This window comes from Solanum dulcamara, chromosome 1, assembly GCF_947179165.1.
Source record: "Solanum dulcamara chromosome 1, daSolDulc1.2, whole genome shotgun sequence".
In the NCBI taxonomy this organism is placed as follows: Eukaryota; Viridiplantae; Streptophyta; class Magnoliopsida; order Solanales; family Solanaceae; genus Solanum; species Solanum dulcamara.
This window is the reverse complement of record NC_077237.1, coordinates 33,474,178-33,546,266: the sequence shown is the minus strand read 5'-3', so window position 1 is coordinate 33,546,266 and position 72,089 is coordinate 33,474,178. Positions and strand designations below refer to the sequence as shown.

General features: G+C 39.0%; 1 protein-coding gene and 1 pseudogene across 1 annotated transcript; one reads left to right on the top strand and one right to left on the bottom strand.

The window, feature by feature from the left end:
• The first annotated feature begins 30,784 nt into the window (after window positions 1-30,784).
• LOC129904648 (5S ribosomal RNA) lies at window positions 30,785-30,904 on the top strand (annotated as a pseudogene).
• An 8,912-nt stretch (window positions 30,905-39,816) lies between these two features.
• Window positions 39,817-43,931, bottom strand: LOC129903634 (protein MODIFIED TRANSPORT TO THE VACUOLE 1). Its single transcript, XM_055979184.1, has 5 exons — window positions 43,546-43,931; window positions 42,725-43,462; window positions 42,332-42,487; window positions 40,628-41,593; window positions 39,817-40,197 (listed from the first exon to the last, which is right to left on the bottom strand). The coding sequence occupies exons 1-5, from the start codon at window positions 43,750-43,752 to the stop codon at window positions 40,156-40,158; spliced, it is 2,109 nt and encodes a 702-aa protein (XP_055835159.1). The 5' UTR covers window positions 43,753-43,931; the 3' UTR covers window positions 39,817-40,155.
• Window positions 43,932-72,089: the final 28,158 nt, after the last annotated feature.

Genomic DNA, 72,089 nt, shown 5'->3' with positions numbered 1-72,089 from the left:
TGGCTTAGAAATACTTGGCGTTCGGAATAAACTAATTTGTAGTCGTTATAGTTGAATTGTTGTCGAAACAAAGTGTTGTTCTTGTGAGTTGCTCTGCAGGGGTGTGGCTTGTTGTTGCAGGGCCTAAATATGTCCTAATGTGGGTTAGGGTGCTGCTGGTAGAAGCCACATGACCCCTCATTATGTATAATTAAAGGCGTCACAAAATAAAGGCTAGACGCCCTATTGAGATATCGTATTTTTGGAATAAGTCGTTTGGAGTGTATGTTGTATATTGTTGGTATGAATTGCTGCAGGTTGTTGTTGTTGGTTGGCTGTAGGTCTTAGGGACCTAATTGGAAATTTGGATAGGGCACATTATAGGGGAGGTGCTGCCCAATTTTCGTTAACGCCTTAACAAACTAAAGGACTAGTCGAGGAAACAACTAAGGCAATAGATTCCATTAACATTAAGGCGTAATCCAAGATGCTGGAAAGTTAAGAGTAGTTGATATTCGTATTACTTTCATATTGAATAGGTTCGGAAGACGACGAGACGAGCAGGATAAAGGGTAACTCCTAAAAGGTATGTAAAGCTTTCTTGTGGCATGTTTTGGTATAAGCACGTACAATTATCTTTCTTTCCTTTTGGAAAGTTTTAGCCTTAAGTGAAGTGTGTGTGGAATGTGGGGATAATTCCATTCCCAAAACTCCAAGTATGCCTCATAACTCATATCCACTGCTTAGTATTGGAATTTCTGCAAGAATTGAGTATTGCCTAGTAAGGCTTCTATGTGTTAAACACTAGTATTTGGAAAGCTATCTCTCATTTCCTTTGATACATGTTTGGTACGAAAGTGAGATTATGATGCCATAATGATTCACCGAGCCCCATGATGGGCCGGGTATGAAATATGTGTATGCAGATCCCATAAAGAAAAGTACAGACCATATATAGTTTATTCTCTTTCTTCTTCTGGCATGTCTTAGTTGTAGGTTAAACATCATATGAGTTCCGGCGTAACTCCATTCTTAGTATCTCTTATTTACGTCTGAATATCGAACTTTTATAACAATCGAACTATTTCCCTGGAAACTTTTATATGTTAAAAAGGTAATAAATGTACAGGCTCCAAGTCTTACAGACTATATGTTAACAAATGTTTCTGGTTCCATAAGCGATTTGGCTTTACTTTAGTACATGTCTAGGAGTCCCGAGATTATAATTAAGACAGCCCATAATGGCATTTAGAGGACACTCGAGATGACTACACCGCTACTCGGGTTCTCAAATAAAAGCTTAACTTTCTTATTCTGTCGAGTCTCTGATAATGATTTAAATTGCATATAGTTACTCACTACTCTACTCGTGTATATTGTAACACTTCTTTCCCTGAGTCCCGGGCCAGGATATGTTCTCGTGCACAGTTCACTGCATTATTCACTGAGTCCCTCAATAGAGGGCCAGGATACGTGTATAAATATATGATGATGTGTTGTAATAAGGTGGTGATGGCACTGGGGCCATGATGGTTTTACAGAGATGATTTTACAGAGATGATTCACCGGACCCCCGAAAGGGCCGGCTATATGATATGACTCGAACATGCATGTTTTTATAATTCATAAAGTACAGGTACAGGTTTCTGAATTGATATCTTATCCCCTGATTCTCTATCTCAGATATGTTTCCAGTTGGTTTATATTATGTTTTACATACTCAGTACACATATCGTACTGACCCCCTTTCTCGGGGGGCTGCGTTCATGCCCGCAGGTACAGATACAGATTTTGGGAGTCCGTCAGCTTAGGATTCCATGCAGCTCAGCTGGAAGAGGCTTCATTGTATCGGAGCCTAGTTTTTGATACTGTCCACGGATGTATAGAAATTGTTTTATCCATTCAGGGGTACGGCGGGGGCCCTGTCCCGCCATATGTTGTCATTTATATGTTTAGAGGTCTGCAGACATGTATATGTGGGTTGTGTATGTCAGTTTGATTAAGCTGGGTCTACATGATATATGATATATATATTATTATGTTATGGCAGCCTTGTCGGCTTGCGTGCCCTGTCATGTTGTGATACAAACGAAAAGGGCTACAGTTTATGAAAATGTTATCGCCAGTGGGGCTCTATTACATGATATTGTCTTATTTACGATTCAATGTGACCTCAGCTAATAGATATATGTACGGGGGGTCCAGGTCGGACCCCAGTCGCGGCCTACGGGGTTGGGTCGTGACATAGAGTAGTGAGAAACTATATGCAACTAAGTCATCTTTTGAGACTCAATAAAACAGTCAAGTGAATCGTCACCTGAAGATCAGAGTAGTAATCGTCTTAAGTATCTTCTAAACATCGTTACAAAGCATATCAACTGGAGTTTCAGGAATCATAGACGTGTATCGAGACAAGGTTAAACAGCTTATGGAAGTAGAGATATTTGTCGTCGCAGAGACTTTAGGGATAGGAGCTGGCACATTCAAGTATTATTCAGCAGATAGGAGACTCGAGGGTAGTTTAACTATTTTAAGAATTCTAATACCAAGTAGTAAACAAAAGTCACAATCATACCTGGAGCTTATAATTAGAACTAACTCCACCTCATATCATATGCTATTACATTTATACTTAAGACCTTCCAAAAGAAAGAACAGACAGGCTTTACATATACTACTATTCATGATCTAGTAGCCTAGAAAGGCAATAACTCAACTATTACAGGAGTCTTAACATTACAAAGTGAATACCATTATGAATTACATTTGGAGTTTCACGAGTGGAATTATCCCCACATTTCGTATACACAGAATTCATAACTTATACCTAAGACATGCCAAAAGAAAAGAAGAATAGCTCTACATACTTATTTCATAAACACGCCAAAAGAAAGCTTCACGTACCTCGTCTGAGTTATTCCTTATCCTGTTCACCTCGTCATCCTTTGAACCTATTAAATAGGAGAGTAATATGCATATCAACTCTTCTTAATTTTCCAGCATCTTAGGTTACACCTTAGTGTTAATGGAATCTATTTCCTTAGTCGTTTTCTTGACTAGTTCTTTAGTTTGTTAAGGCGTTAATGAAAATTGGGCAGCACCTCCCCTATAATGTGCCCTATCCAAATTTCCAATTAGGTCCCTAAAACCTATAGCCAACCAACAACAACAACCTGCAGCAATTCACACCAACAATATATAACATAAAACTCCAAACGACCTATTCAAAAATACGATTTCACAACAGGGCGTCTAGCCTTTATTTTGTAACGCCTTTCATTATACGCAACGAGGGGTCATGTGGCTTCGACCAGCAGCACCCTAACCCACATTAGAACATATTTAGGCCCTGCAACAACAAGCCACACCCCTACAGCATCACCTCACAAGAATAATACTTTATTTCGACGACAATTCAACTATAGCGACTACAATTTAGCTTATTTCGAATGTCGAACTTTTCAAACCTTTTCCCCAACTTCCAGCAGACCCTAAGGTGTGTAATACACCCTATAATAACATCATAAGCTTCAAATTAGAGGGGAAGACCTTACCTTATCCGAAATTGGCCAAAACTCGCCAAAATTTGCCTCGGAAGTTTCGTAACATGCTGAAACTTTAGCAGACTATTTGTATCTTTTTGGTGCTGCTCCTAATCATTACGTTAATAAAACCTCCATAGCATGTATAAACCCTCACAAAAATGTGGGAGAAGAGAATCAAACCATACCTTAACAAACAGCTCTCCAAACGTGCTGAATATTAAATTCGGAACTCCTCGACGCGGCTGAAACTAAGGGGCTGTTTGCGTGGCTTCTTGCTGCCCCAAATCCGAAATTTTCATTATTAAACACCGCTATATCACCGTAGCATACCTTAAATAATTAATTCACAAAACGAAATCGGGCCTTACCTTTTGTTTTGCTCAAACCCGTGGCTGCCCTCACTTGTTCTTCACGTTTTTCTCTCATTCCCTAAGTTAAAAATGCTGAAAATGAAGTTCTAGTCATAAAATGACTAATATATAACCTTCCCTAGAGGGTGACACGTGGCATACCCTAGGGGTGATACGTGGAAGCCCCCTAGGGCGCCACCTCACCCATGCGGCCACCCACATGCTGCCACGTGGCAGTGTGGGCCCCACCCCAAGCAGGTAGGTGAGTCACCTGCTTGCTTGTCACCTGCTTGCTTGAGGTGCTTTCTTGTCACCTGCTTGCTTCACTTTCGTAAGTTCGAAAACTAGTTTTTGCTTCCTCTCGTAGGTTCGTAATCTCTTCTTATTTTAAGAGCCTATGTAATCCATGCTACACAAGCTTGGTACGTACTCCAATAGCTTAAGTATGTAAAACTTCCAAGTTAGTAGCTTACGTAGGTAAATCGAGTTCTACGACTTATTACTTGACCCCCAATTCCTTCCGGATTCTTATGACTCCATTTCCAACCTTCTCTACTATGGGGTATCACATTCTTCTTTCCTTAAAGTTGTTTGATGTGTGTGGATAGTAAGGGTCTCATGGCTACTTTCAAGACGATTAGGGACATGTGTTAAGATTCAAAAGTGCGGGGTATAACAAGCATGTTGTCATTATCCTTCATAGTGTCTCTTAAATTATTCGATATCCTTTCATTGGTACAATCTTTATTTTTTATACACAGCCGCCTTCTAGTGTTATGTTGTTCCGGGTCTTGTTGGAAACTTCATAACACTACCTTATGTAGCATCCTGGTTTCTAGGGGTGGGCATAAAATACCGAAAACTGAATTACCGAACCGAACCGGCTACTTCGGTATTTCGGTATTCGATAATTCGGGAATTCGATTCGGTATTCGGTACCAAAAATCATATTTTCGGTATTCGGGTTCGGTATTCGGTATTTATTTTTATACCGTTCGGTATTCGGGAAATACCGAATACCGAATTTAAATGAGAATTAACAGCCCATTATATTGATATATTCTGTTGGGCTAAAGCCTAAAGGAGTGTAGAAAAGGGCAAAAGGCCCATTATCGATAAATGTTTAGGTCCAAAGACCAAACCCAAATGAAATCCTAAGTAACCCTAAGTCCCTAACTCCCTAAGTGAACGCCCACTTCACAATTCACAAATACAAAGGCAGCTACCACTACCAGCTGCAGCTAGCGTCTTGCCGTCTTCAGTGATTTTGAAACTTGCCGTCAAGATTGGCGATGTCGAGCATTTGACGATGTCACTCTTCAGTCTTCAGTGAATCAGTGCTTCAGTCCTTGGTATCCTTTACAACTTTCAGGCTTCAGCCTTTCAGTGCTTCACAGTTCACTCCTTCACAAATCACAGAGGTAGCGACGTGCCGACGTAGTGTCTTCAGATTTCTCTGCTCGCCCTTCACAGTAAAGGTGTTGTATGATTAATGTTAATTTTTGCATAGGATTTTTATTGTATAAGAATATTAAGTGTTCCATTTTAAAAAAATAAACGAACGGTGTTTACAAGGATGAAATTGAGTCACAGCGTCACATTACAAAGATGTTTTTAAAACTTTTGATACCATCTTCATCTGCTCATGCTTCATTTAAGGGGCTTTTGATAATATATTATGAAGAAGACATGCAAGTACAACAAAACAACAATTTTGCCTAAATCCTAAACATGAATGCACGCAACTGCCAGTGGGGCATAATTTTCAGTTTTCAGAACAACAAAAAAAAACAATCTTCTTATTTTATCAAGTTGTTCTATCTTGTGTAATTTTCAGAATCAATAGAACCTAAGGTCTAATCTTTTTTGTGGAATTGTTACATAGGTTTAGCGCAAATTATTCTATCAGAATTCACTATTCAGAGGTGAGCAAGATGATATCTGTTCTTTTTTTATTTTGTTTTACACTTCCAATTTATGTCTTATAACATTTGTAATCTCTTTTATGTTTAGATGGAAGATAAATCAAGTCGAACAACCAATGTCGCACCTCTGGCTCTTACTGAGTCTCTTGATTCAACACCGAAATCAATGACTGTGAAGAGGAAAGATATTGAATCAAGATCTGCTGCTTGGCCGCATTATGATAAGCTCATAGAAGATGGAATTAATAAAGCAAAGTGCAAGCATTGTGGTAAAGTTCTCTTAGCTGATTCAACTAAAAATGGAACAAGTGGACTGAATAAACATTTGAAAACTTGTCCTAAAAATCCAAATAAGGTTAACACTTCCAATTCTAAGTATAAACAATCAAATTTAAACTTTCCATTAGAAGGTGAAATGCGTGATGGGACAATTTGGACTTTTGATCAAGAGGTATCTCGAAGGGCTTTAATTGAGATGTTAATCCTTGATGAGCTTCCTTTTCGTTTTGTTGAAAAGGAAGGTTTTAAGAAGTTTATGAAAAAAAACTCAACCTTTATTCCGAGTTCCCTCCCGTAGAACAGTGACTAGGGATTGTTATGTAGTTTTTGGTGAAGAGAGACAAAAGTTTATGAAGTATTTGAAAGAAACATCACTGAGAGTTTGTCTAACCACCGACACATGGACTTCTATACAGAGAATAAATTATATGTGTTTGACAGTACACTTTATTGATAGTAATTGGCTTTTGCATAAATGAATTTTAAACTTTCAGGTTGTTACTAGTCATAAGGGTGACGAAATGACCCGTTGTATTAGTAAGTGTTTGCTTGATTGGAAATTGGAGAAAATAATCACTATAACTGTAGATAATGCTTCTTCTAATGATGTCATGGTGAAAGAGTTACACAAACAAATGGTTAATTGGGGATCTAACATGAAATGTGGCAACCATCTTCACGTGAGATGTATGGCTCACATTTTGAATCTTATTGTGCAAGATGGCATGAAAGAAGTTGGTCCATCTATCAAACATGTTAGGCAAATGGTAAAATATGTTAGACAATCTGCCACAAGAATTAGAAAATTTGCGGAATGTTGTGAACTAAAAAATATAGACAGTAAGAAGTCATTATGTTTAGATGTTTCAACCCGGTGGAATTAATCCTACTTGATGTTGGATGCTGCACAATATTTTGAGAGTGCATTTGATAGGTTTGATCTTGAAGATGGTGGATTGTCAACTTATCTTGCTAATCATGTTTGTGAAGATGGAAGTGTTGCAGGTGTACTTGAAAGTGATGATTGGCAAAATATGAGAAATATGATAATATTTCTTAAAAGGTTTTATGATCTAACTGAGAAGGTTTCAGGTTCACTCTACATCACTTTTAATGGTCACTTTGAAGATATAGTTGAGCTTCACAATCATTTAAGAGAGTGTATAGAAGACAATGATCCTTCTTTGGCAAAAATGGGAGAAAAAATGAAAGAAAAGTTTGTCAAGTATTGGGGTGCTCCTGAAAAAATGAATAAAATGCTTTTTATTGCCTCTATCTTAGATCCTCGTAACAAACTTGAGTATGTTGGCGACGCACTTGAGGATATGTTTGGAGATGATAAAGGGAATGAAATAAAAGATGAAATGGTGACTTACATGAAATCTATGTTTGAAGAGTATGTAGCAAAATTCTCTAATGCATCTCGACGCTCATCTTTTCTTTTTGATTTATCGGGTCAGACATTGGATTCATCTATATCTAACAATAGCACAAAATCAACAAAAGTGAGAAATATGATCCAAATGAAGAGGAACAAACAAGATGGTACAGGTTTGGGTGGTAAGTCGGAGTTGGAAAAGTATCTTAGTGAAGAACTAGAGCCGAATGATGATGACGACAATTTTGATATCTTGTCATGGTGGAAAGCTCATTCTCCTAGATATAAAATTCTTTCCGAGATGGCTCGTGATGTGTTGGCAATTCCAATTTCTAGTGTGGCATCGGAATGTGCCATTAGCACCGGGGGCCGTATTCTTGATTCATTTAGGAGTTCTTTGACTCCAATATTGGTGCAAGCTATTATTTGTCTTCAAGATTGGCGTCGAAATGAGCCTTATCCCATAAATGTTGAAGAAGATTTTAATGATCTTATGAAACTTGAACTTGGTATGTTTTTTAGTTTTTGTATTTTATTTTTATATTTTTTTACTTAGTTTAATTGTTGACACGTTTTAAATTCTTTTTAGCTATGGATGATATTGATATCTCAAAAGATTCCCTCGATCTTGATTTGTAATCGCATATCAACATATCAACTTGGCATTGACTGAATTGTTCAAGCTGAGAACTGTGGAAGTTCTGAAGTTTAACTATGGTCTGTGGTAGTTCTGAAGTTTACCTGTGGATGTTCTGAAGTTTACCTGTGGATGTTCTGAAGCTATGGATGTTCTGAAGTTTACCTGTGGAAGTGAAAGCAGTATTTGGATTAGTTATGGATCACTCGTCAAAGTTGCCAACACTCTCTGCTGATTTATATCAGCATTGGGTGTGTATTTTATCATGCAAGCAATAAACTGGTATGTGACATTCTTGTACTTGTTTCTGATATTCTACTTTCATCTTCTTCATCTTTTTTCTCTTTTTTTTGGGTCTTTCCAACAGTAAAGAAACTAGATATTATATTTCCAATAAAACAAATAGTTATAAAGAAAGTTGACACAGAACTAAGGGAAGGCTGGCTTTTCTTTCTGTGCTTGCACATTTAAGGGGAACATTAACTCAGATAGCAGTTCCTATTTCAATTGAGCTGAAATGATTTTTGACAATTGAAGTAGTCGATATGTACATGAACAATTTTCAGTGCTAATGTGAGAATACTAACAGAACAAAAGAGAATGAGAAACACCTTTGTGACTCTGTTCTGTCATATCTCAATTAGACAATTACTTCCTAGTGATCTAAAGCTTCTTTATTACCAATAGTATAGAAAGTCAGAATCGGATAATTAGTGCCCAAAAAATGTGTTTGGTATTTGTATGTGATGAAGATGAGAGGGTGTTACAAAGACAGGCAACTCCAGAAGCTTGTCCTTTCTGTGGAGCTTGTCACCTAATCTTGTGATATATCCTTCTTTTTATTTTTAATCTTGTGTCCTTCAAATTTCAAGAAAACAAAGATGTATAATCTTTTGACTTTTCAGGTATAAAGGATTTGCATGTGTTATCTAAGTTTTGTAAGTTGATTTACAAGTTTTCTTTTCTGAATTCTTTGTTGGTCATCTATAGACTACTATTCTGTTCTGGTTCCAAAATCTTTTATCACAGTGGATGCCTTTCAAGTATTATGACTATTACTTTTCCTATACTTGATGCCCATCTGTCCGAAAATGCTTTATGAAAAGGATAGATCTTTATGCACAAAACATATGTTAAATTGATCTTGCTGTCTACACTACATGTAAAATATTGTAAAGTATTTAGTTTCTTCAACTGTACATTGGAAGTGATTTCACTTAGGCCTCAATCAGTTCTCTAATTGGTTTGCTATTTATGTTAGCTGATGGGATATCAGTGAATTCTGAGAGTATAGACCTGAAACTGATGTTCTTATATTTTATCATGCAAGCGATATCTCTTTTCTTGAATATACTTTTAATCTTTTTTCTCTGTTACTTTCCTTTTCCATTTGCACCTTGTTACTATTTTGCTTTCATAGTGAGGTGAGAAAAGAATGTTGTCTTTTGGACATACTACTATTTGTCTGAGTATCTTTCACCTCTCTTTGCAGATTTTTTTTTGGGTTCATGAATGAGAGGAAGAGGAGGAGGATTAAATCGATTGGTGGAGTAGGGCCTCGCTAAATGCTAATACAGGATGCTTTGTGCACTATGCTGGCTGCTGCCCATGGAATTTGTTATTCATACTTAACTAAGAAACTCCAACTAGTGGAGGTTGAGAAACCTTGGAATTTACTAACACAAACTCAGTTTGTTATTAAAAATCTTTACATCTTTTATTGTTGCTATTGTGAATATGATGTACTAACATATTTTGTGTGGACTTCGACTTTAATATGGTATTACCGAATACCGTACCGAACCAAACTTTGATTTACCGATTACCGAATTACCGAACCAAAGTTTGAAAGTTCAGTATTTGGTATATACTGTGAATTACCGATTACCGAATTATCGAACTCAAATTTTAAAAATACCGAATCGAATACCGAACGCCCACCCCTACTGGTTTCCATCCAATTATTGGTAGCTTCCGGACCTTTCTAACTTGGTTCAGCAAGATATCTTATTGACGTTTAGACGTCTATCTCAAATATATTGCCATATCAATTGTCTCCTCCTAATTTTACCAGTTTCTCATTGATTTCCCCCTTTAGAGGATGCTTATACTTTCACCCGCTTATGCCTTGATTTATATCTCCATATCCCATCGTAATTTCATCCAATTTCTTTCCTTAATCTACTTGATACTACATCATGTCCCCGTCTATCTACATATTTTATAACCTTACTATCCGCGTGTGGAGCCTTGATTAAATTACGAAGCGACGAGAACCTTTCCATATCTAATGTGATGTCTTATCTACTAATCCGTACTTGAATAATGTGACCCAGGGAACAACTCATCCAAGGCCACCTTCTATTTTTCCTTTTTCAAGAATTACTTAGCACCTGTAGTCGTTCCAATTCCAATTAGGCAGTGCTAGTATTTCGACGATAACTATTTAAGGTTTTCTTGAAGTAGTAGCTTTATCCCAATCTATATCCTTTGCTTCTTGGGGCGAATAGGAGTTGCGCCATTTATTCCTTAAGTTTGTCATCCTCATTCCTTAAGGTTTCCACCATTTTTGGGGCAACGTTATATACACGCGTCATTTTTTGTATCTTAAGCTCCATGCTTTTACTGCGTTCTCAACGCAGGCTTTTAACTTAGTTAGCCTCTACCAAAGGCGCCTTATTAGCGGTCTCACTTTATCCCTGTATAATTGTATCACACGATTTAATTCATATTTAAATATCCCCCTTTTAGTTCATACACATATTCAGTTCCTGACATCTCTTTGAGGTGCTTCTGTTAGAAGTTCTTTCCCCAATTAGTCAGCGGAGAACTATAAACTGTTATCACAAATTATTTTCCAACCATTGTTGGAAGCAATCAGAACCTCTCACATCACAATACTTCTTTTAATACTTGACCTACCTGGTCTCCTTCCGAGTTTATCCTCAAGTTATGAACAACTCATCCAATTTACAATAGGAGTTGGGGCTTGGTACTTTCAAAAAGAGTAACGTTCAATTACTGGACATCTCACCCTTCAACCCGAGCTTCTCTCCTTTGTTTTTTTTCCATAGCACCATTATGGCTGGAGATACTGCGGTCTTAACTGTACTGCTCAAACAGACTTTTTTTTTTTTGTTTTTTTTTTTTTACAAAATAAACTTTCCCAAGTAAAGAGGGTGTCCCTTATCGACGACCTGAAGAGTACCTCTTACAGCTTTAATTTGGCATAATATGGGTACTCGATATCAATTTCCAAGACATATTATAAGCTATGTTTTACTCCCTTTTTCTTGTTCTGAGAAAATTTCGGCAGAGTTTCCTCTACATTTCTTACTTATCCCAAAATCTGCACGCAGAAAATACCAATAATGCCTCACAGGGCCAATATATATATATATATATATATACATATCATATCACAACCGCATAGGGCTTTCAATATGTCACAACCCAACCCCGTGGGCCGCGACTAGGGTCCGACCTGAACCCCCATTTACGTAACTGTCGACTACAGTCAAATTGGACTATGTATAACGTGATACTACTCACAAAAACCTCAATGGGTTAAAACTTTTTCATATTCATATAGCCTCCTAGATATAGGAACCAAACACATGAACTTAGTGGGTGATAAAATATTCATATACGTATGGCCTCTTTCATTTGTATCATGTCATGAAAGGGAAAGCCAGCCGATAAGGCTGCCACAACATAATAGCTTTTACAACATATCGCATAGGCATAACCAAAATAAACTCCTAAACAACCCACACACATATGTCTATAGACCTCTAAGAATAGGAACGACAACATATGGTGGGACAGGGCCCCGTCGTACCCCTGCATAAATAAATATATACATCACAGGAGCAGTACTCAAAAGCTAGGCTCTGAAACAGTGAAGCACTTCCAACATAGCTGAGTGGAAATCCTAAGCTGGCGGATCTCCGAAATGAACATCTGCACCTGCGGGCATGAAACGCAGCCCCCTGAAGAAAAGGGGGTCAGTACGATATATGTACTGAGTATATAAGCACAACATAACTGAGAAAAACAACTGAACCAGGGATGCAGGAAACAAAGTATAACATTTAATAGGGTACTGTGTCTGCACCTCACAAAATAAAGTCATGTATACCACTATCACATACCGTATCTGGCCCGCTCGGGGACTCGGTGTTACAAACACATCATCTATCATGCTAGGTATATATATGCCATTAACGCTGTGGGATGTACAGCCCTGTATATAGAAAGTACATGCCGAGGAACGACGACCCAATTCACGTATCATATAATAATGCCGAGGAACGATGGCCCAATCTGTATATCGTATAACAATGCTGAGGTACGACGGCCCGATCCGTATAATGCATAATAATGCCGAGCTATGATGGCCCAATCCGTATAATGCATAATAATGCCGAGGTACGATGGCCCGATCCGTATAATGCATAATCTGTCGTGGAACGTACGACCCGATCCTTATATAGCAAAATGTTCCGAGGTACGTCCGGCCCGATCCATATATATATCATAATGCATATACGTGCACGCAAAACTCTGTAACATATCAAATATCCCTCAACCATTATCGTAAAGTATGCCCAAGAACCCCCAGGTTTAGGAGCTTACACATCCAATTACTATTCAGTCTATAGAAGGCTCGAGGGTCATAGTTTAACTACTTTAAGTCCCTTAGCATTTAGGAGTGAACTCGAGTCACGAGTTATACTCGGAACTTACAACTGGAACTACCTCTACACTCAAATCATACCTTATTTCATTTACATTAAGACGTCCCATAAGAAAGAAATGATAGGCTCTACATATATTACCTTTTATCATATAGAAGCCTTACACGGCAATAACTCAACTATTACAGGAGTTCTACCATCACGAAGTGGATAAGAATTATAAATTGTACTCGTTTCCTTCACGAATGGAGTTATTCCCATGTTTCATATGTATAAACCATTCATAACTTATATGTAATACATGCCAAAAGAAGGAGGAATAGCTTTACATACACTACTTTTCAGCATATAGAAGACTTACAAGTCCATAACTCAACTATCGCAGGAGTTCTAATATCTAGAAGTGAATAAGATTGATGAACCATACTCGGGGTTCTATGAATGGAATTATTCTCACATTACATACACAATTCACTTAAGACTAAGACATGCCAAAAGAAAAGAAGACAAGCTTTACATACTTATGCCGAAAATATGCCAAAAGAAAGCTTCACATACCTTGTCTGAATTATTCCTTATCCTGCTTGCCTCGCCATCCTTTGAACCTATTCAACATGAAAGTAGTATGAATATCAACCCCTTTTACTTTCCAGCACCCTAGGTTACATCTTAGTATTAATAGAATCTATTTCCTTAGTCGTTTCCCCGACTAGTTCTGTTATTCACTAAGGCGTTGACGAAAATTGGGCAGCACCTCTCCTATAATGTGCCCTGTCCAAACTTCCAATTAGGTCCCTGAGACCTACATCCAACCAACAACAACAACCTGCAGCAATTCACACCAACAATATACAACATAAACTCCAAACGACTTATTCAAAAATACGATAGCACAATAGGGCATCTAGCCTTTATTTTGTAACGCTTTTCATTATATGCAACGAGGGGTAGTGTGGATTCAACCAGCAGCACACTAACCCAAATTAGAACATATTTAGTCCCTGCAACAACACATCACACCCCTGCAGCAGCACCTCACAAGAACAACACTATCCTTCGATGACAATTTAACTATAGTGATTCCGATTTAGTTTATTTCGAACGTCGAGCATTTCTACGACATTCTTAAACTTCCAGCAGAATACAAGGGGTGTAATACACCATATAAAAACACCATAAACTTCAAATTGAAAGGAAAAACCTTATCTTTCCCAAAATTGGCCAAAACTCGCCAAACCTATCAAAACGTGAATTCTGGACAACCTACTGTCTTGTATTGTCGCTTAGTTTCGAAGGGATAACTGAAGGAAACAAGATTAGTGGCCTCAATAAAAGTTATAGACATGTGTATCAAGGTCGCAAACAATTTTAAATTATCCCTACAGGAATTTTGTACGAAAATATATGACCAAAATACTCACAGCTGTTCGTGCAGGATTTCCAAAACCAAATCTGGGCAGTACCTCCTCTACACTTCATTACCCTTTTTCGCGAAGCTAAAAGAAAAACTGGATTTGAAAGTCTAAATAAAGGTTATAGACCTATGCAATACCTTTCCAAAACATATTGAATCACCCGAAACTAAGCTATACACAAGATGTTATAGCAATATTACTAACAACTGTCCCCTCCAAAAACGGGTCTATTCCCTAGCATTTTCTCTTTAAGTTTCTCTCAGTTTTCCAAGTGAAGAACTGAAAATATGGTTCCGTAGGCATCGTAATATACATATATACACCTCCACATAATTGAGGAACACCGTAGATAATTAATTGATGGAGGAAAAGTGAAGAACTCACCTTTAATTCTTCTAAACCATGGTTGCCTCCTTCCCTTCTTCTTCTCCACATTTTTCTCTCCATGTTTTGGGCTGATTTTAGATAAATAATGACTTAAGAGTCATTAGCATACATATATATGGTTCCTTAGGAAGTGCCATGTGTCAGCCCCTAAGGGCGACACGTGTCAAGCCCTTATTGGGCCACGAATCCATACCTAGCCTCCAAGGCTGCCATGTGGCGGTGTGGGACCCACCTCAAGTAGGTGTGTCACCTACTTGGTCCAAGTAGGTGCATCACCTACTTAGTCAAAGTAGGTGCATCACCTGCTTGCTTCCGAGTAGGTGCTACGCCTCCTTCCGCCTCTCCCGTGGGTTCGTAATCTCGTCTTACTTTAGGAGCCCATGTAATCCTAGCTACGTAAGCTCAACATGTACTCCAATGGCTTAGTTATGTAAGTCATCCAAGTTGGTTTTTGGCCTCCAATTCGTTTCAAATCCTTATAGACCTATTTCCAATCTTCACTCTTAAGGGGCGTCACGTCCTCCCTTCCTTAGAGTTATTTAATCATGTTATAGATAATCTGGGTCACGGGACATCTTTCAAGAAGCTTAAGAAGACGTTCCAAAGCGTAAAGGTACGGGGTATAACACAATGTCATCTCATATCGCAGCCACACAGGGCTTTCAACGTCAACAATAATATAAAAATACTAGACTTACCTCATATGTCCAACTTCAAACTGCATTTGTTGCACTTTCTGTCTGCTTCCTTTCAGGTTTCAACTTTATATTTCAATACCTTACCCGACGGATATCTTTTATGGCTTTACTTTACTTACCTGCATGCTTCATAACTTTCCATGTCGTCAATTACTTCCTTCTGTTGGTGTCGTCCTTGTGTTAAGATCCAAGGTTAGTATAAGGAATTTTCTTATGACTCGGATCTAAAGCACGATCTCAGATGAAGAAGAAAGGTAATATCCTAAATGTCCTGTAGCTTCCTGTTTATAGATGTGGCGTGCAACACATCGATAACCAAGACTCTACTAGACACGGTCTGTAGACAATCTAAGGACAAACTTCTCTAATACCACTTCTGTCACGACCCAACCCCGTATGCCATGACTGGGGTCCGACCTAGACCCCCCGTATACCTAGCTATCAACTGTGGTCAAATTGAACTATAAATAAAACAATATCATGTAACAGAGCCCCACTGGGCGATAACATTTTCATAAACCTGTAGCCCTTTTCGTTTGTATCGCAACATGATAGGGCATGCAAACCGACAAGGCTGCCATAACATAATAACATATATCATATATCATGTAGACCCAACTGAATCAAACTAACATACACAACCCACATATACATGTCTGCAGACCTCTAAAAATATAATTGACAACATATAGAGGGACGAGCCCCCGCCGTACCCCCGAATGGACAAAACAATTTTATACATCAGTGGACAGTATCAAAAACTAAGCCCCAATACAATGGAGCCTCTTCCAGCTGAGCTGCATGGAATCCTAAGCTGACGGACTCCCTGTTACACCCCGCACTCTTGAGCTCGGAACGTCTTCTTGAGTTCCTTAGACACTATCATGTGAGCCGGATAAGCTACGACACTATCAAACAACTCTAAGGAAAGAAAATTGTGATACCTCGCGAGAAGGGAGGTTGGAGATAGAGTCATAAGAATCCGGAAAGAGTTGGAGGCTAAGAAATGAGTCGTAGGACTCGATTTACCTACGTAAGACACTAAGTTAAGAGTCTTATACACTTAAGTTGCTTAAGGATATACCAAGCCTACATAGCACGGATTACATAGGCTCTTAAAATAAAGTGAGATGACAAACCTACGAAAGGAAGCAAAAACTAGTTTTCGAACTTATGAAAGCAAAGCAAGCAGGTGACAAGCAGGTAGGTGACACACCTAGGTGGGACCCACACTGCCACATGGCAGCATGTGACTGGCCGAATAAGTTGAGGTGGCACCCTAGGAGGCTGCCACGTGTCACCCTAGGGGGCCGCCACGTGGCACCTTCTAAAAAGGTGTATATATATGCATTATGTGACTCTTAACTTGTTCATTATCCAAAAATCAGCCAAGGAAGTTGAGAGAACGTGAGAGAAAGAGAGAAAGCTAGGCAGCCACGGATTGAAGAACCCGTTTTTAAAGAGGACTGCTGTTACTAATACTATCATAAGTCCTTCTGTATAGTTCCGTTTCAAGTGATTCAAGATGTTTTGGAAAGATATTTCATAGGTCTATAACTTTCGTTTAGCCTCTGAAACCCAGTTTTTCTTTTATCAGCTCGAAAAAGGGTGATGAAGTATGGGGTAGGTGCTGCCCAGATTTCGTTTTGGAAATCCTACACAGACTGCTGTTGGTATTTTGGGCATATCTCTTTGTACAAAATTGCTGTAGGGATGATTCTAAATGGTATGCGACCTTGAGACACATGTCTATAACTTTCATTGAGAACACAAATCCTGTTACCGTCAATTAGCCCTTCGAAACTAAGGGACAATACGAGACAGTAACCTGCCCAAAATTCACGTTTTGACAACTTTGGTGAATTTTGACCAATTTCGGGTGAGGTAAGGTCTTACCTTCTAATTTGAAGTTTATGGTGTTTTTATAAGGTGTATTAAACACCTTTTAGGCTGCTGGAAGTGTAAAATTGTCATAGCAATGTTTAACGTTCGAAGCAATCCAAATTGTAGTCGTTATAGTCGAATTGTTGTCGAAGTGAAGTGTTGTTAGTGTGAGTGGTTGCTGCAGGGGTGTGAGGTGTGGTTGCAGGGCCTAAATGTGTTTTAAAGTGGTTTATGGTGCTGCTGGTTGAAGCCACATGACCCCTCGTTGTGTATAATTAAAGGCGTTACAAAATAAAGTCTAGACGCCCTATTGTGATATCGTATTTTTGAATAAGTCGTTTGAAGTTTATGTTGTATATTGTTGTTGCGAATTGCTTAAACATATGCTGCAGGTTGTTGTTGTTGGTTGGCTGTAGGTCTTAGGGACCTAATTGGAAATCCGGATAGGGCACATTGTAGGGGAGGTGCTGCCCAATTTTCGTTAACGCCTTAACTAGTTAAGGAACTAGTCGAGAAGGCGAGCGAAGGGATGAATGTTATGAATACTCGTGGGTAGTCTAAGTTGCTGAAAAGTCCAAGGTTGTTAATACTTACATTACTTCCATGTTAAATAGGTTTCAAGGACAACGAGGTGGACGTGATTAAGAGAAGTCCATACAAGGTATGTGAAGCTTTCTTTTGGCATGTCTTAGATGTAAGTTATAAATGATATATATATGATATGTGGGATTCAATCCATTCATAAAGCCCTGAATATAAGTCGAAACTCTTATTTACTTCTTGATGTTAGAACTCCTGCAATAGCTGAGTGGTTGCCCTTAAGTCTTTTATGTAATGAAAACTAGTACATGTAAAGCCTATTTCTTTTTTTCCTTTGGAATGGCTTAATTTTAAGTTAAATGGTATATGATATAGGTTTAGAGGTAATTCCATTTATGAGCTCTGATTGTAACTCGTGACTTGTAGTCACTCCTGAACATTAAGAGTCTGAAAGTAGTCAAACTACTATTCTCGAGCCTGCTATATAATGAATAGAAAGTAGAGGTACCAGCTCCTCTTTTTAGAGGCTCTGAAATGATAAATGCCGTTGATTGCATGAGTTGAGTCCTTGACTAGATAAATTGTGTTTCTGATTGCATAGATTATATTTCTGATTGCATGAATTATGTGGTATTATTTTGATGCATGTTTGTGATCCCTGAAGCCCCAACTGATGTAAGCCCTAATGACATAAAGGATTACCTCGGATAATTACTCCCCCAGTCTTCAGGTGACGGTTCACTTGACTGTTTCATCGAGTCTTAGATAATGACTTAGTTGCATATAGTTTCTCACTACTCTACTCGTACATACTGTAACCCATCCTTTCTCGAGTCCCACGATGGGCCGGGATATGTTATCGTGCACAGTGTTACTACTTCTTTCACCGCGTCCTGGGCCGGATGTGTATAGTTCCATGCACGAGGAGACGATGCCGTACGTGAGGTGTGATATATGTTATATGTTATGACGATACGATTATTCACCGAGTCCCGGGCCGGCTGTAATATGATTGTATGTGTGGTGAAATAAGGAAGGAACACCGAGTCCCTCCTTAGAGGACCGGGTATATATGTATATTATGATGGTACGCTATAGACGTACACCACTCCATTCACCGAGTCCCTCACTAAAGGGTCGGATACTTTATGTAGGCATGCATATGAGATTAAAGCAATACATTGTGACCCTGAGCCCCGCAGTGAACCGGGTGTGATACGATGATATACATGATAAGATGATACCGTATACGATGGTATGATACCGTATACGATGATATGATGAAATAAAATGCATTATGATATGATGATATGTGATTATGAAGAAGTGATTATAACACCGAGTTCACTAGAGGGCCGGGCACAACATATGATGATGTGTATGATTTATGTGTCCTAAGGTGCAGGTACAGTAATTTATTTAGTTATTATACTTGTCCCCTGCATCCCTATTTCAGTTATGATCTTAGTTACGATGTGTTATGCTTTACATACTCAGTACATATATCGTACTGACCCCCCTTTTCTCGGGGGGCTGCGTTTCATGCCCGCAGGTACAGATGTTTATTCTGGAGATCCATCAGCATAGGAGTTCCTCTCAGCTGTGTCGGAAGTGATTCACTGTTCTGGAGGCTAAATTTTGATGCTGGTCACTTAATGTATATATTTGTACATTCAAGGGTACGGCGGGGGTCTTGTCCCGCCATATGTTGCTGTTACTATTCTTAGAGGTCTGTAGACATATGTATATGTGGGTTGTTTGTGAGTTAGTTTTGATGTTGCCTATTCGATATGTTGTGAATGTTTTTGTTATAGCAGCCTTGTCGGCTCGCATGCCCTTTCATGATATGATACAAATGAAAGAGGCTACATGTACATGAAAAAGTTTTAAACTATTGGGGTTTTTGTATATAGTATCACATCACACACGGTTCAACTTAAGTGTAGTTGATAAATACGCATAAGAGGGTCCAGGTCGGACCCCAGTTGCGGCCTACGGGGTTGGGTCGTGACAGAAGTGGTATCAGAGCAGTTAGTCCTTGAAATGTCTACAGACCGTGTCTAGTAGAGTCTTGTTTATCGGTGTGTTGTGCACCACATCTATAGACAGGAGGCTACAGGATATTTAGGATGTTATTTTCTTTCATATCTAAGATCGTGCGATAGAGCCGAGCTATAGGAAATGAAATTCCTCATACTAACCTGCGATTTTAGCAGGAAGACAACGTCGATAGAAGAAAGTAACTGACAATATTGGATGTTACGAAGCACGCAGGTAAGCAAAGGCACGAAAGCCCTATGTTAGGTAAGGTATTGAAATGCAATTGACAGATACAATTGAAAAGTGAAAGGAAAGGTAAATAGGAAAGTATAACAGGTGCAGCTCGAGTGGACATAACAGGTAAGTTCATTTCCATACTGTTAATTATGGGCGCCCTATGCGACTGCGATATGAGATGATATGACTATATATGTGCCCTGTGTGGCTGAGATGTTATACAATATGAATGTATATATGTGTGCCCTGTGAGGCATTGTTGGTATTTTCTGCGTGCAGGTGTTGAGATAGTAAGAAATACAGAGGAAACTCTGCCCAAATTTTCCTAGAAATAAGAGGAGAATGAGATACAGGGCTATAGTATGTTTTGAAAGGTTGTCCTCGCAACAATGATGAGATTTGACTAAACAAGTATGGCTGACCTCGAGAAATAAGTTAATTGCTGAGTTAATGGCAATAGAAACTAGGAGGACGATACTGGAATAGTAGAATAAGTTAGAAAGGACCTATAAGCCAAAGAAAATGACTCAGAGAGGAATGATAGATCGGGATAAAACGAGATAGTAAGGCATTTCCTGAATTGATATAGGGATAAACTATGACAAGTGATAGTTGAAGGAAGTAACTATATGGTTAAGACAAGAGTAAGACAAGAGTACAAAGGGAAAAGAATTGTGACGGATATGAAGTGTTAATAAGATAGCTTGTGAGACATTAAGGACAAGACTAGCTAAGAAGGGTAAGTAACCCATAGTAAGAATAGTGAAGAAAGTCAAGCGGTATTATACTATTGGTCTGAATGCGAACAAGGTACCAGGTGAACATAGCAAAAACCATTATTAGAATAAGCAAAACTTAGTAAGGAATTAACTAGAAGGTGTGATGTGGTCCATGTAAATGGAATGTAAAGATAGGTGTGGAACGGAAAAGCAAGCTATGGAACAAATAAGGAAGATTTATCAAGTTCCATAAGGAAAGTTTCGAATAAAGGTTATATGATGACGAAAAGGATGGGTAGTGCAAGGAAATAAAGAGTAATATGGAATTCCTTACGCCCAACCAAAAATGGAAATGAGTTGAAGGAATGATACAGAAGTTCTAATAGAGGCACTCAAGATAGATGCGATTAATTAAGTATAGGTATCGAACAAAAAGAGACATAGACAGTTACGAACTGGAGGTATAGTACGATGAAAAAGTAATAAGATAAGTCCCCTACTACCACGAAGTTGATGTGGTTTTAAGCAGGATTAGAAATGAGCCTTAGGCACACGACAAAGGTGCAAGCTCAGGAGGCGTAAAGAAGTATGGTGTACATGTGACTCCACTCTAATGATTAGTGGTATCCACTGGAATAAAGTTAGTATAATGATGAAGCTCGAAACATGAGTCATTAAAGTATAAGTACATTTGAGTGGGGAATGTGCACCAATTATGAGCCCTCGCTAATTACTGATTGGGATGAATGGAATATGTCTTTGAGTGAACTACTACATTACGGATACTACTCGAGTATCAATCATTAGATGAGATTCGATTCGAGATATTCCAAATATTACCGCACCCTACGATTGTGCTAGGGTTTCCTAGAAAGGCAACCTAACGTGGGGATGATTTAACAGAAGATGTAGATATGGTGCAACCCGTTAAATATATTGGAATAGAATTATTCGCGTGTAAATAGCTGAAGATATACGGAGAATGACATAGGTACACCCTAAAAGGGGGGAAGTGGACAAAAGAAGTACAAGCGTAAAAGAAAATCAACTGATGCTATCGCATGTAAATGGGGACGCTTAAACGTCAAACGAGACCCCATAAGGGATGGACGCGATCATACCCGTATTAATGCATCGGATTCCGTCAAAACACTGAAGTTAAGCGTGCTCGAATGAGAGTAGCACTGGGATGGGTGACCCCCTGGGAAGTGAGAAAGAGAACAAAACAAGTATGACAAAAAGAGATTATAAAAGCGGGTTAGTACAACGACACATATAGAACAGAGTTAGCCAAGAGCAGAAAAGATTATGACTGAAATACAATGCACCTCGTGAAAATGGCACAAGAATAGTTGTGCAGCTTATGAATATTGGCATACTAAGAGCGAGGTCAAATGATTACTCGATAAAAGAAAGTCAGTAATAACAATGTGATTGCCATATTTAGAATCTATTCAGGAAAAGTGTAAGATGGTTCGAGGCAGAACTATTCAGATATAATCGGTATTAAGGACAAGAGCCATAGTGGAGCCTTGACCTCGACTAAAGGAGGTAAGCCACTAGTATAGAAATGCTAAGGAATTTTCTGGGCTGCTCTATGTCCGTACACACGTTTATGTAAGGATTACAATATGATGTATGGTAAGAAAACTAGAGAAAAGATCTGAGTAAAAGAGAAAGATAGCATACCTAAGGTATTACAAGTTGGATTAAGAGGAGTTGTACAATAGCTTAAGTTAAAAGAAGCATCAGCAGTCTGATAGCCTATCTCAGGGAATGGAAACCCCGACTCAGAGGTGGAAAGCAGTTAATATGTATTATAGTACGAGCTGACCTCGCATTCTAAGGAACTGGGAGTTCATACGGGCTATGGTAGATGGGCTGACAGAATCAACCTGTTCCCCTCCAGTTAGAAAGGCATATTCAGCTGAGGGTTCTGCGAAATGACATAGTAGGGAAACAATAAGATTTCACGGAGTCCCCACATCTATTATCTCAGATAGAAAAGTTTAATTTACAGCTAACTGCTGGAAATCATTTCGAAAGGGATTGAGGAACCCAGATGAATCTTAGTATGACATTTTGCCCTTCGATTAAGGGACAGGCCCAGATGTGATCCACTAAATTATTGATGAAGTAAAGCTTATTCCGGGACAAGATATCAATTAGCAGCCTAAAGTCAGCAAGAAGGGGATACATTGATCCTTCGCAGAGCATTTTTAGAATAGATAAAGCTGCCTAAGAGTGAGACCTATCGTCCGATTTGAAACAATACATTCATTTTTCATAGATCAATGCTCCGTAAGAATGGGAACGATGCTCCCAGAATATTTCCCGTGGAGGAGGTCCACATAACAGAGAGTTATCCTACGAGGGGCAACCTATCTCCATCCGGGATCAGCAGAGTAAACGGGTTGCGAACTAAGGACATAGTTTCCATCAAGGTACTGTGGCAGAATAAGAATCGTGAAGACATAAACTGGGAGGTTGAAAAGGACATGAAACACAAGTGTCCGTACCTATTCCCGATGTCTACGGATAGCCCCAGTCTTGGAACTCGTATATTAATTACTTGTATGAAAATGTATGTCATTCCAGTAGAAAGGCATCTCCCTATGATCCGTATAAAGTCTTAAGGAAAGTTTTATTCAACATTCGGGGACGAATGTTCTAAAGGGGGGAAGGATGTTACACCCCGCACTCTTGAGCTCGGAAGGTCTTCTTGAGTTCCTTAGACACTATCATGTGAGCCGGATAAGCTACGACACTATCAAATAACTCTAAGGAAAGAAAATTATGATACCTCGCGAGAAGGGAGGTTGGAGATAGAGTCATAAGAATCCGGAAAGAGTTGGAGGCTAAGAAATGAGTCGTAGGACTCGATTTACCTACGTAAGACACTAAGTTAAGAGTCTTATACACTTAAGTTGCTTAAGGATATACCAAGCCTACATAGCACGGATTACATAGGCTCTTAAAATAAAGTGAGATGACAAACCTACGAAAGGAAGCAAAAACTAGTTTCCGAACTTATGAAAGCAAAGCAAGCAGGTGACAAGCAGGTAGGTGACACACCTAGGTGGGACCCACACTGCCACATGGCAGCATGTGACTGGCCGAATAAGTTGAGGTGGCACCCTAGGAGGCTGCCACATGTCACCCTAGGGGGCTGCCACGTGGCACCTTCTAAAAAGGTGTATATATATGCATTATGTGACTCTTAACTTGTTCATTATCCAAAAATCAGCCAAGGAAGTTGAGAGAAAACGTGAGAGAAAGAGAGAAAGCTAGGCAGCCACGGATTGAAGAACCCGATTTTAAAGAGGACTGCTGTTACTAATACTATCATAACTCCTTCTGTATAGTTCCGTTTCAAGTGATTCAAGATGTTTTGGAAAGCTATTTCATAGGTATATAACTTTCGTTTAGACTCTGAAACCCAGTTTTTCTTTTATCAGCTCGAAAAAGGGTGATGAAGTATGGGGTAGGTGCTGCCCAGATTTCGTTTTGGAAATCCTACACAGACTGCTGTTGGTATTTTGGGTATATCTCTTTGTACAAAATTGCTGTAGGGATGATTCTAAATGGTATGCGACCTTGAGACACATGTCTATAACTTTCATTGAGAACACAAATCCTGTTACCGTCAATTAGCCCTTCGAAACTAAGGGACAATACGAGACAGTAACCTACCCAGAATTCACGTTTTGACAACTTTGGTGAATTTTGACCAATTTCGGGTGAGGTAAGGTCTTACCTTCTAATTTGAAGTTTATGGTGTTTTTATAAGGTGTATTAAACACCTTTTAGGCTGCTGGAAGTGTAAAATTGTCATAGCAATGTTTAACGTTCGAAGCAATCCAAATTGTAGTCGTTATAGTCGAATTGTTGTCGAAGTGAAGTGTTGTTAGTGTGAGTGGTTGCTGCAGGGGTGTGAGGTGTGGTTGCAGGGCCTAAATGTGTTTTAAAGTGGTTTATGGTGCTGCTGGTTGAAGCCACATGACCCCTCGTTGTGTATAATTAAAGGCGTTACAAAATAAAGTCTAGACGCCCTATTGTGATATCGTATTTTTGAATAAGTCGTTTGAAGTTTATGTTGTATATTGTTGTTGCGAATTGCTTAAACATATGCTGCAGGTTGTTGTTGTTGGTTGGCTGTAGGTCTTAGGGACCTAATTGGAAATCCGGATAGGGCACATTGTAGGGGAGGTGCTGCCCAATTTTCGTTAACGCCTTAACTAGTTAAGGAACTAGTCGAGAAGGCGAGCGAAGGGATGAATGTTATGAATACTCGTGGGTAGTCTAAGTTGCTGAAAAGTCCAAGGTTGTTAATACTTACATTACTTCCATGTTAAATAGGTTTCAAGGACAACGAGGTGGACGTGATTAAGAGAAGTCCATACAAGGTATGTGAAGCTTTCTTTTGGCATGTCTTAGATGTAAGTTATAAATGATATATATATGATATGTGGGATTCAATCCATTCATAAAGCCCTGAATATAAGTCGAAACTCTTATTTACTTCTTGATGTTAGAACTCCTGCAATAGCTGAGTGGTTGCCCTTAAGTCTTTTATGTAATGAAAACTAGTACATGTAAAGCCTATTTCTTTTTTTCCTTTGGAATGGCTTAATTTTAAGTTAAATGGTATATGATATAGGTTTAGAGGTAATTCCATTTATGAGCTCTGATTGTAACTCGTGACTTGTAGTCACTCCTGAACATTAAGAGTCTGAAAGTAGTCAAACTACTATTCTCGAGCCTGCTATATAATGAATAGAAAGTAGAGGTACCAGCTCCTCTTTTTAGAGGCTCTGAAATGATAAATGCCGTTGATTGCATGAGTTGAGTCCTTGACTAGATAAATTGTGTTTCTGATTGCATAGATTATATTTCTGATTGCATGAATTATGTGGCATTATTTTGATGCATGTTTGTGATCCCTGAAGCCCCAACTGATGTAAGCCCTAATGACATAAAGGATTACCTCGGATAATTACTCCCCTAGTCTTCAGGTGACGGTTCACTTGACTGTTTCATCGAGTCTTAGATAATGACTTAGTTGCATATAGTTTCTCACTACTCTACTCGTACATACTGTAACCCATCCTTTCTCGAGTCCCACGATGGGCCGGGATATGTTATCGTGCACAGTGTTACTACTTCTTTCACCGCGTCCCGGGCCGGATGTGTATAGTTCCACGCACGAGGAGACGATGCCGTACGTGAGGTGTGATATATGTTATATGTTATGACGATACGATTATTCACCGAGTCCCGGGCCGGCTGTAATATGATTGTATGTGTGGTGAAATAAGAAAGGAACACTGAGTCCCTCCTTAGAGGACCGGGTATATATGTATATTATGATGGTACGCTATAGACGTACACCACTCCATTCACCGAGTCCCTCACTAAAGGGCCGGATACTTTATGTAGGCATGCATATGAGATTAAAGCAATACATTGTGACCCTGAGCCCCGCAGTGAACCGGGTGTGATACGATGATATACATGATAAGATGATACCGTATACGATGGTATGATACCGTATACGATGATATGATGAAATGAAATGCATTATGATATGATGATATGTGATTATGAAGAAGTGATTATAACACTGAGTTCACTAGAGGGCCGGGCACAGCATATGATGATGTGTATGATTTATGTGTCCTAAGGTGCAGGTACAGTAATTTATTTAGTTATTATACTTGTCCCCTGCATCTCTATTTCAGTTATGATCTTAGTTACGATGTGTTATGCTTTACATACTCAGTACATATATCGTACTGACCCCCCTTTTCTCGAGGGGCTGCGTTTCATGCCCGCAGGTACAGATGTTTATTCTGGAGATCCATCAGCATAGGAGTTCCTCTCAGCTGTGTCGGAAGTGATTCACTGTTCTGGAGCCTAAATTTTGATGCTGGTCACTTAATGTATATATTTGTACATTCAAGGGTACGGCGGGGGTCTTGTCCCGCCATATGTTGCTGTTACTATTCTTAGAGGTCTGTAGACATATGTATATGTGGGTTGTTTGTGAGTTAGTTTTGATGTTGCCTATTCGATATGTTGTGAATGTTTTTGTTATAGCAGCCTTGTCGGCTCGCATGCCCTTTCATGATATGATACAAATGAAAGAGGCTACATGTACATGAAAAAGTTTTAAACTATTGGGGTTTTTGTATATAGTATCACATCACACACGGTTCAACTTAAGTGTAGTTGATAAATACGCATAAGAGGGTCCAGGTCGGACCCCAATTGCGGCCTACGGGGTTGGGTCGTGACACTCCCAAAACCTGTATCTGTACCTGCGGGCATGAACGCAGCCCCCCAAAGAAGGGGGCCAGTACGACATATGTACTGAGTATGTAAAGTATAACATAATACAACTGGAAGCATATCTAAAGTAGAGAAGCAGGGGATAAAATATCAAAATTGGAAACCTGTACTTGTACTCTGTAAATCATGAAAGCATGCATATTCAAATTATACAATATAGCCAGCCTTTTTAGGGGTCCAGTGAATCATATCTGTAGGATCATCATAGGCCCGGCGCCATCACCACTTTATTGCAACACATCATCATCATACATATATACATACGTACCCGACCCTCTAGTGAAGGGCTCGGTGGACAATACAATGAGTTGTGCATGAACGGACTCGGCCCAGGACTCGGTGAAAGAAGTGTTACAGTATACAAGAATAGAGTAGTGAGTAACTATATGCAATTTAAATCATATTGGAGACTCGACGAAATAAGAAAGTTAATCTTTTATCTGAGGACCTAAGCAATGGTGTAGTCATCTCGAGTATCCTCTAAGTGCCATTATAGGCTGCCTCAAAAGTAATCTCGGGGACCCTAGACATGCATTAACATAGGGCCAAATCATTTAGGGAGTCAAAACACTTAGTCTTGTATAGCCTTTACGACTTGGAGCCTGTACATTTAGTACCTTTTTAACATATGGGAGTTTCCAGGGAAATAGTTCAACTACTATAGGAGTTCAATATTAAGAAGTAATTAAGAGATGTTTGAGAATGGAGTTACTCCGGAGCTCATATCATATTCAACTTACAACTAAGACAAAGACATGCCCAAAAGAAGAAAGTGAATAAGCTCTATTTATTCTGTACTTTCCTTCAGGTGATCTTCATATACATATTTCGTACTCGGCCCATCATGGGCTCGGTGAACCATTATGGTGTCATAATCTCATTTTCGTACCAAATACATATTGAGGGAAATGAAAGATAGCTTTCCACACACTACTATTTAACACGTAGAAGCCTTACTAGGCAATACTCAGTCCTTACAGAAGTTCCAATACTAAGCAGTGGATAGGGGTATGAGGCATACTTGGAATTCTGGGAATGGAATTATCCCCACACTTCACATATAATTCACTTAAGGTTAAACATTGCCAAGAGGAAAGGAAGGTAGTTGTACGTACTTATACCAAAAACATGCCAAAAGAAAGTTCCACATACCTCTTGTGAGTTACTCTTTATCCCATTTGCCTCGTCGTCCTTTGAACCTATTCAACATGAAAGTAATATGAATATCAACCACTCTTAGCTTTTCAGCATCTTAGGTTGCACTTTAGCATTCCTGGAATCTATTTCCTTGTCCGTCTCTTCAACTAGTTCTTTAATTAGGTAAGGCGTTAACGAAAATTGGGCAGCACCTCTCCTATAATGTACCCTATCCAAATTTCCAATTAGGTCCCTAAGACTTACAGCCAACCAACAACAACAAACTGCAGCAATTCACACCAACAATATACAATATAAACTCCAAATGACTCATTCAAAAAGATGATATCAAATAGGGCATCTAGTCTTTATTCTATAACGCCTTTCATTATACGAAACGAGGGGTCGTGTCGCTGCAACCAGAAGCATCCACACCCTTTTTAGAATGCATTTAGGCCCTGCAACAATACATTACACCCCTACAGCAACAACTCACTCAAAACTATCAAAACGTTAATTTTGGACAGCTTACTGTTTTACCTTGTCGCTTCGTTTCGAAGGGGTAATGGAGGGAAACAGGATTTACGTCCTTCATGAAAGTTATAGACGTGTGTCTTAGGGTCGCATACAATTTCTAATCACCCCTACATCAATTCTATACAAAAAGATATGCCCAAAACACCAATAGCAGTCCCTGTAAGATTTTCAAAACCAAAATCTAGGCAGTACCTCCTCTACACTGCATCACCCTTCTTCGAGAAGCTAAAAGCAAAAATGGATTTTAAAGTCTAAATAAAAGTTATATACCTATGAAATACCTTTCCAAAACATACTGAATCACCCTAAACGAAGCTATACACAAGAAGTTATACCAATATTACTAATAACTGTCCCCTCCAAAAACGGGTTTGTTAACTAGTTTTTAACGTTTTCCCTCTTTGTTCTTTCAACTTTCTCTCAAGTTCCAAGCTAAAGAATTAATTCCATAGACATCGTAAGATACCTATATACACCTCCACGTACTTAAGGAACACCGTATATAATTAATTCACGGAGAACAATTTAAGAAATTACCTTTGATCCTTAAAAACCAAGGCTACCTTGTGCCTTGTTTCTCACGTTGTTCCTCTTCTTTTGGTTGCTAGAGTTTCAGCTCTAAATAGAATGAGAATGACTTAGTAGTCATCCAAATCCACATATATACACTTCTTTAAAAGGTGCCACGTGGCAACCTCCTAGGATGCCACCTAGGTTCATGCAGCCTATCACACGCCGCCATGTGGCAGTAGGGTCCACCCCCCAAGCAGGCAGGTGAGTCACCTGCTTGCTTGTCACCTGCTTGCTTCACTTCCGTAAGTTCAGAAACTAGTTTTTGCTCCCTCTCGTAGGTTCGCCATCTCACTTTATTTTAAGAGCCTATGTAATCCGTGCTACGCAGGCTTGGCATGTCCTCTAGTAGCTCAAGTATATAAAACTTTTACATTAATAACTTACGTAGGTAAATCGAGTTCTACAACTCGTTACTTGGCCTCCCATTCCTTCCGGATTCTTATGATTCCACTTCCAACCTTCTCTACTATGGGGTATCACATCCTCCCCTCCTTGGAGTCATTTGATAGTATCGTAGCATGTCCAACTCACATAATAATGTCTAAGGAACTTATGAGACAGTCCAAGTTTTAAAAGCGTGGGGTGTAATACCTTCTATACCGCCTATTGAACCACGTATGGGCTTATTAGTTATATTTTACTAACACCAAGCCAACCAATTGGATACCTACACTGTCTGCCATACAAAGTCTCATATGGGGCCACCTAGATACTGGAATGATAGTTAATATTGTAAGTACACTTAATAGGTGGTAGGCAATTATTTGTGTTACCTTTAGGGTCAACTGTATAGGCCTGCAACATATCATCTATTGTGTAGCTACCAATCTTAGTCTGTCCATCAGTCTGAGGGTAAAATGGTGTACGAAGACCTATCTTTCTTCCCAATCTCTTCGCGGACTGATCTTCGGTAGTTAAGTAGTTAACTGTAACTTGGACTCCTTTGTCTGGGACAATTGTTATGGGAACTCCGTAAAGTCTCACCACCCTCTTAACCTATAATGTTACATAATCTCGACTGGACAGATAGTCCTTGATTGAAGAAACATGGGCTGATATTATTAATCTGCGGATAATATTCCATATAGAATTATCTGTCTAGGGAGTGCAAAGTGAGTCTTGTAGCCAAGGTCATATTGTGGAATATTGACCTCGTATATTACTTCTTGTCTTCTTTAGATGACATCAACTGGTACCCTCGCCTTTTGGGTTTTTCTTTTTGCCCATCAGAGTTAGCTACCAAGTTGTGCTGAAGTCCCCTCACAATGACCTATATAGTTGTTCCGTGGTTTGCCTTATTATTAACTGGTATTATATTGAAGAACTGTGGCATACAAGTGCACCATCTGTTAGTAATCGGCTAATTCTGCTTGTTTTGCTTAAGCTCTTTTACAATTCCCTTATCATAACTTATAACACTCTAGGTACATAATCTCATGTCGTTGCTTCGCCGCTAGCTCGAATTTTCCCATCTCGTGTGATCATAACAGCACTAACGCACCAGATCCCACCAGAATTCTAAAATTAAACATGCTTGGACGAGAGTACTACTAGGATGGGTGACCCTCTCGGGAAGTCCTCATGTCACATTCCATTTCCATCCTTGCAATAATGTGTGAAGTCACTCATCTTAGCCCAAGATTTACCTTAGCGTCTTCTCGCTAGTCTCCATATTTTGCCTTGCCCTCTCTTCTTCTCTCTTACAACAGGTGTCAGGGTAGATCTTTAATTCAACCATGACTGTGTCCTTTTTAGCCATTTGATTTAACTTCTCTTCGTATTCCTCTGTAACGTCTCCAAAATATCATAATTGTTTTTCATCATGTACTCCTCCGCTTGGTCTTATGTTGTATATAACTATTCGTAGGTTGCACAACTACTCTTATACCATTGGTATGAGGTAAACGCAGTCTTTTCGTCTCCTAGCCCGTCTTGCTTTACATATCAACTTCACACTAGGACTTGCTCGTGCTAACGTTATTTTGTCCTACTTCTTTCTTTTCTTCCTTTATGTACTCCTTGGTCTCCTCATTTCCTACCGTAGGAGATTTTCTATTCTCCTTGCTACTTGTACATCACGATATCAGCGACCAATGATGCTATTGCCATATCTTAATCTTTACTCAAACATGGACCTACTACCCTTTTCGCGGCCCTTAGTTTTCTCAGTCCTACTCTCTTATCATATTCACCCCTTTTTGTAGGAACCCATGATTCTTCACACGATCTCAGATACCGCAGCTTCTATTTATTTATTATTGGCCTTGAGCTCTTGCTAACTCGTGCCAGTATGGGATCTCGCTTGAAATTTAAGCAGTCCTATCAACATGTGACAATGTCAGTTGATTTCCTCTCACGCTTGTATTTCTCTTGTCCACTTCCCCCCTTTAGGGTGTACCCATGTCATCCTCTGTTTATTTTCAACTATTCATATGCATATGATTCTGTTCCAATACATTTGACATACTCCACCATGTCTACACCTTCTGTTAGCTCATCTATACTTTAGGTTGCCCCTGTAAGAAACCTTAATATAACCATGGGGTGCTCAGAATTCTCAATAACTAGTACCCAATCTAGTCCAAGTACGAGTACTCGAGTCATATAACTAATGTAGTAGTTTAGCCGAAGCCACATTTCATTCATCCCAACCAGTACGTCACTAGTGCTTATAATCGTGTCTGGTTCTTTATTCGGTGCACTTATACTCTGATGACACGTGTCTTATGTTTTGTTTATCACACATTTTTTTCCAATGGATACCACTTGTTCCTTTGATAATTTCACAATGCCTCAGTTGTTTTGCAATTTCTATTCCCTATCTTTGAGGGATCCCACTATTTTCCAAAGTGGAGGTACATATACACAATACCCTTCTCTACTTCATGTGCTTTTATCGTTATTGTTACCGTGAATACGATCTCTCAAGATATGTTACAACTATATATCTCATTCTTTTTCTATCTCCAAAAAAAATCAGCAGAGTTTTCTCTATATTCCTTACTATCCCAAACCTACACTCAAGAAATACCTACAATGCTTCACAGGGCCAACATATATATGCATATCATAGTCTATCACATCCACACAGGGCACCAAATATTGGCAACAAAAGGAGATATATACATAATATAGTGGGGTCTGGATCTATCAATGCATACACATCTTGGGAGAAGATTAATAGTATACCTGTAACTATGTTTGATGATGCCTCCTGATCCGGAGGAAGTCCGCCATGGTCTCCACTACGGCCTACTGAGGTATGCATACCCTACTTCATAGGGCGTGTAGCCAATGAAGAAGAAACTCCAACAGCTGATCCAGTAGGTTGAGTTGCACCCTTCCATCTACTTTTAAATGGACACTCTCTCACAAAATGGCCTTGACGGCCACAGGTGAAACAAGCACCTGTAGCAAGACGGCATTTCCCAAAATGTGCCTTACCACAGCCAGGACATTGAGGTAAAGGTGGCTTCGACTGATGCAACCCTTTGCTTATTGGTGCACTTGAAACCCTGGAGCTCGGACCGACTCCTGGACATCCCGTGTTATCAAATATTCCACCTGGGAATTAAGAGGGTACCCTCCAGGCTGGCTGGGAAGGGTATACTATACTGGTAAGGTTGTCTACCTTGAAACTCCCCCAAATCACCAGCCATTCTAGCCTTCTTATGCTGGCCTCTGCCATAATCTTTATCGGGCTGTAGCTCACTGTACCGCCTCCTAATCCCAGCCTATGCCTTTGAACCTGTTCTTCCATTAACCTGGTCAATAGTTAAACTGCATCCCTCATCGCCCCATCTTTTGGCCCTAGTTGTGGGACTAGAGGCTTACGCACTAGGGTCTTAGGGCCCACAGCTACTGCTGCTCTAAGTTCCTCTGTAGGTGGCAGCATAGTGCAACTCACCGACTAGAGCACAATTCCCAGTATAGACTGGGCACGAGCCCTAATAACTCCCAGGATCTGACTTGTTCCATCCGCTACTGACTTGCACTTCTGGGTAGTTGCTGCTTTCTTTGATGGCATTGTTGTAGATACAATAGTATGTCAGTGAGGGATTATCCTAATAACATAGCTCTATCACACGATGTAAGACAAGAGAGAAAGGTAACACCCTAAATGTCCTGTAGCCTCCTATTTATAGATGTGGTACACCACACACCGATAAATAAGACCCTACTAGACATGGTCTGTAGACATTCCAAGGAAGGACCACTCTGATACCACTTTTGTCACAATCCAACCCCATAGGCCGTGATGGGTGCCCAAACTAGACACTCGCGTGTGCCCTTGCTAACTATAAGGAAACCTGTCTCCTATTTGAGTCATAGCGTGCCAACAGGAAAAACAATATATATTATGCCAACGAGGCTATCGTAACATATAGGCACAATTGTTCACACATACATATACAACCACATACATGACTACAGACCTCTAAGAGTAAAAAGAAACAGAAACATAAGGCGGGACAGGGCCCCTACCGTACCCTTGAACATACAAATATATACATCAATGATCGATACCAAAAGCTACGCTCCGACATGATGGAGCTCTTCTTAAATCTGCTAGGTGGAATCCTAAGCTGGTGGATCCTCAAGTCACGTGTCTGGACCTGCGAGCATGAAACGCAGCCCCCCGAAGAGAGGGGGGTCAGTACAAAATATGTACTGAGTATGTAAGCATAAAACACCATAACGATATTAAAGTTGGAACAGGGATGTAGGGGACAAGTATAACAATTAACCCATTACTGTGCCTGCATCTTCTGTAGTAAAATCATTTTCATCATAATATCATATCATCATCTCTTTTCATCATATATATCACTTTATCGTGTCATCATATATGGTATCATACCATCGTACATGGCATAACCTCATTGTATATATATATCATAATATATCTAGCCCATTATGGGGTTCGGTGTCACAAATGTATCATTATATTTACACATCCATGCCTACTTACGATATCCATTCTTTTAGTGAGGGACTCGGTGAAGAGAGTAGGGTACATCTATAGCATACCCATATCGTATATATACATATCGTACCTAGACCTCTAGTGAGGGACTCGATGTTCCTTCCTTATATCACCATATACTGTACCCAGCCCATTATGGGACTCGGTGTCATAATCATCATATTTTATCCGGCCTGGAATGCGGTGAATACTCGTATCATTGTCGCAGCGTTATATCGTCATATCATCATATCACCATATATAGTATCCCCTCCTCGTACGTGGCATCACCCATCACATCATGGTATCATATCGCATCCAGCCCAGGACTCGGTGAAAGAAGTAGTAAAGCTGCATATGATAATAGGCCCGGCCCCACGTGGGACTCGGTGAAAGAAGGGTTATCATATGCACAAGTAGAGTAGTAAGAAACCATATGCAACTATATCATCTCCTGATACTCAATAAAATAGTCAAGTGAACCGTCACTTGAAGACCAGGAAAGTAATTCTCCTAGGTACCCTTTAGATGTTATTAGGGATTACATCAATTAGGGCCTCATGAACCATAGGCGTGTACCAAGATAATGCCACACAATTTATGAAATCAAAGACACAACTTATGCAATCAGACATATAGCTTATGCAATCAGAGATACAGTTTATGCAATCAGAGACATTTATCCTCTCAGAGCCTTTTAGAATAGGAGCTTATATCTCCACTTACTATTCAACATATAGATGGCTCGAGAGTAGTAATTTAACTACTTTAGGATCCTTAGTATTCAAAAGTGACTATGAGTCACGAATTATATCCGGAACCTATAAATAGAATTACCTCTAAACTCATATCAGACATCATTTCACTTACCTCAAGCAATTTCAATGAAAGAAGGAGATAGGCCTTATATGTACTACTCTTCATCCTACAGAAGACTTGAAAGGCGATGAGTCCACTTAGTGCAGGAGTTCTAACATACAAAAGTAAACAAGGGTCTTGACTCATACTCAGAGCTTTATGAATAGAATGACTCCAAGTTTCGTATATATATAACTTAAGGCTAAGACATGCCAAAAGAAAGAAAGAAAGAAAGGGTAAGCTTCACATACCTTTTGTGGATTAACTGTAACCCAGCTCACCTCGTTATCTCCTTGACCTATTAACATGAGAGTAATACTAAGGTTAATAACCTTTCACTTTGCAATTTCAAACTCTACAACCAAGTACCCATAGGAATCGTTTCCTTATCCAATACCCTCGACTAGTTTGTTACTAATTCCGAAGTTATCGAAAATCAGGCAGCATTTCTCCTATAACTTTAACATCTCCGAGATTTTAACTCGGCCACGTGTAAACAACCATACCAAAAACAAAACCCAACAGCATATACACAAGTAAATTACTTCAACATTATATAATACAAACTCCAAACAACTCGCCCGAAGCTACTATATCAGAATAGAGTTTTTAATCTTTATTTCGCAAAACCTTTAACAATACGAAATGGAGGGTCATGTGGATGCAACCAGAAGTACCCACACCCCTTTTAGAACACTTTCCATCCCTGAAATACGCCATCCAACCAGCTTCAACCACAGCACCACAATCGCAACACACTACTCGACTTCGATCTAACTACGACGACTTCAATTTAGTTTGTTCCTAACGTCAATCATCCTTATGCAATTTTCCACTTCTAACCTTGTTTAAGACATTTAATATACCATATAGAAACATTATAAACTCCAATTTGAAAGGGAAACCCTTACCTTGCCCGAAAATCATCAAACGCGTCGAAACTTGCCTCGGAAGTTCCCTTAGCGCGCCCACAACCTTGTGGCTGCTTGCTAATGTTTTGGGTTTTCTCCAAACCATAAACTTATAATAATAACACCTTCATACCACCATGGTATACCCTAGATAATTAATTTACGAAATAAAATCGGAGAACTTACCCTTTTTTAGCTCCAAATCCGTGGCTCTCTTTCTCAAGTTTAAGATTTCTCCTCTCTCTTGTTCTAGATTTCTCTTCTCTTCTTTTTGTCTCTAGAAGTCTCTTGATAAGAATGACTAGAGGATAAGTATGAACTAAAGTCATAAAACATATATATATATATATATATAGGCCACTTTTAGGGGTGACACGAGTCAACCCCTAAGTGTTGACACGTGTCAAGCCCTTATAGGACCAACGCACCACACCTCCAACCATGGGTTGCCACGTGGCATGTGGGGGCCCATCCCCCTTACTCCAGCAGCTGCCACATGGCACCCTCTTTTCTCCCTCGTGGATTCATAATTTCGTCTTACTTTACGAACTTATGTAATCCTTGCTAAGTAATCTTGGTATGTACTTGAGTAACTTAAGCATGTAAGATTTCCAAGTTGGTAGATTACATAAGTAAGCCGAGTCCTACGACTCATTATTTAGTCTTCAACGTCTTCCGAATTTTTACAACTCTATTCCCCATCTTCTCTATTATGGGGTATCTCATTCCCCCTTCCTTAGAGTTGTTTGGTAGCGTTATATATTATCCGGCTCACATGGTAACTCTTAAGAAGCTTAAGAGTTCTTAAGAAGGCTTAAGAAGCTTTAAGAAACTTTAGAAAGCCTTAAGAAACTTAAGAGGCTTACGATCCTTCCAAGAAACTTAAGAGCCTTTCAAGAGACTGAAGAACCTTTCAAGAGACTTAAGAATGCGTTCCAAGGTACAAAAGTATGGGGTGTAACATTGACGCGGCATGTTGGACTCCCTAAGACACTCTTAAAATCTTGTGCTTTGCTACGAAATTTGTCACGATCCGGACTAGGGCCTAGCAATGACACGACGATTAGGATTCTCAAAGAAACCCTAACCTAGCCTCTTAACAAATCATATGCATATATAATGTAAAAAATAAGCAGAAACTCATAAAAGTCCAATAGACATAGCATAAACTAGAAAGAATTAAGACAACATAGACTTCTACATTTGTGTCCAACAAGCCTCTCCATAGTCAATATGGACGGGGGCTAAGATATGTCTCTAGCTCACCCTCAATGTGACATAACCAAAGTCTTTAAAATGAAAGGAAGAAACCATAATTCGGACCTCGACAAATAAGGACTCACCAATAGAGGAAGTAGGAACTCAACTCTAACCACGTGGAGGGCGGATGTACTCATCAATTCCTACCTTATGATATAATGTAGGCAAAACTATGCATTAGTATGTTTGAATGTTCTAAGTATGTGGGTATGCTATGCAATATAAAACATAAGATTCAATGATCAAATAACGTGCATGCTATATAAGATGATAAGTAGAGTCATGAGAAAACCATAGTTGATCAAAGCATTTCAAAGCATAAGTGAAATCATTAAGAGCACAAAAAGAGAGTATACATATGTGGAATAGAACTGTAACCGACAATAAGATCATGTGAGCTATATCATGGAATCCCAATGTCTACCCATATATTGGGGGAAAGAGAGCCCTACTTTCCAAGGAAGAACTCTACCTCGCTAGGTGGATCATGAATATGTGCTATATGTTTATCAACTAGCTAGGCCATAAGGCAAACCTACGGTGGCACAAAGTTATGAGACAAGAGACTTTATATAAGGGCCCCGTAGGTCGAGCCCCCACCTCAAGCCTCATTTGGTGCTAATTCAAATTCCACGGAATATATATCATAAATCATGCTACACATATATTCATAAGCTTGTTCATAAAGTTCAAAATTCATATAATAGCTCAATTTCATACATCATATCTTCATATGAGATATCATTAGGATCTTAGGTCACCATTTAAGGATCCTAAGTCATCCATTTTCTTTCATAAGCTTGCATAAAAAATAGAATTAGGTCCCTAGGTCACCATTTAAGGATCCTAAGTTATCTCTTGTCATAAACTTGCTTTCATACTGAAAATTTATGATCATAACTTCTGATTGAAATTAGGGTAAAACATGAATACATGATCAATTGACTTGGAAATCATGAAATTAACTTGAAAACATGCATGATCATATACTTGCTATCAACCCATACATAATTCATAAAGATAATATCAATTGAAAGTAAAATTAAAAATACCCAAAATTCATACCATGAACCCTAAAATAAATGTAGAAAAATTTATAGAGAACTCCTCAATTCAATGTAATAATCATCACTTTATATTAAAATAGATTCAAATCATAAATAGGATCAGAATTTATGCAATTGAAATAGAGATCATAAAATCCATAATTCATACATACTTTAATTTATCAAAAGGATGACAATTGGTTGGTCTCCATGGGTGAAAGTACCCTAGGATCAATTACCCACATACCTGATTAATCAAAGAGCTAGAATTTAGTTTGAATTAGGAGACTTGACTTGGAGATCCTTGAACCCTAGTCTTGACTTGGAGAAAAAGCTTAATCAATTGGGAGAGAATTCTAAAGAGAAAAATATTGTATGAGGTGAAGTGGGAATGAATGGCTTGAAATTAAAGGGTTTAGGTACTTATAGGTTCCCCAAATGATCTAAAACTACGTAGTTTAGGAGTTAGGAGAATAGGAGATGTCCAAAATACCCTCATTAAATTCTGGCAAGAGGGACCTACAACTCGTGTCTACGAATCCTAGAAAGTACTATGGGTTGTAGACCCAGTTCGTCCTGTAACTCCTCCCAAAACCTGAAAACCTGAGCCTCTAAAGTTTTTCTATGGATTGTTCCTACGACTCGTAAACTTGTCTACGACTCATCCTGTTGAGTCATAGTAAAATTACTGAGGCTTGTATTATGCAGAAATCAGACCACTGTCCCTACGACCCACTTCTACAAGTCGTAAAATTTTCTACGAGTCGTCAATCGATTCGTAAATCTTCTTCCAAACTTCACCAAATTTCCCACTTTGATGTCATTCCTACGAATCACTCTTATGACTCGTAGGAGTTTCTACGACTCGTAGGTCCACTCTTAATATTAGAAACTGTCCTTTTTCTTGAAATTTTTCCTTATTCTGACTTTTTATCTTCTGGGGTCTTACAAAAAGTGAAGAAATCAAGTTGAATGCTAAAGAAATTGAAGCCTAAAGAGAAGACCTGTGTGGACCGCACTTAACAAATATTGACTATAATAAAGTGAAATTGCAGCAAAAAATTGACGCCAAGTCAATAACTAGAAAGAAGCTGAGAGTATACCGCAACCGTAATAGTTGAGTGCAGATTGCAATTGCAGTGTTGGCCGCAATGCATCAAAGCTCTAAGGGTCTATTTGGACAAACGATATGAAATCAGATTGATATTAAGTTAAAGATTTTGTTTGGATATGTAATTTGAATTTTTTAAATTGTATTTTTTCTTAGAAAAATGTTAACCTCACAAGTTGTAAGAACTTAGTAAAGATAGTAAAGATAATTTAGTCAAATTACACGTTTAATTAATGCTTTTTTATAAGGTGCTAAAAAACCCATGACAAAGTAGAATGAACAGAGGGAATATAAGAAAAATATGAGAGATGCAAAATCAAAAAGTGCAAATCCAAATATTTAAGCCTGCACCGAAGTCCAAACGTCATCCAATAATAATTACCGTCATCTCAGAATATAACAATATGCTACGCCCTAAAACCCCTGCAGAACTCCATTTCCAAAGGTCGTCATTCATCAGGTAAAGCTAATTCTCAACGATACACTGTTTCATAACACATGCAGAATACTCATTATTGGAAAAAAATATTTGGTTTTTTCACACTGACAGCACTGCTTCTAAAGGAACTTTACAGATTAAATTCCTGCTTCAAATTGTGTCAAGGAACTTTACAGATTAAATTCCTGCTTCAAATTGTGTATAGCTACATCTTATAAGCAGCGTATTCTGGTTTGCTATAAGCGATTACCACTCAAATCACCCTCTTTGGATCACGAGCTGCAGCCAAATGATCCTGCAAAAACCACAGGGAATCCACCACGGGAACAAAGTTAGAGTCACAGTCCTAAAATGAAGTCGTCTAGTCTTCTCAAGTTTGGGAAAGATACCCTACTGTTCACAATCAGAATTGACAGACACTATTACTCACAACATAGACAAAGATAGATGAAATACTGAGAAGCCCTACAATGAGGTATCTAAGTACATTAAAAGAAAAGGAATAGCGGATTATAAAATGCAGAGAACTTCCATATCACCACAAGAATATAGGCGGAGGACCACTTCTTTTTTATTTTTTGGAGGTGGGGGTGGGCATAAAATAGATTAAAAAGGCATAAATTTCAATGGCAACCTTTAAATTCAGGGGCACATTAAGGCAGTTGCAATTTAATGCAGATTCAAAGCAATAATAGAAAATGGAGGTGCACAAGGCCCAAACTTACCGAGATAAAATCAAATGCTTTCGTATCTTCTTTCTTCGAAGTGTTCATCAAGGAAGTAGGAGTTTGAGTAGAAATGCTAGCATTGAAGACATCGGGGAGAGCTGAACCATAACCTTCAGCAGAATCAGCAGCATGACTAGCACTACTGGATGGGTGCACGCTCCCTAATTGCTGGTAACTGGAAAGTGTTGCAAGGAGTTGCTGTTGAGCGAAAATGTTTCCCATAGCATTATAGTTTAGAGCCGGAGGAGCAAACGATGGATTCAACACAAAGCCAGGAGGCAAATTATACTGCATAGCACCCAAAGGAAACATGGGATTTGCATTTGCTCCACCAGCCTGGGAGGAAAGTATGCTGGTCAAGGCATCATTAGAAGCCTGATGACAAGGAGCAATAGTGGACTCTTGAAATATATTCTGATAGGGGGTTGCCCCTGAGCTGCCATTCTGCTTCATTGACGACTCATTCCCATTCAAGGAGAGACTATTCATTAAATTAGGAACCTCCTTTCTAGAATGATTGGGTTCCTGAGGAACTTCAACACTGGGACCAAAGATGTCAAACAGTTTGGGTCCATTTCTATTATTAGCCGAATGGATTTCAGTAGCATCTGATTTGTCAACTGTCATTCCAGAAAAGAGATCAGCTTCAGGCACCTTCTCATTACTGGTGTGGAACGAAACATCAGCAAAGGGGTCATCATCATTTTTCTGCGGGACGGAACTAAGGCCGCTGCCCAAACTGTCATCAAATAGATCATTCATCAGAGGGATGGCAGAGGTGGATGCAATTTTTATGCCTTCACCACTCTGCATATTTGCTAAATCATCTGCTCCAAACGGAGAATCAGAATTATCTGTGTCTATCAAGTCAGGCATCTGAACAGCAGGGTTACAAGCATTTGCAGACCTATCTACATGAGCCACAGAATCAGCTGTTTGTCCATCATTCAGAAGACTTAAGACCTGCCCATATTCATCACACGACTTCAACTAGGGAAGATACATAATGTAATCATACATTTGTTGCAAGATGCCAAGATATGCACATTAGATGTTTTTTCTCCTTTTCTTTCTGAAGCTGAGATGTATAACTCAAACTCTGAAAGAAACTTATTTAAATACCACAATTCACACCTTTATGGATCTGATGTCAGAATCACAATGGTGCATGACATGGAGGATAATGAAATACTTCGTTCTCCTAGTCATCTCTTTTACCTTCATTTTTATTTTTTTGGTTAAATAAATTACGTCTCATTAGCTTTAATTCTTCCACTGGCTGAACATCTTTATGTATCATTCTCTCTAGCTTTTTCTGAGCAGAACAAAGAGATTTGAGAGCATACCCACCTTATGATTATATAACCTAAGTTACATATCTGATCAATGACAATCAAGCTTTAAGTTATAGTTGCCCACATATGTGAAAGATACGAGTATCAAGTATACAGATTTTTGTAACTGAAACTAGAAAGCATAGAAGCAAGTACCTATAAAACCTTGAAGAATTCAAGTGCACATAATATTTACCACACCATGTGATAAATGCAAATTGGAGTCTCTCTCTCTCTCTCTCTCTCCATCGTCTTTTTCTTTATAAACATTAATCTTTGCACTTATATTTGTATGTGTGATTCTCATTTTTATTGGAGGATTTGAGGAGGAAAAAGAAATGCAGAGTGTTCATCAAGGAAATCTTACTTTATTTGCTTTTTCTCTTAATGATGCTTGGGGAGATTCAGAGCATTTTACCACAACATCTTTATTTTCATTGAAATAAGATGTCATAGTACCAAAGTGAGCATCATCTTTTTTCCTCAAGATAGCCTCGAGGACACAGATTGCTTTCACACGAACCTGGCCAAAAAGAAGACCAAGTAAAAATATGTGAACTATTTCGAGATTAACATTAATTAGCACAGTTTATCAGTTCAAATAAGAGATTAAGTGCCAATGCCAGTGCCGGAAAAAATAAGGTTTAAAGCTTCTACATAAAGAAGATCAATTACAATGAAATGCTTCCCATAGCGACTATCTGTACGTAGAAGAGAAACTTCTGAAAATTCAAAGCAACAGAATAGCATCACGACAAACCTGCCATGAAGGTGATCGCAGTTTTGACTCAAGGGCGTGAGTCAAAGCCAAGGCATCTAATTTTGATGCCTCCAGAAGGAAAACCTGAAGTGCATCCCGAGTTGGCTGCAGACGAACTCCACCAGAAGTTGCAATAGTTTCTAATAACCTCTCTTCTCGGGTCTTTTCACCAGAAGTCAAACCTGAATCTGCATTGGTTGTTTCAGTCTGAGATGGTTGAAGATCTTGAGTCCAACTTCCAGAAGCAGCATTTCTTGAAAACCGAGAAGTGTCATTGTAAGAAGAAATCCCTTCATATCTCTCAGTGTAGTCAGCTTCAGTTGTCAATGACCTCTGAAGATTTGGACTTCTGTAACTTCCAGTGTCATTCTTTTTCAGGGATGGAGATTGTGTAAGAGTATTAAGTCCTTGTTTTATTGTAGCACTTCCTATACCAACAACGTCACTGAGGAAAGACCTCTTATCATCTGATGCTATTTCGTAGCTGATATTACCAAAGCCTTGTATCCGACCACCAAGAGTTTCAGTGGGAGGAGGCTTACTCTCTTCTGAAGAAAAAAGAGCAGATAATGCTTCCTGTGCTATTTCACGGACTGCTTTATTGAGTGAATCACCCTTCAAAGGATCCGGTTGGCCCTTGTAGTGAATTAACTGGCGTATAGCGACTGAATTCCTTTGCATCTCCCTTCTGAATTCTGGACCAGATTTTGCCACTGCATACTTGATGACTCTGAGAGCCTGCATAAAGCAGAAAGGAGTGAGAGAAGCTAAATAGAGGATCTGGAAAAAGAAAAGGATCTATGCTAAGGAAATGAAACAACCTTTTGCTTAATAATAGGGGATTTGTGTTGGAGACGTTTGAGGATGAATTCAGAGACTTCTTTAACAATAGTGGAATGGGAGGATCTAAGCAAGTCGCAAATCTCCTCCAATTTGTAAACAGGCGTCACTTTTTCCTCATCTGAGGTCGCTCCATCGATCATCCGCGACCTCCAATATGACTCTACCGCCCTCCTGCTTGAATCCATTCTTATCAAACCTCACCGATCCAACTAATCTATTTATTCTATTCAGATCAGATCACCGCAAATCCAAATCTACTTAGGGTTTTTCACCAACTGCTGATTTTTCTTCCAAACCGAATTTCCTTTTTCTTATAACAACATTTTACTACACTATTAATTAATTTTATTTCCTTCTCCTGCATTTTCGCGTTGATTTTTCTCATCTTCTTATTATTATATAATATCAAATTTCTTTTTAATTTTAAGTAATATTTAATAAAGAAGCCATAACAACAACAACAATCCAGTGAAATCCCACAGTGAGATCTGAAAAAGGTAAAGTGTACGCAGACCTTACTTCTATCAAGGTAGGACGGTTATTTCCGAAAGACCCTCGGCTCAAAAAAAGCATAAAGAAGCATAAAAACCTCATCAAATATTAAATCAATTCTTGCAATTTCTTAAAATTAATTACAATATTTTTTCACCAAAATTTTTTTAAAAAAATAATAACAATTAATTGATATAAAAATCAACTAGTGCAATTTTTTTTATTTGAGGGGCTTCCTCTATGTAGTCTTTTAGTCCGGAGTACTGGACTAACAAAACCTTATATACGTTTAACATTTATTTTACTTGTTTTTATCATAATTGATTAGAGTTTTGTTATATCCGTAATAAAATGGATTTTGAAATGAATTACACTAGAAGAATATGATTAGTACACTAAGATTAACATATATTTATATATAATATAAATGGGGTAAAAAATGTTGATACATGGTAATTAATCAATTTGTTTCTAAATAAATTAACAATTTAGCTAGTATATTATACTAATTTTTTTGGAGCATTATCGTAAAATAAAATTATCCAAAATTATCTCCTTTTTAAAATTAAAAGACCATAAATTCAGATTATATAGATTAAAGAGAAAATTTCATAAAGGATGACAAAAATCTGTGGATTACTATATGTAGCGAGACTTTTAATATATAATGTGTTCTAATTTCAAGCTGGATACATTGTATTTCACTTGCATAGAGGTTGTATTCTCGAGGAAAAAAAATTGCTTGCTCACCTCTCTCCACTCTTGCTCGACTCTCTCCCTCTCTCGTTTATTTCCCTCTTTGTATTAATGTTTCAGAATGTATGTGTTTCACAATTTCAATTTTAAGTATCATACATGTATCTGGTATCTATTTTTATATCAACGTGTATTTATTTCATAGCATACATGTAACCTAGGGCCTAGTCGTAATACGACGATCGATCCCCCAAAGGGCTCCAACCAAGCCTCTTGACATATCGTAAAGCATGCATAAGATAAAGTAAATGTGGAATCAACATAAGAGAGTCTAAACCATAATCATAACGGAGAATGTCACTTGACAAACATAGACGCAAACATTTGTCCAACTGATGCCTCTAATCATGAACATGGGCGGGGCTAAGACATGTCCTTAGCTCACCATCAAAGTGAAGGAAATAAATGTCTTTGGAAGAAGAACAACTCATAAACCGTCCTCAGTGGATAAGAACTCACCAATATTTCGTCAACTCAACTAGCCACGTGGATGGATATGATCCTCAACCTCAACCCCTTACATTATGAGACAATGTGGGCAACAATATGCATTAGTACTTTTGAATGTACTAAATATGAGGGCATGACATGCAATGTAAATCATAAGATGCATTGATCAAGTAAAGTACATGGTAAGAAGAGATAAGTAAAGTCATGAGAGAATCGTAATGATCAAGCATTTGAAAAGCATAGTTGAAATCATGAAAGTACTTAAGAGGTCATACATATGTGGGATAGAACCATAACCGACAATAAGACCTACGAGCTATAAATGGAATCCCGATGTCTCCCCATACAATGGAAGAAAGGGGAATCTACTTGCCAAGGTAGGTTCTACCCCGCTAGGCGGATCATAACATACGTTATATGTGGATCCACTAGCTAAGCCATGAAGGCAACCTATGGAGGAACGTAATTTAAGAGACATGAGGCTGCTACTAAAGCTTTTGGTACGGCCCCCACCTCAAGTCCACTCTGTGCTAAGTCAAATCCTATAGAATACATAACACAGTAACATACTTAGCATATATCACAACTTGTTCATAAACTTTATAATTTCATAGAATAGCTGATTTCATAACATAATTGTAATGTGAGAATTGTCCTTTCATCATTACAAATCATACTTGTGTAATTCATATACTTACGCCCTAAGTCACCACATAGGACCCTAAGTCACCTTACTTCATAACTTGCATGAAATTCATATCTTGAACATACTTGTGATTCATGATCGTAATTCATACTTGAATTTAGAGTAAAACTCATATACATGATCAATTTGAATGAAAGTCATGATAATACCTTGAAATTATTGGATTCATAATCATATTCCATAATATTATCATTGAAAATAGGTTCATGCATGGGCAATCATAATTCATACTTGAAATTATGTAATTCATGTAGGAACATACTTGTAATGATCAACTATAATGATTTAAAATATAATTTAAATAACCCAATGCAATTTATCAAATTAGGGTTACAAACCCAATTGAAATTCATGAGATTTTGAGTAGAAACCTTGGGACTCCATGGGTGAAAGGGATCCATAGATCAATCCCTACATACCTTGATTGAATTTGACCTTAGAATTAAAAAAAAAGAAACTTGTTCTTGAAGAAACCCTAGCCAAACTTGATGAAGAAGAAGAATCCTTGAATGAACCTTGAGAGAGAGAAGTCTTAAAGTTGATTAGGAATTAATGAGGAAAAAGAATAGGTTTAGAAGTATTTAAGATATTTTCGTACTAAATTTAGTCTCAAAAACGTCCACATACATTAATAAGAGAATAGGGAAAAGACCGGAGTACCCCTCATTAAACTGTAACTAGGGCTTACCATGGAGGACCCATTCTAGTCAGTGTGCCGCGAGTGGCTTCTCGATGGTACTCACCATGGCCCGTGGTGGTGTCTGTGATGATTGCCTTGGAATTGGGATTTCTACAGTTGTAGGGGTAGGTCTCAAAACTTCCTCCACGGGACCCTTCATGGTTCGTGGATTGCATCACGACCCGTTAAGCGTGGGCATGGTGCAGGGCCTGCAGGTGGGTTTGCAGGAGTGACCACCACGGAACCCACCACGGTATGTGAAGAGATACACGGCCCGTGGTGGCCAGTTGTGGTCCTAGACTTGGGGTCATATTTTGAGGTCTCACAGAAGGGGTCACCACAGAGGGTTTCACGACCCGTCGTACTTACCACGGTCCATGGTGCCCTATCGTGGAACTCACTCTACAGGAGTGAACCTCAGGGTCACCACCATGGTGGCTCACAACAAAGCGTGGTGCTTTGCACTACCCATGATGGCTTCTGTGATGATCACCAGGTGCCAAAATTGTACATTTTTAGTAATTTCAAGTTTTGATCCTCATTTTTTGACTTTCCAAATTCCGGGGTCTTACAATATCTCCCCCTTGGGAGAATTCATTCTCGAATGGGACTCAAGCTAGCATAAATCGAATAAGAAAGGAACAGAATAGCCCAACATGAATGCAAAAAAAATCTCAAAAATGTATAAAAATATGTAATCTTTAAACTCAAGCAAAAAAATTACTTTAAAACTCATTTTATGAACATAAATGTATATGAAACCATGAAATCAACTGAAATGCATGATTTGGGCTGGCTAGATCATGAAGGACGTAAATACCTTAACTAGGCATGAAAGGAAAGAGATAGGGATATCGGGACATCATATCAGTTTTGGCCTCCCATGTAGTACACTCAACCTCTTGATTCCTCTATAACACTTTAATTGGAGCAATTTCTTTGTTTCTTAACTTTCTAACTTGCCAGTCCAAAATCTCAACCAGAACCTCTTCATAAGAAAGCCTCTTCTTGATCTCAATATTGTCCAATGGAATAATGGAGATAGGATTGTTACACCCCATACTTTTGTACCTTAGAATGCTTCTTAAGCTTCTCATGTTTCTGGGAAGGCTCTTAATTTTCTTAAAAGTCGTTATGTGAGTCGGATAGTTTATAATGCTATCAAATAACTCCAAGAAAAGGAGAACGAAATGCTTCATAATAAGGAAGATTGGAAATAGGGTTATAAAAATTCGAAAGGAGTTGGAGGCTGAGAAATGAGTCGTAGGACTCGATTGACTCGCGTAAGCAACCAATTTGGAGGTCTTACGTACTTAAGCTACTCGAGTGCGTGTTGAGACTAAGTAGCAAGGAATACATAGGCTCTTAAAGTGCGACGAAATTACGAACCCATGGAAGAAAAATAAGGAAACGACGCACCTACTTGAAGCAAGTAGGTGACTAACCTACTTGACACATGGCAGCACGTGATAGGTACACATGGAATCACATGAAAGTGACATGTGGTAGCAGGTGACACACCATGGGGTGGACCCCACCTGCCACGTGGCAACCATGGATTGGTTGCATAATTGAGGTGGCTGTCTAAGGATGTGACATGTGTCACCCTTAGGGGCTGACATGTGTTGTCACGACCCAACCCCGTAGGCCGCGACTGGGGTCCGACCTAGACCCCCCGTACATATATCTATAAGCTTAGGTCACATTGAATCATAAACAAGACAATATCATGTAACAGAGCCCCACTAGGCGATAACATTTTCATAAACTGTAGCCCTTTTTGTTTGTATCACAACATGACAGGGCACGCAAGCCGACAAGGCTGCCATAACATAATAACATATATCATATATCATGTAGACCCAGCTTAATCAAACTGACATACACAACCCACATATACATGTCTGCAGACCTCTAAACATATAAATGACAACATATGGCGGGACAGGGCCCCCGCCGTACCCCTGAATGGATAAAACAATTTCTATACATCCGTGGACAGTATCAAAAACTAGGCTCCGATACAATGGAGCCTCTTCCAGCTGAGCTGCATGGAATCCTAAGCTGACGGACTCCCAAAATATGTATCTGTACCTGCGGGCATGAACGCAGCCCCCCGAGAAAGGGGGTCAGTACGATATGTGTACTGAGTATGTAAAACATAATATAATACAACTGGAAACATATCTGAGATAGAGAATCAGGGGATAAGATATCAATTCAGAAACCTGTACCTGTACTTTATGAATTACAAAAACATGCATGTTTGAGTCATATCATATAGCCGGCCCTTTCGGGGGTCCGGTGAATCATCTCTGTAAAACCATCATGGCCCCAGTGCCATCACCACCTTATTACAACACATCATCATATATTTATACACGTATCCTGGCCCTTTATTGAGGGACTCAGTGAATAATGCAGTGAACTGTGCACGAGAACATATCCTGGCCCGGGACTCAAGGAAAGAAGTGTTACGGTATACACGAGTAGAGTAGTGAGTAACTATATGCAATTTAAATCGTTATCAGAGACTCGACAGAATAAGAAAGTTAAGCTTTTATTTGAGAACCCGAGTAACGGTATAGTCATCTCGAGTGTCCTCTAAATGCCATTATGGGTTGTCTCAATTATAATCTCGGGGCTCCTAGACATGTACTAAAGTAAAGCCAAATCGCTTATGGAACCAGAAACATTTGTTAACATATAGTCTGTAAGACTTGGAGCCTGTATATTTGTTATCTCTATAGCATATAACAGTTTCCAGGGAAATAGTTCGACTACTGTAGGAGTTCAATATTCAGAAGTAAATAAGAGATGTTTGAGAATAGAGTTACCCTAGAGCTCAGATCATATTTAACTTACAACTAAGACAAAGGCATGCCCAAAAGAAGAAAGAGAATAAGCTTTATGTAGTCTGTACTTTGTTTCAGATGACCTTCATACACATATTTCATACCCGACCCATTATAGGGCTCGGTGAGCCACTATGGCATTCAAATCTCACTTTCGTACCAAATACATATCAAGAGAAGGGAAAGATAGTTTCCCATACACTATTCTTTTAGCACGTAGAAGTCTTAACAGGTAATACTCAATCCTTGTAGGGGCGTTAACACTTAACTGTAGTTAGGGATTATGGGGCATACCTGGAGTTCCGGGAATGGAATTATTCCCACATTCCACATACAATTCACTTAAGGCTAAAACTTGCCAAAAGGAAAGAAAGATAATTGTACGTGCTTATACCAAAACATGCCACAAGAAAGCTTTACATACCTCTTGGGAGTTACCCTTTATCCTGCTCGCCTCGTCGTCTTCTGAACCTATTCAATATAAAGTAATACGAATATCAACTACTCTTAACTTTTCAGTATCTGAGGTTACGCCTTAATGCTAATGGAATCTATTCCCTTAGTCGTTTCCTCGACTAGTTCTTTAGTTTGTTAAGGCGTTAACAAAAATTGGGCAGCACCTCCCCTATAATGTGCCCTATCCAAATTTCCAATTAGGTACCTAATACCTACAGCCAACCAACAACAACAACCTGCAGCAATTCATACCAACAATATACAACATACACTCCAAACGACTTATTCAAAAATACAATATCAAAATAGGGCGTTTAGCCTTTATTTTGTGACGCCTTTAATTATACATAACGAGGGGTCATGTGGCTTCGACTAGAAGCACACTAACCCACATTAGGACATATTCAGGCCCTGCAACAACAAGCCACACCCCTGCAGAGCAACTCACAAGAACAACACTTTGTTTCGACAACAATTCAACTATAACGACTACAAATTAGTTTATTCCGAACGCCAAGTATTTCTAAGCCATTTTCATATTTCCAGCCACCAATAGGGCGTGTAACATGCTCCATCAGAACACATAAAGCTCAAATTTAAAGAAGAAACCTTACCTTACGTTAAACTTGTCAAACTCGCCAAAACTATCCAAAATGTGAAATCTGGACAGTTTACTGTTTCACCTTGTCGCTTCGTTTCGAAGGGGTAATGGAGGGAAACAGGATTTACGCCCTTCATGAAAGTTATAGACATATGTCTTAGGGTCGCAAACAATTTCGAATCATCCCTACATCAATTTTGTACAAAAGGATATGACCAAAATACTTACAGCTGTCCGTGTAGAATTTCCAAAACCAAATCTGGGCAGTACCTCCTCTACACTTCATCACCACTTTTGAAGCTGATAAAAGTAGAACTGGATTTTGGAGTCTGAATGAACGTTATAGAAACACGAAATACCTTTCCAAAACATATTAAATCACTCGAAACGAATCTGTACACAAGAAGTTATACCAATATTACTAACCACTGTCCCTTCCAAAAACGGGTTGGTTAATTAATTCTTAACATTTTCTCCTTCGACTTTCTCTTATTTTCTCTTCCAAATTCCAATTGAAAAGCTGGAGTTTTACTTCCATGAAGGTCTTAAAATACATATATACGTATCCACATACTTAAGATACACCGTATATAATTAATTCACGGAAGAAAATTGGAAAACTCACCTTTAATTCTTCAAAAATGTTGCTGCCTTGTTCCTTTTGGTTCTTCACGTTTTTCCTCTCATTTGGCTGATGTTTTTGGATGGAAAATGAGTTAAAGAGTCAGACAACATGTATATATACACCTCCTTAGGAGGTGACACGTGGCAGCCCCCTAGGGTGACACGTGGCAGCCTCCTAGGGTGACACCTCGTCCAAGCTTCCAACACAAAACTGCCACGTGGCAGCGTGGGTCCATCCCAAGTAGGTGAGTCACTTGCCTGCTTGTCACCTTCTTGCTTCACTTTCGTAAGTTCGGAAACTAGTTTTTGCTCCCTCTCGTAGGTTCATAATCTCGTTTCACTTTAAGAGCCTATGAAACCCTTTCTACGTAACCTTGGTATGTAATCAAGTAACTCATGTATGTAAGATTTCTAAATTAGTAGCTTACGTAGATAAGTCGAGTCCTACGACTCGTTACTTGGCCTCCGATTCCTTCCGGATTCTTATGATTCCCCTTCCAACCTTCTCTAGTATGGGGTATCACATTCTCCCTTCCTTAGAGCCGTTTGATAGTGTCGTAGCGTATCCGGCTCACATGATAATGTCCAAGGAACTTATGAGACATTCTGAGTTTAAAAAGGGTGGGGTGTAACATGTGTCACTCTCCAAAAAGATATATATCTATGTATGGATGATTATTAAGTCATTTTTAGCCAAAAACTTGAACAAAAATAGAGAGAAAAACGTGGAGAAGAAAGCAAAGGCAGTCATGGTTTGGAGAAACACTAAGTTGGTAATATGAGTATAACTCCTTGTGTAAGGCTTATTTTTGAGTGATTCAAGATATTTTGGAAATATATTTCATAAGGCTACAACTTTCATTTAGCTTCTAAAACCTAGTTTTGCTTTTCTCTGCTCGAAAAAGGGTGATGAAGTATGGGGGAGGTGCTGCCCAGATGTTGTCTTGGAAATCCTACACGGACAACTGTGGGTATTTTGGGCATATCTTTTCGTACAAAATTGATGTAGGGGTGATTTAAAATTGTATGCGACCTTGATACACATGTATATAAATTTCATTGAGGCCACAAATCCTGTTTCCCTCATTACCCCTTTGAAACTAAGTGATAATATAAGACAGTGGGCTGTCCAGATTTCATGCTTTGATAGTTTTGGCGAGTTTGACGAGTTTAACATAAGGTAAGGCCTTTCCTTTAAATTTGGACTTTATGGTGTTGTTATAGAGTATATTATACACCTTGTAAGCTGCTGGAAGTGTAAGGGAGTCGGGGAAATATTTGACGTTCGAAATAAACTAAATTGAAGTCATCGTAGTAAATTGTAATCGAAATGAGGCGTTGGGTGTGTGGAGGCTGCTGCTGGTTGTGTGGTGCGTGTTGCAGGGTCTAAATATGTTCTAAAATAGGTGGGGGAGCTGCTGGTTGTAGCCACATGACCCCCCCCTCTCTTCATACGGTTAAAGATTTTGCAAAACGGAAACTAGAAACCCTATTTTGGTATCGTAGTTTCGAACGAGTCGTTTGGAGTTTATGTTGTATCGTATTGCCATATTTTATATATATATGAGCTTCTGGTTTTGTTGTTGGTTGGCTGTAGGTATTAAGGACATAATTAGAAATTTGGATAGAGTACGTTATAGGGGAGATGCTGCCCGAATTCCGTTAACTTCTTAACTAGTTAATAGACTAATCGAGACTAGTCGAAAAAGGTGAATAAGGAGTTGTTTCCTATGGGGGCTTGGTTGTGAATTTAGAAGCTGGAAAGTTAAAGATTACTAATATTAATATTGCCTCCATGTTAAATAGGTGCAGAGAACGACGAGACAAGCCGGATTAAAAGCAATCGATAAGAGGTATGTAGAGCCTACTCTTTCTCTTCTTTTGGCATGTCTTCAAGTTAAGTAATAAATGGTGTGATCTTGAGGGTAAATCTACTCATAGATGCCAAGTGTAATTCACGACCCTTATTTACTTCTTGATGAAAGCACTCTTACAGTAATTGAATTAAGGCTTCTCAAGCTTCCTTACGTTAGGAAGTGATGGGCAGGTAAAGCTATCCTTCCTTTATCTTGAGATGTATTTGGCATGGAAATAAGGTTATGATGCCATGGTTGTTCACCGATCCCCATGATGGGTCGAGTATGAAATATGACTATGATGACCACATAAAGGAAAGTACAGACGGTGTAGAGTTCATTCTCTTTCCTTTTTTGGCATATCTTAGCTATAAGTTAAACATGATACGGTCTCTGAGATAATGATCTAGCTTGCATATGGTTACTTACTACTCTGCTTATGCATATGATTTACATATCTTTATCGAGTCCCATAGAGGGAGGGGTATGACTGAAGTCCCAAAAAGGGGTCGGGTACGATATAAGATGATATAAATATTCACTGAGTCCCAAAAAGGGTCGGGTATGACCGAGCCCCACCAAGGGTCGGGTATGCTATGTAAATGCAATGATAAGATGACATGATTGTATACCGAGTCTCATTAAAGGGCCGATTATGGTATATTTATGCATATGATGACATAAGGATAAATTTGTAACACCGAGTCCCATAACGGGCCAGGTGTGGAATATCATACTGAGATACATAACCTTATTTTAGAAGGTGCAGGTAATGTGATTTAGTGATTGTTGTACTTATTCTCTGCATCCCTGTGTCAACTATACTTTCCTTGTGGTATTTTATACTTTACATACTCAGTACACATATCGTACTGACCCCCTCTTCTTGGGGGGCTGCGTTCATGTCCGCAGGTACAGACGCGCGCTTTGAGGATCCGCCAGCCTAGGGTTCCACCTAGCAAGTTTGGGAAAAGCTCCATTGTGTCAGAGCCTAGTTTTTGATACTAAACCTCTGCTGTATGTTTTCGTTTATGCAAGGGTACGGTGGGGGCCCTATCCCGCCATATGTTGTCATTCCTATTCTTAGAGGTCTGTAGACATATGTGTGTGGGTTGTTTAGGAGTTTATTTCGGTTATGCCTATGCGATATATTGTAAAACCTATTATGTTGTGGAAGCCTTATCGGCTGACTTTCCCTTTTATGACATGATGCAAATGAAAGAGGCCACACGTGTATGAATATTTTATCACCCACTGGGTTCATGTGTTTGGTTCCTATATCTAAAAGGCTATATGAACATGAAAAAGTTTTAACCCATTGTGGTTTTATGAGCAGTATCACGTTATACATAGTCCAATTTTATTGTAGTCGACAGTTACGTAAATGGGGGTCCAGGTCGGACCCCAGTCGCGGCCCATGGGGTTGGGTCGTGACAAGGATAATCTATGAACTTCCTCAATAATGACACATGAAATACCGGATGCACGATGCCAAATCTGAAGGAAAATCCAACTCTTAAGCCACTTTTCCAATTTGCCTTAAAATCTGATATGGGCTAACGCAATGGGGACTTAGCTTCCCTTTCTTACCAAAGTGAATCACACCCTTCATGATTAAAATTTTCAAGTAAACTCAATCATTGACTTCAAATTCAAGTTCCCTTCTCCTCACATCTGAATAGGACTTTTGTCGACTTTGGGCTATTTTCAATCTTTCTCTAATGAGTCTAACTTTCTCCATAGCCTCAAACACCAACTCGGGTCCTATCAAAGAAACTTCACCAACCTCGAACCAACTGACAGGGGATCTACACCGCCTACCTTCAAATCCTCAAATAGAGCCATTTCAATGCTAGAGTGTTAAACGACAAATGGTCATCCCAATTTCCTTTAAAATCAATCATGCATGCTTTCAACATATCCTCTAATTTCTGAATGGTACGTTCGTCCTAACCATCCATTTGTGGATGAAAAGTTGTACTAAATTTCACTTAGTTACCAAGACCCTTTTGGAAGGATCTCCAAAAGTGAGATGTAAACTGAGTACCTCGATCAGAAATGATAGACGATGGAACTCCATGAAGCTTCACCAACTCTCGGACATACAATCTAGCATAGTACTTAGCTGAATATGAGGTCTTCATCGGGAGAAAATAAGCTGACTTAGTCATTCAGTCAACTATCACCCAAATGAAATCATGTTGACAACGAGTATGAGGTAAACCTGTAACAAATTCCATATTCAAGGCTTCTCACTTCCAAGTTGGAATCTCAATTTCTTAAGCCAAACCTCCCGATTTTTGATGCTCAACTTTCACATGTTGGTAATTAGGACACTTAGCCATAAATTCTTTAATGTCTCTTTTTATACCATTTCACCAATGCACCTCCCTCAAATCTCAATACATCTTTGTGGAACCGGGATAAATAGAATACCGCAAATGATGAGCCTCAACCAATATCATAGTTGGTAAGCCATCAACATCCAACACACACAATCGGCCTTGATATCTTAAAATACCATCTCCCTCTTTGAGAGGAAGCCTCTATGGCCTTTTCAAAAACTTCTTTCTTCAACTCAACCAAAATAGGATCATCATCTTGCTTTGCCTTTACATCCGCCATAAGAGATGATTTGGAACCGTTTTGTATAATAACTTCACCATCTTTGAAATCCAACAATCGAACACCCAATCGGGTTAATCGATGCACATCCGAACTAGCTATCTCTTTACATTCTCAATATGAGCAATATTGTTCATGGACAATCTACTAAGAGCGTTAGTAACCACATTTGCCTTACCCGGATGTTATAGATTATTCATGTCATAATCCTTCAACAGTTCAAGCCATCTCCTTTGTCAAAGGTTCAAGTCTTTTTGAGTGAACACATATTTCAAACTCTCGTGATCAGTGAAAATGTCTACATGGAAATCATAGAGATAGTGTCTCCACAATTTTAAAGCAAATACCACCGCCTCCAACTCCAAGTCATGAGTTGGGTAATTCTTCTCATGTACCTTAAGTTGCCTTGAAGCATACGCTATCACTTTCCCATTTAGCATAAGCATACAACCAAGAACAATTCTTGAAGCATCACAATACACAACAAAACCATCAAAACCTTCTGGTAAAGTCAACACCAAAGCAGAGGTAAGCTTTTCTTTTAACTCTTGGAAGCTTTTCTCACACACCTCGGACCATTGAAATTTCACCTTCTTTTTAGTCAAAGTAGTCAAAGGCGATGCAATGAAAGAGAAATCTTCTATAAATCTTCTACAATAACCGGCTAAGCCTAGAAAAGTCCGAATATCAGAGGGACTCAACGGTCTAGGCCAATTCTTAACAGCTTTGGTCTTCGTTGGATCAACCATAATTCCTTCTCCGAAAATAATGTGATCAAGGAAAGTAACTGACCTTAGCCAAAATTCACATTTGCTAAACTTCACATATAATTGACGGTCCTTGAGAATTTACAACACAATCCTCAAATGATTGACATGCTCTTTCTCATTCCGTGATGTAACATTCCTCAAAATACTTGTAAGTTCCTTAAGAATGCTTTGGAAATAGGCCGCTCGCGTAATGCATTATCCTTATTCTTTTTGGAAAATTTGAGTCTAAAATATCGATCAGGGGGTCAAAATTTGTGGAAAAATGGTCTCGGTGGATTTTTAGGACTCGTGTATCAAAAGATGATTTTTTTCAAAAATTGCACAAAATAGTGAGGTGTGCAGCAGCTCCACATCATCCACTTATTCCCGTTTGGTGTAATTTTTTCCCGAGTCAAAATCTGGCTAAAATCTCATTTGCTAAAAATTAGCCTATCAGGGAGCAGCTCTGCGTCGCGGACCTGGGAGATGTTTTTCATCTGAATTCAGTTTTTAAGTAAGGAATCTTTACACTTTTTCCTAGTTGTTAGTTAATGAACTTGGACGTTTTTAGGGTCTAATTCTACTCTATAAACTACCTTATACCCTTAATTCCATTCATTTTTCTATAATTCACCTACTCAAATATTTCTCTCTCTACAAGAGCTCTCAAGGACTCTATTGAACAAATCCAAGAAATTCACTCAAGCTCTCTATCAAAAATCTCAAATTCTCCCAAATTCTTTGGTTTTCTCACTCAAGATATGTGGGGATTGATTCATGGGCTCTTTTCACCCATGAAGTCCCAAAGATTCCTCAAGTTTTCATTCAATTTTTAATTGATTATGAACCCTAGTTTTGATAAATTGCATTGGGCTGCTTTGATTTCATTTTTAAATGTTATCAATGTATTTATATGCATGTTCTCATTTAAATTGCATGATTTCAAGTTAAATTATAGATTCTCATGCATAAAGCTATATTTTCAAGCTATGATTATGAAGTTAAGATGAGTTTATGAGTTGATCATGAGATAGATGATTTTCAATGAAAGTTTTATATGAGTTAAAGTTGAGATTTATGATTCTAAAGTTAGAGTTATGATGATGATCCTCAGAGTTAAGATCGAAAGATGTTTTAAAGATGGTGATCAAAATAATTCTCACCAAAGTTATGAATTCTTATGAATCACCAAGTAGATGAGCTATTCCTAATATATTTTAAAGATGGATTGATAGGCAGTTACTATGTTATATCCCATACTTTTGTACATTGGAATATTTTTAAGCTTCTCTAAAGATACCACGTGATCCATGTTATCCATGATGTTATCAAAGGATCCTTAGAAAGGAAGGATGTAATGCCCCATATCTTGCATAGACTAGTTCTATGTGAAGTAGTTATGATTTGAAATAGGTTTGGAAGGATTTGAAAAGGGTTCGAGGCCAAATAATTTGTCACAGTAATCGACCTACTTTCTTAAGCTACTGGTTTGGATATCTTACATAATTAAGCTACTTGAGTACACATCTAGATTAAGTAATGTAGTTGGTTTGAATATAAGGGAAATGTCGCCTAATTTTCTAGAAATGAGTTGTTAACATTAAAGTGCATTTTGAAACCTTCCTGTAACATAACCATAGTTCTTGACATCTTAATATAGGTTGAGACACTACTGGGCAGCATATGCGTGTTGTGTTGCGGATAAGCGTTGAAGGTATGTAAAGCTATCCCTTCTTTCTTTTGGAATGATGCATTTGAAACAAATGGACGACGAATGTATAAATTTCAAAGAAGCTCCTATTCTTAGAGAAACTAGGATGTATAAGGTTCTTGATTTCCAGAACTTATATCATTATGTCTTGATACATGTGTATGATTCCAGCCACCCTATTTTGGGTATAAGTCAAATTTTGGTATAATTTACATTTGGTATAATTCATAATAACATTCAAAAGGTACTTGAGATGACTACTGTCTTGATTTTTAAATGATGGTTCATTTTGATTATTCTATTGAGTCTCAGATGATGATCTAATTATATATGGTTGCTCATGATATTATACTTGTGCATATTGGTATTACCTCTTTCACCGAGTCTCAGGCCGGGTATGTTATCATGCACAACTTTATTACATTATCCACCGAGTCCTTCACTAGAGGACCGGGTGCGCTATATGATGATATGATAATGTAATAATATGGTTATGGCACTGAGTTCCATGATGGGCCGGGTACGGTATATGTGTATACGACTTTATTCGTCGAGTCCATTATTAGAGGGCCGAGTAGGGTATAATATATGTATATGATGATATGATAATATGATTATACAATTAGGGCATCGAGTCCCATAATAGGCTGGGTACGACATAGGATAATGATATGCATGATTTGCCTCGTAAGGCACAGGTACAGTGAGTTCTTGATTATCATACTTATCTTCTGGCCTCTCTAGTTCAGTCATGATCTTTACTATCATATTTCATGCTTTACATACTTAGTACATAGCTTGTACTAACCCATTTCCTCAGGGGGCTGCATTTCATGCCCGCAGGTATAAGTACTAGCTTCAGTGATCCATCACCCTATGATTCCTATTTAGCTATCTTGGAGTGCTCCTTTGTCTCGGAGCCTAGACTTTTGGTATAGACCCCTTTTTGATGTATATATCTGTTCAATTCAAGGGTACGGCGGGGCCTTGTCCCTCCATATGATACTGTTGATACTCTTAGAGGTCTGTAGACATATGTGTTGATTGTGTGTATATGTGTTCGGTTATGAATATATGACTTGTATTTTAGGATGTTGTATGTAGTGACAACCTTGTTGGCTCATGTATTATGAGGTTTTAATTGATTGTGACTCCTCAGGAGATAGGTTACCCTGATACATGTATATAACGCTTGAGATGATGTCCTATTTTCACAAAGCCTCCATATTATGTTTGATTTCAGTTTGACGATGTCTAACAGATATGTACACGAGTGCCTAACTCGGGCACTAATCATGACCTACGGGGTTGGGTCGTGACAAAAGTGGTATTAAAGCTGTTCATTCTTAGAGTGTCTACAGTCCATGTCTAGTAAAGTCTTGTTTATCGGTGTGTTGTGAACCACATATATAAACAGGAGGCTACAGGACATTTAGAATATTACCTTTCTTTCATATCTAAGATCGTGCCATAGAGATGAGCCATAGGAAATGAGATTCCTTATACTAACCTTTGATTGCAGCAGAAAAATGACACCAATAGAAGAAAGTTATTAATGATGTTGGAAGTTACAAAGTATGCAGGTCAGAAATGGTATGAAAGATATATGTTGGGTAAGGTATTAAAGTACGATTGAAATGTAAGGTTAAAGATCGAAAGGGAAGTAAACAGAAAATGTAACAGGTGCAGTTTGAGTTGAATATATGAGGTAAGTTCATTATTTTCATACCGTTGTTGATAATGGGGGCCCTGTGTGGCTGTAATATGATATGGTATATATATATATATATATATATATATATATATTTGTTGGCCCTGTGAGACGCTGTTGGTATTTCCTGCATGCAGGTTTTGAGATAGTAATAAAGATAGAGAAAACTCTGCTAAAATTTTCCTAGAAATAAAAAGAGAATGAGATTTAGGTTTGTAATATATCTTGAAAGGTCATGGCCACAGTAATGATAAGATTTGACTAAGCTGTGAGTATGGCTGACCTCGAGAAATAAGTTACTGCTGAATAAATGGTAACAAGAAGTCAATATTGATAGGGTAAAAAGGAATTTGGAAAGGATTTGCAATACTAAGAGATGATTTAGAAATGGAAGGCAAATCTTGATAGAGTGTTGTTACATCCCGTACTTTTGTACCTTGGAACGCGTTCTTAAGTCTCTTTAAAGGCTCTTAAGTTTCATGAAAGGTTAGTAAGCCTCTTAAGTTTCTTAAGGTTTCCTAAAGTTTCTTAAATCTTCTAAAATCTTCTTAAGACTTCTTAAGAACTCTTAAGCTTCTTAAGAGTTGCCATGTGAGTCGGATAATCTATAACGCTATCAAACAACTCTAAGGAAAGGAGAATGCGATACCCCATAGTAGAGAAGATTGGAAATAGAGTTATAAGAATCCAGAAGAAGTTGGAGATCGAATGATGAATCGTTGGACACGACTTATTTATATAAGCTACCAAATTGGAAATCTTACATACTTAAGCTACTGGAGTACATACCAAGCTTACGTAGCAAGGATTACATAAGTTCATAAAGTAAGATGAAATTACAAAGCCACAAGGGGAAAAGAAAGTGCCACGTGGCAGCATGAGAGAGTGCCATATGACAGAAGTTGGAGTAAGGGTGGTGGACCCCTACATGCCATGTGGCAGCCTGTGATTAGAGGAAAGGGGTGTGTTGGCCCAATAAGGGTTTGACACGTGTCACCACTTAGGGCTTGACATGTGTCACCACTTAGGAGTTGACACGTGTCACCCCCTTAGATGGCCTATATATATATGTATTATGACTTATTAAAGTTCCATACTTATCTAGAAAATTCAAGAACAAGAAAGAAGCGAAGAGAAGAAACTAGAGAGGGAGAGAGCTACGGTTTTGGAAGGAAATAAAAGGTGAGTTCTTCGATTTCACTCCGTGAATTAATTATCTAGGGTGTACCATAATGTTATGAAGGTATTAGTAATGAAAATTTAGATTTGGAGCAGCACCAAAATGTTAGCAAGTAGCCACAAAGTTGTAGGCATGCTAAAGGAACTTCGGAGGCAAGTTTCGACGAGTTTGATGAGTTTCGGGAAAGGTAAGGGCTTCCCTTTAAAATCGGAGTTTATGATATTTTTATGAGGTATATTACATGTATTAAATAAGGTTGGAAGTGGAAAAATTGCATAAGGATGATGGACATTAGAAACAAACTAAGTTGAAGTGGTTGTAGCTAAATTGAAGTCGCTTCTGTCATGGACCAACCCCGTAGGCCGCGACTGGGGTCCGACCTGGACCTCCCGTACACATATTTATCAGTTGTGGTCACATTGAAATGTAAATAAGACAATATCACATAACAGATCCCCACTAGGCGATAATATTTTCATAAACCGGTAGCTTTTTTGTTTGCATCACAACATGACCGGGCACGAAAGCTGATAAGGCTGCCATAACATAATCACATATATCGTATATCAAGTAGACCCAGCTGAATAAAACTGACATACACAACCCACATATACATGTCTGCAGACCTCTAAAAATATTAACGACAACATATGGCGGGACAGGGCCCCCGTCGTACCCCTGAATAGACAGAACAATTTTATACATTAATGGACAGTATCAAAACTAGGCCCCGATAAAATGGAGCCTTTTCCAGCTGAACTGCATGGAATCCTAAGCTAACAAACTTTCAAAACCTATATCTGTAACTGCGGGCATGAACGCAGCCCCCCGAGAAAGGGGGTCAGTACGAAATATGTACTGAGTATGTAAAATATAACATGATAAAAAATGGAAGCATATCTGAAGTAGAGAAGCAGGGGATAAAATGTCAAATCAAAAATCGGTACTTGGAAAAGTAAAATCATGCATGCTCAAATTTTTAATATAGCCCTATCAGGGATCTGGTGAATCATATTTGTAGTATCAGTATCAGGCCCCGTGCCATCGTCACCTTATTACGACACATCATTATAGTATCAGTATCAGCCCTGGCCATCGTCACCTTATTACAACACGCCATCATCATATATATACATACGGATGCCGGCCCTCTAGCGAGGGACTCGGTGAACAATGCAGTGAATTGCACGAATCTGATAACCGACCCGGAACTCGGAGAAGAAGTGTTACAGTATACACGAGTAGAGTAGTGAGAAACAAAACACAGTTTAAATCATTATCTGAGACTCAATGAAGTCATCAAGTGAACCATCACCTGGGGATCAGGGCAGAAGGTATCTGACGTATACTCTCTAACTGTCACTAAGGACTATGTAAAAAGGAGTTTTTGGAAATCTTAGACATATACCAATGTGAAATATCTTATAGCAGTCCGAGCATTGGTTATCTTAGAGCCTTTCTTTTTTTACAAATGAGAGCTTAGTCGAATCAATTGTTATACAATCATATAGAAGACTCGAAGATAGCAGCTTACTACTTTAAAGTTTAATCATTCACAAGTGAGTGAGGGTCCTGAAGTCATATTCAGAACCTGGGAATGGAATTACCCAAAAAGCTCATATCATATCCTGCTTACATCTAAGACATGCCAAAAGAGAAAAGATAGGCTTTACATACCTATACCAAAAACATACCAAGAGAAGCTTCACATACCTTGTCTGAATTATTCCTTATCCTGTTTGCCTCGCCGTCCTTTGAACCTATTCAACATGAAAGTAATATGAATATCAACCCCTCTTAACTTTCCATCACCCTAGGTTACACCTTAGTATTAATGGAATCTATTTCCTTAGTCGTTTCCTCGACTAGTTCTGTTATTTGCTAAGGCGTTGCCGAAAATTAGGCAGCACCTCCCCTATAATGTGACCTATCCAAATTTCCAATTAGGTTCCTAAGACCTACAGCCAACCAACAACAACAACCTGCAGTAATTCACACCAACAGTATACAACATAAACTCCAAATGACTTATTCAAAAATACGATATCACAATAGGGCCTTTAGCCTTTATTTTGTAACTCCTTTAATTATACGCAACGGAGGGGGGGAGGGTCATGTGGCTTCAACCAGAAACACCCTAAACCAAATTAGAACATGTTTAGGAACTGTAACAACACATCACACCCTTGCAGCAACAACTCACAAGAACAACGCCTTACTTTGACGACAATTCGACTATAACGACTACAATTTGGATTGTCTTCAACGCCAAGCATTTCTATACTATTTTCACGTTTCCAGCCACACACAAGGTGTATAATACACTCCATAAAATACCATAAAGTCCAATTTGAAAGGATAAACATCATCTTTCCCGAATTTGGCCAAAACCATCAAAGCGCAACTCGAAACTTCTCCAAACGCGTTGAAATTGAGCGGGCTGTTTGTGTTATTTCTTCGCTACCCCATATTGAAATTTTATGTTATTAAGCACCATTATACAACTTGGGGACACTTCAACTAATTAATTCATGGAACGAAACCCGGAAGCTTACCCCAAAAGGGCCAAACCCGTAGCCCTCCTTCCTTGCCCCTTTAATGTTTTTCTCTTCTTTTTCTTCCAAATTTCCAATTGTAAAGCTGAAGTTTTGATTCCATGAACATCATAAGACACATATATACATATCCACGTACTTAGGGAACACCGTGGATAATTAATTCACAGAAGAAAAGTGAAGAACTTACCTTAATTTCTTAGAAACCTTGGCTGGCCCTTTCTCTTCTTCTTCTCACGTTTTTCTCTCTATGTTTTGGGCTGATTTTTGAGTTCCAAATGACTTAAGAGTCATTAACATACATATATATGGTCCCTTAGGAAGTGACACATGTCAGCCCCTAAGGGTGACACGTGTCAAGCCCTTATTGGGCCATGGATCCACCCTTAGCCTCCAAGGCTGCCACGTGTCCTTGGTGGGGCCCACCCCCAAGTAGGTGGGTCACCTACTTGACCCCAAGCAGGTGGGTCACCTTCTGCCACATGGCACTTCCCTAGGCTACCACGTGGCACCTCTTTTTGCTGCCATGTGTCGCCTTCTCCTCCCCCCATGGGTTCGTAATCTCGTCTTGTTTTAAGAGTCGATGTAATCCATACTACGTAAGCTTGATATATCCTGAAGTAGCTCAAGTGTATATGACTTTTAACTTAGTAGCTTACGTAGGTAACTCGAGTCCTACGACTTATTTTTTTAGCCTCCAATTCTTTCTGGATTGTCACGACTCTATTTCCAACCTTCCCTCTCATGAGGTATCACATTCTTCTTTCCTTCGAGTTGTTTAATGTGTGTGGATAGTAAGGGTCTCATGGCTACTTTCAAGAATATTAGGGACACGTTTCAAGGTTCAAAAGTGTAGGGTGTAACATCCTTCCCCCCTTTAGAACATTCATCCCCGAATGTTAAATAACACTTCCCTCAAGACTTTATACCGATTGTAGGGAGATTGTTCTCTATTGCGATCACACCTATTCTCATCCAGGTAATTAACATACAAGTTTCAGGAGTTGGGGTTCCTGTAGACATTGGGAATAGGTGCGAATACTTGTGTTTCATGTTCTCTTCAGCTTCTTCGGTTATCCTCTTTCTGGTTTTGGTTTTTCCACCATATCTTGACGGAAGGCACGTCTTTAGTCTACAATCTTCCATTTTGCCGATCTAAGATGGCAATAGATTTTTTTTTCTCACAAGATTCCATCTCCTGGACATCAGTTATGGAATATACCCTGGGTGACTCTTCAGTACCCTTGCGAAGCATTCTTTTCTGATGGACAGGAATATAGTTTCCAAATGAGGTGGTAAGCTCAACTTACCAGCAACGTTGCCCACCTTACGAGTAACTTGATACAGTCTAACATATTCTCGGTTAAGTTCCCTTTTCTAGGGGATTCCGTTATGAACATTCAATCATCAATTTAAACTCTGTGTGTTAGTGGCGATTATCTGTATATCATTTTTTTTCGACTCTAGGCTGCTAATTCTTAGCTTGCTCAACCATGTCGGGGTCATTGGAATACTGGAGTAGTAATTATTATTGTAGGCAACTTGATAAGTGATGGATAATCATTCCATCTACCTTCGAAGTTAATCTCCCAGCTTGTGACATATCTTCTAGCGTCTAATAGTGCGCTCAGTCTGTTTAGTAGCTCGGGGGAGAAATGCGGTACTAAGACCTGTCTGTGCTCCTAATCTCTTCTTGGACTGATCTCTAGACGTTAATCATAATTGAAATCCCTCTATCTGAGATATTAGCAGGGGACACCTCATAGAACCTTATTACCTCCTTGTCCTATAACTTCACCTAGTTCCAACTACATAGGTGGTTTTGTTTGAAAGAAAATGAGCTGATTTGTTAGCCTACTCGCAATAACCTGTATAGCACCCTACTCTTACAGAGTATAAAATAGGTTCATAATGATGTTGATAATTTGGGAACCATTAGCCTCGTATAGTCCTTCTCGACTTTTTACAGAACTTTAACTGGCATTCGATCTTTTGGGTCCTTCTTCCCCTCCTTTTTTCCAATCCTTAGGGTTGGCTACCGAATAACGTTGCAGTCCCCTCATATAATGGCTCTCGTAGTCATTCTGTGCTTTGTCTAACATGATCTGGTATAATTCCAAAGGAATTTTGGCATCTAAACTCGTCATCCTGTAGTAACCAGTTAGTTCTGCCAGTTTTACTTAAACCCTTTCACAATTTCCCTTACCCCCGCTTGTAATCCTCTAGACACATTATCTTGTGTCATTCTTTACCTTTACAAGAATAGGAGAGGGTACAAGAAGTATCCTAGTGTTACCTTGCTAGTCCTCATGTTTTACCCTGCTTTTTTTCTCCCTTATCCTACACTCGATGTCAGGGTAGATCTTTGGTCCACTCGCGGCCACGTATTACTCCTCCCGTAGCACTAATTCCATCTCAGTAATTTGGCTTAACCTATCTTTGTATCTCTCGATAGTTAATTGCAACTTGGGCTTCTTTGCCTAGGACAATAGCTGTGGGGACTCCGTAAGGTCCTACCACTCTTTTACTCTACAATTTTACACCTTCTCGGCTGTGTATGTAGCCTTTGATCGAAGGAGCAGGGGCTAATATCGTTAATCCACAGGTAACATTCCCTTTAGAACCATCTGTCGATGGAGTGTGAAGTGAGTCTTGTAGTCCTGGTCATATTGTGAAATTTTTGACCTTGGGTATTGCTTCCTGTCATTCGTAAATTTCATCAGTTGGTACCCTTACCTTTTGAGTTTTGCTTTTTTGCCCTCAGAGTTGGCTACCAAGTGGTGTCGAAATTCCCTCGCCTACTGGCCCATATAGTCATTCTGCGGTTTTCCTCTCATTAGCTGATTCTATGTTGAAGAGCTGTGGCATTTGAGTGCGTCGTCAGTTAGCAGTTAGCTAATCGTTCTTGTCTTGCTTAAATCCTTTTTACAATACCCTTAACGTAACGTATAGAACTCCAGGAACATAATCTTGTGTCATTTCTCCGCCGCTAGTTTAGATTCTTCCATCTCGTGTGAGCATACCAGCACTAACGCATTAAGTTCCATCAGAATTTTGAGGTTAAGCGTGCTAGGGCGAGGGTAATATTGGGATGGGTGACCTCCCTAGGAAGTCTTCGGGTTGCGTTTCATTGTAATCCTTGCCATAATGTGTGGGGCACTCAACTTAGCTCCAGAGTTACCTCAGTATTGTCTCGCGAGTCTTTATGTTTTTCCCTGTCCTTTCGTCTGTTATCTTGCATCCAGTATTGGCGTAGACCTTTAGCTCTACTACCCTCTATTCACTTTGTTTTTTCCACCTTTTCTACCACAGGAGTCTTTCTATTCCTTTTTCTTTGGTTATGTATCTATCGCAACATCATTTGCGACTAACTCTATAACCAACGTTTTGGCTTTTGGTCTAGCATGCTGTCATTATCCTTCGTAGTGTCTCTTGAATTATTCGTTATCCTTTCATTGGTACATTCTTCTGTTTTTATACGCAGCCGCCTTCTAGTGTTATATTGTTCAGGGTCTCATCACAAACTTCTTAACGCTGCCTTATGTAACATTCTGGCTTCCATCCAATTATTGGTAGCTTCCGAACCTTTCCAACTTGGTTCAGCAAGATATCTTGTTGATGTTTAGACGTCCATCTCAAATATATTGCTATATCAGTTGCCTCCTCCTACTTTTGCCATTTTCTCATTAACTTCCCCCCTTTAGAGGGTACTCATACTTTCATTTGTTGGTGCTTATAGTCGATCCAATTTCAATTGGCAGTGCTAGCATTTTGACGATAACTATTCCAGGTTTTCTTGAAGTAGTGGCTTTGCCCCAACCTGTATCCTTTGTTTCTTGGGATGAATGGAAGTTGTGCCATTTATTCCTTAAGTTTGCCATCTTTGTCTCTTAAGAGTTCCATTATTTTTTTGGGGCGACATTATGTACACACGTTATTTTTTTGTATCTTAAGCTCCATGCTCTCACTGCGTTCTCAACGCAGGCTTTTAACTTAGTCAACGTATACTAAGTGCGCCTTACTAGTGGTCTCACTTTACCCAGTATCCTCGTATCACACTGTTTAATTCATACTTGCATATCCCCCTTTTAATTCGTATTCGTGTTCAGTTTCTGACATCTCTTTGAGGGGCTTCTGTTAGAATTTTTTTCCCAATTAGTCGGTGGAGAACTATAAATTGTTATCGTGAACCATTTTCTAACCATTGTTGGAAGAAACCAAAACCTCTTAAACATCACAGTACTTCCCTGTTAATACTTTCCCTACCTGGTCCCCATCCGAGTTTATCCTCGAGTTATGAACAACTCGTCTAATTTACGATAGGAATTGAGGGCTTGGGGCTTTCAAAAAGAGTGAAGCTTAATTACTAGACACCTTACCCTTCACCCTGAGCTTCTCTTTTTTTTACAGCATAGTTGTAGCTGGAGATACTGTGGTCTGAACTGTACTGCTCAGACAGACTTTTGTTTCTTCGAAATAGACTTTCCCCAAGTAAAGAAGGTGTCCCTTATCGACGACATGAAGAGTATCTCCTACAGCTTTAATTTAAACACAGTAGGGGTACTTGATATCAATTTCTCAGTCATCTCAAAAATCTATGTTTCATTTCCTTTTGCCCGTTCTGGAAAAATTTTGGTAGAGTTTCCTCTACACTTCTTACTATCCCACAACCTGCATGCAGAAAATACCAACAATGCCTCAAAGGGCCAACACATATATATATTTATATCCTATCACAACCACACAGGGCTGTCAATATCATCTCATATCGCAGCCACACAAGGCTTTCAATGTCAATAATAATACAAAAATACTGGACTTACCTCGTATATCCAACTTCAAACTGTATCTGTTGCATTTTCTGTCTGCTTTCCTTTATGGTTTCAACTTTACATTTCAATAGTACTTCAATACCTTACCCGACAGATATCTTCCGTGGCTTTGCTTTACTTACCTGCATGTTTCGTAACTTTTCATGTCGTCAATTACTTCCTTCTTTTGTTGTCGTCCTTCTGTTAAGATCCAAGGTTAGTATAATTTTTTTTCTATGACTCGGATCTAAAGTACGATCTCAGATATAGAAGAAAGGAAACATCCTAAATGCCCTGTAGCTTCCTGTTTATAGATATGGCGCGCAACACATCGATAATTAAGACTCTACTAGACACGGTCTGTAGACACTCCAAGGACGAACTGTTCTGATACCACTTCTATCATGACCCAACCCCGTAGGCCGCGACTGGGGTCCGACCTGAACCCCCGTACACATATTTATCAGTTGTGGTCACATTAAACTGTAAATAAACAATATTACATAACAGAGCCCCACTAGGCGATAATATTTTTGTAATACCCCACACTTTTGAATCTTGACATGTGTCCCTAATCGTCTTGAAAGTAGCCATGAGACCCTTACTATCCACACACATCAAATAACTTTAAGGAAAGAAGAATGTGATACCCCATAGTAGAGAAGGTTGGAAATGGAGTCATAAGAATCCGGAAGGAATTGGGGGTCAAGTAATGAGTCGTAGAACTCGATTTACCTACGTAAGCTATTAACTTGGAAGTTTTACATACTTAAGCTATTAGAGTACGTACCAAGCTTGTGTAGCATGGATTACATAGGCTCTTAAAAAAAGAAGAGATTACGAACCTACGAGAGGGAGCAAAAACTAGTTTTCGAACATACGAAAGTGAAGCAAGCAGGTGACAAGCAAGCACCTCAAGCAAGCAGGTGACAAGCAAGCAGGTGACTCACCTACCTGCTTGGGGTGGAGCCCACACTGCCACATGGCAGCATGTGGGTGGCCGCATGGTGAGGTGGCGCCCTAGGGGCTGCCACGTGTCACCCCTAGGGTATGCCACGTGTCACCCTCTAGGGAAGGTTATATATTAGTCATTTTATGACTAGAACTTCATTTTCAGCATTTTTAACTTAGGGAATGAAAGAAAAACGTGAAGAACAAGTGAGGGCAGCCACGGGTTTGAGCAAAACAAAAGGTAAGGCCCGATTTCATTTCGTGAATTAATTATTTAAGGTATGCTACGGTGATATAGCGGTGTTTAATAATGAAAATTTCGGATTTGGGGCAGCAAGAAGCCACGCAAACAGCCCCTTAGTTTCAGCCGCGTCGAGGAGTTCCGAAGTTAATTTTCAGCACGTTTGGAGAGCCGTTTGTTAAAGTATGGTTTGATTCTCTTCTCCCACATTTTTGTGAGGGTTTATACATGCTATGGAGGTGTTATTAACATAAAGTTATGATTCGGAGCAGCACAAAAAAGATACAAACAGTCCGCTAAAGTTTCAGCATGTTAAGAAACTTCCAAGGCGAATTTTGGCGAGTTTTGGCCAATTACGGATAAGGTAAGGTCTTCCCCTCTAATTTGAAGCTTATGATGTTATTATAGGGTGTATTACAAACCTTAGGGGCTGCTGGAAGTTGGGGAAAAGGTTTGAAAAGTTCGGCATTCGAAATAAGCTAAATTGTAGTCGCTATAGTTGAATTATCGTCGAAATAAAGTATTGCTCTTGTGAGGTGATGCTGTAGGGGTGTGGCTTGTTGTTGCAGGGCCTAAATATATTCTAATGTGGGTTAGGGTGCTGATGGTCAAAGCCACATGACCCCTCGTTGCGTATAATGAAAGGCGTTACAAAATAAAGGCTAGACGCCCTGTTGTGAAATCGTATTTTTGAATAGGTCGTTTGGAGTTTTATGTTATATATTGTTGGTGTGAATTGCTGCAGGTTGTTGTTGTTGGTTGGCTATAGGTCTTAGGGACCTAATTGGAAATTCGGATAGGGCACATTATAGGGGAGGTGCTGCCCAATTTTCGTTAACGCCTTAATAAACTAAAGAACTAGTCGAGGAAACGACTAAGGAAATAGATTCCATTAACACTAAGGTATAACCTAAGATGCTGGAAAATTAAGAAGAGTTGATATGCATATTACTCTCCTGTTCAATAGGTTCAAATGATGACGAGACGAACAGGATAAGGAATAACTCAGACGAGGTACGTGAAGCTTTCTTTTGGCATGTTTATGAAATAAGTATGTAGAGCTGTTCTTCTTTTCTTTTGGCATGTCTTAGGTATAAGTTATGAATTCTGTGTATACGAAATGTGGGGATAGTTCCAAATGTAATTCATAATGGTATCCACTTTGTAATGTTAAGACTCCTATAATAGTTGAGTTTTTCCAGGCTACTAGATCATGAATAGTAGTATGTGTAAAGCCTGTCTGTTCTTTCTTTTGGAAGGTCTTAAGTATAAATGTAATAGCATATGATATGAGGTGGAGGTAGTTCTAATTATAAGCTCTAGGTATGATTGTGACTTTTGTTTACTACTTGGTATTAGAATTCTTAAAATAGTTAAACTACCCTTGAGTCTCCTATCTGCTGAATAATACTTGAATGTGTCAGCTTCTATTCCTAAAGTCTCTGCGACGACAAATGTCTCTACTTCCATAAGCTGTTTAACCTTGTCTCGATACACGTCTACGATTCTTGAAACTCCAGTTGATATGCTCCGTAACGATGTTTAGAAGATACTTAAGACGATTACTACTCTGATCTTCAGGTGACGATTCATTTGACTGTTTCATTGAGTCTCAAAAGATGACTTAGTTGCATATAGTTTCTCACTACTCTATTCGAGCACCCTGTAACCCATCTTCCTCCGAGTCCCATAAGAGGGCTGGGAATGCGATCGTGCCTAGTTTTACTATTCGTTCACCGAGTCCCGGGCTGGCTATATATATAAGAAATATACGAGGATGAAATGTCATATACGATGAAGTGAAGCATACGATGATGCCGTATGTAATGATGCCGTCATCGCGTCCCGGGCCGGATATGTACATATAATGACATAATGGAAAATGTGGATTGAGCCATATGTTCGTCGGCATTGTTTTAAATTACGGATCGGGCCAAACGTTCCTCGGCGTATTTTACTATATGATGATGGTACACTATAGACGTATACTACTCTTTCACCGAGTCCCTCACTAAAGGGCCGGACACTTTATGTAGGCATGTATATGAAAGTATAGGGATACATTTGTTACCCCGAGCCCCAGAGTGAACCGGATATACGGTGATGATATACGAGGTTAGTCGCATACGATGATATGATGCTGTATACGATGACATGATAAAATAATATACATGATGATATGATGACTCATGATTATGATGAAACGATTATGGTACCGAGTTCACTAGAGGGCCGGGTACAGGGTATGATAAGGTATATGACTGCATGTCTTAAGCTGCAGGTACAGTAATCTGTTAACTGTTATACATGTCTTCTATATCCCCATTTCAGTTGTTGTCTCAGTTATGATGTTATGCTTTATATACTCAATACATATGTCGTACTGACCCCCCTTTCTTCGGGGGGCTGCATTTCATGCTCGTAGGTACTGATGTTCGTTCTGGAGATTCGTCAGCTTAGGAGTTCCTCTCAGCTATGTCGGAAGTGCTTCACTATTCTGGAGCCTAGTTTTT

Coding starts and splice junctions, on each gene's coding strand:
- LOC129903634 (XM_055979184.1), bottom strand. CDS start 43,752: ATGGATTCAAGCAGGAGGGCGGTAGAGTCATATTGGAGGTCGCGGATG. Junction 43,463..43,545: donor CCCCTATTATTAAGCAAAAG/GTTGTTTCATTT, acceptor TGCTTTATGCAG/GCTCTCAGAGTCATCAAGTA. Junction 42,488..42,724: donor TGCGATCACCTTCATGGCAG/GTTTGTCGTGAT, acceptor CTTTTTGGCCAG/GTTCGTGTGAAAGCAATCTG.